This window comes from Prionailurus bengalensis, chromosome B2 (assembly GCF_016509475.1).
Source record: "Prionailurus bengalensis isolate Pbe53 chromosome B2, Fcat_Pben_1.1_paternal_pri, whole genome shotgun sequence".
Lineage (NCBI taxonomy): Eukaryota > Metazoa > Chordata > Mammalia > Carnivora > Felidae > Prionailurus > Prionailurus bengalensis.
This window is the reverse complement of record NC_057349.1, coordinates 992844-1064932: the sequence shown is the minus strand read 5'-3', so window position 1 is coordinate 1064932 and position 72089 is coordinate 992844. Positions and strand designations below refer to the sequence as shown.

The 72089-nt window shown below is 37.2% G+C and overlaps 2 protein-coding genes across 2 annotated transcripts; both read right to left on the bottom strand.

Moving 5' to 3' along the window:
• Nucleotides 1-19876: 19876 nt before the first annotated feature.
• On the bottom strand, nt 19877-21436 carry LOC122490576 (olfactory receptor 2B11-like). The gene has a single exon (XM_043593225.1). It carries the CDS (start codon nt 20883-20885, stop codon nt 19956-19958), a length of 930 nt encoding a protein of 309 aa, XP_043449160.1. The 5' UTR covers nt 20886-21436; the 3' UTR covers nt 19877-19955.
• Nucleotides 21437-52987: 31551 nt separating this feature from the next.
• LOC122490575 (olfactory receptor 2B11-like) lies at nt 52988-54139 on the bottom strand. Its single transcript, XM_043593223.1, has one exon. The coding sequence runs from the start codon at nt 53940-53942 to the stop codon at nt 52989-52991; it is 954 nt and encodes a 317-aa protein (XP_043449158.1). The 5' UTR covers nt 53943-54139; the 3' UTR covers nt 52988.
• Nucleotides 54140-72089: the final 17950 nt, after the last annotated feature.

The following is a 72089-nucleotide window of genomic DNA, read 5'->3' as shown; positions in this document are numbered from 1 at the left end:
AATATATAGGATATCAGAATGGATAAAAAGCCAAGATCCACCTATATGCTGTCTGCAAAAGACTAACTTTAGGCCTAAAGACACAGGCAGATGGAAAGTGAGGAAAGAGGCACCTGAGTGGCTCAGTCAATTAGGCACCGGACACTTGATCTCAAACAGCTAATGATCTTAGAGTCTGTAGGATCAAGGTCCACGTCAGGCTCTGTGCTGACAGTGTGGAGCTTGCTTAGGATTCTCTCCGTTTCTCTGCCCCTCCACCACTCACACTGTCTCAAAATAAATGAATAAACTTTAAAAAAAAGTGAGAGGATGTGGAACCATCTATCATGTTAATAGACATCAAAAGAAAGCCAGAGTAGCCATACTTATATCAGACAAACTAGATATTAAACAAAGATATTAAACTATATATTAAACAAAGACAAACTAGATATCAGCCAAACTAGATATCAAACAAATTAGATATGTAACGAGAGATGAAGAAGGGCATTATGTCAAAATTAAGGATCTATCCATTCAGAAGATCTAACAATTATAAATATTTATTCCCTCAACTTGAAAGCACCCACATATATAAATCAATTAACAACAAACATAAAGAAACTCATTAACAATAACATGATAATATCAGGGAACTTTAACACCCCACTTATAGCAATGTACATATCTTCAGAAAATAAACAAGAAAATGCCTTTGAATGATACACTAGACCAGGTGGGCTTAACAGATATATGCAGAACACTTCACTCTACAGCAGCAGGAGATACATTTTTAAATTTTTTTTACATTTATTTATTTATTGATTTATTTATTTATTTTTGAGAGACAGAGAGAGACAGAGCACAAGCAGGGGAGGGGCAGAGAGAGAAGGAGACACAGAATCCGAAGCAGGCTCCAGGCTCCGAGCTGACAGCACAGAGCCCGACGCGGGGCTCGAACTCACAAACTGTGAGATCATGACCTGAGCTGAAGTCAGACACTCAACCTACTGAGCCACCCAGATGCCCTGAGACACATTTTTATAGTGCACATGGAATATTCTCTAGAATAGGTCATATAAGGTCATATAATGTCATATAAGGTCAAATAAGTCCTCAATAATTACAAAAAAATCAAGATCATATCATGCATATTTTCAGGTCACAATGTTATGAAACTTGAAGTCAACCACAAGAAAAAAATTGGAAAAGCCTTTAAATGCATGGAAGTTAAATAACATCCTATTAAATAGTGAATGGGTTAACTAGGAAATTAAAGGAAAAATAAAAAAATTACATGTAAGCAAATGAAAATTAAAACAGGACAGTCCAAACCCTTTGGGATTCAGCAACGGCAGATCAAGGAGAGAAGTGTATTGTAATTCAGGCCCATCGTAATAAGCAAGAAAGGTCCCAAGTACACAATCTAACCTTACACCTAAAAGAGATAGAAAGGGAGCAGCAAATAAAGCTTAAAGCCAGCAGAAGAAGGGAATTATAACATGTTAGAGAAGAAATAAATGATAACAAAATAAACAAACAAAAAAAAAACAGAGGAACAAATCAATGAAACCAAGAGGTGATGCTTTGAAGAAATAAATACAATTGATAACCTCCTAGCCATACTTCTCAAAGGAAAAGAGAAAGGACCCAAATAGATAAAATCACAAATGAAATAGGAGAGATCACAACCAACAATACAAACAATTATAAAAGAATACTATGAAAAATTATATACCAACAAACTGGGCAATCTGGAAAAAATGGGCAAATTCCTAGAGATTCACATACCACCAAAACTGAAAAAGAAGAAATACAAATTTGAGCTGACCCATATCCAGCCAAGAAATTTAATCACTAATCAAAAATATCACAACAAAAACTTAGAGCCTTTCCCCTAAGGTCAGAAACAAGACAATGATGCCCACTCTCACCAATACTATTTAACATAGTATGGGAAGACAGCCCTAAACAATCAAATAACAAAAAGACATAAAGAAAATCCAAATTGGCAAGGAGGGATTCAAACTTTTACTATTTGAAGATGACATGATACTCTATGTAGAAATGCCAAAAGGCTCTACCAAAAAATTACTAGAACTTATACATGAATCCAGCAAAGTTCCAGGATGTTTCTATAAAACAGTAACAATACAGAAGAAAAATAAATCAAAGATTTTATCCCATTTACAATTGCACCAAAAACAATAAGGTACCTAGGAATAAACTTAACTAAATAGGGAAAATATCTGTACTATGAAAACTGTAGGATACTTATGAAACAAAATGAAGAGAACAGAAGAAATGAAAAAGCATTCTATCCTCATGGACTGAAGGACAAACAATGTTAAAATGTGTATACAACCCTAATGACTCTATACATATGATGCAATCTCTATCAAAATACCACCAGCTTTTTATACAGAGCTAAAACAAACAATCCTAAAATTTGTAGAGAACCACAAAAGACCCTGAATAGCCAAAGCAATGCTTAAAAATAAAAATAAACCTAAAGGCATCATGATTCTGGATTTGAAGCTATATTACAAAGTAGCCATTAAGAAAGTATGGTACTGGTACAAAAGCAGACATGTAGATCAATGGAACAGAATAGAAAACCCAGAAATGGACCCATAACTGTATGGTCAACTAATCTTCAACAAGGTAGGAAAGAGTATCAATTGGAAAAAGACAGTCTCTTCAGCAAATGATGCTGAGAATATTGGATGGCAACATGCAGAACAATGAAACGTGACCACTTTCTGACACCATGCACAAAAATAAATTCAAAAATGGATGAAAGACCTAAACGTGAGACAGGAAACCTTCAAAATCCTACACAAGAACACAGGCAGAAACCTCTGTGACTTGGCTATAGAAACTTCTTACTAAACACATTGAGGAAGGCAAGACAAACCAAAGCAAAGATGAAATATTGGGACATCATCAAAAATAAAAGCTTCTGCACAATGAAGGAAACAACCAACAAAACTAAAAGGTAGCCTATGGAATGGGAGAAGGTTTTTACAAATAACATATCAGATAAAAGGTTAGTATCCAAAATGCATAAAGAACTTACCAAACTCAACACCCAAAAAACAAACAACCTAGTTAAGATTGAGCAAAAGGCATGACAGACTTTTCCAAAGAAGACAGCCAAATGGCTAACAGACACATGAAAAGATGCTCAGTATCAATCATCAGGGAAATACAAATGAAAACAATGATGAGCTACCACCTAACACCTGTCATAATGGATCAAATTAATGACACATGGAACAACGGGTGTTGGTAAAATGTGGAGAAAAGTGAACCCTCTTGCACTGCTAGTGGGAATGCAAACTGGTGCATTCTACCCTACACTCCTGCAATTGCACTTTTATGTATTTACCCAAAGGATACAAAAATACAGATTTGAAGGGGTACATATACCCAAGTGTTTATAGCAACATTGTCAACAATAGCCAAATTATAGAAAGAGCTCAAATGTCCATCAACCTATGAATGGATAAACAAGGTGTAGTGTGTGTGTGTGTGTGTGTGTGTGTGTGTGTGTGTAAAATGGAATATTACTCAGCCATCAAAAATAATGGAATCTTGTCATTTGCAACAGTGTAGATGGGACTAGCATGTATTATGGTAACCAAAGTAAGTCAATAAGAGAAAGACAAATACTACACAATGTCACTTATATGTGGAATTTAAGGAGCAAAACATGAACATATGGGAAAGGGGGAAGAAAAGAGTGAAAGAATCCACAAGCGACTCTTAAAAATAGAGAACCAAGGGTTGAGGGAGGGAGGTGGTTGGGTGATAGGCTGGATGGGTGATGGGTATTAAGGAGGGCAGGTGTTATGATGAGCACTGGGTATTGTATATAAGTGATGAATCACTGAATTCTATTCCAATGTAGAACTGAAACCAATATTGCTACATATATTAAGTAGCTAAAATTATAATTAAAATTAAAAAATAAAGAAAGGAATCATCATAGACCACAGGGCACAAGTCACATGAAAGAGACCAGAGTGGACAAATGATATTAATTCATCTCTGTGGAGTTCTGATAAATGAAGTGTTTTATTTGAGAAGAATGTGAATAACCACAGATCGTAAACTGTGAAACATCAGGTATGGATTGTCACCTGCACCAAGATCCAGGCACCGGTGTTTATTTACTGTTGATATGACTTCCTTCCCCTTATCTTTGTGAGGTGTCAGGAAAAACAACACATACCAATGGTGAGAACACACACCAGCAATGTAAGGTGTGACAACACCACTGAGGCTGGGAGAGAACAAGACTTAGGGCCACTGGGATGCGAGACCTGTCCACTCTCATCTCACCAAGGTAAATTTTAACATCAAATGAAAAAAATTCAGATGGAATTAGAAGGCTCTATCAAAAATTATCCCATTACCTGCCTTCTAAGGCTCTGCCTGGTCATTTATAAGATTACTAGGCTCACATACGGTCAGATCCTATAAGATCAAGTTAATAAGAATTAGTTAATTCTTTAAAATGATCATTAGACTTCTGGGAAGATGGAAGAGGAGGAGGACCCTAAGTTCACCTCATTCCACACATATAAAAATAAGAGACTTACATCAGTGTAAAAAATGCAGAAAATGGCACAAAGAGTGGCTGAAGAAACTCAAAAATTAAATGTAGGAAAGATACCGAATCAAAGATGGTAGAGAGGGTGGACACACAGTTGGGAGCTAAAAGGACCCACAGGATTGTCTGCAGGAGGGAAGGATACCAATGGCACAGAGAGGGGAGAAACGGAAACAAGAATAAATAGAAATATTAAACTGATTATCAGCAAATAAAATTAATCAGTAATTAAGGTGCTGGGTGGCTCAGTCAGTTGAGTGTCTGACTTTGGCTTAGGTCATGATCTCATGGTTCATGGGTTCAAGTCCTGTGTCAGGCTCTACACTGTCAGCATTTGGGTTCTCTGACTCCCTCTCTCTCTGCCCCTGCCCCACTTGTGCTCACTCAAAAATAAAAATTAAAATAAATTTAATTGAATGAGTAATTAAAATACTACCTATAAGACAGGAGTCCAGGACCAGACAACTTCACAGCTGAATTTTGCCCAACATTTAAGAAGATTTAATACCTATTCTTCTCAAAATATTACCAAAAATAGAAGAGGAAGGAAGGCTTCCAAATTCATTCTGAGTCCTGCATTACCCTGATACCAAACCCAGAAAATGAAACTACCAAAAAAGAGAACTACAGGCCAATAACTTTTATGAAGATAGATGTAAAAGGCCTCAACAAAATATTAGCAAACCAAATCTAACAGTATATTTTCAAAATCATTCACCACAATCAAGTGAGATTTATTTCTAGGATCAAGAGTGGTTCCATATTTGCAAATCAATCTATGTTATACATCATATAAAGTAGAGAACAATTAAAAACACATTATGATTTCAATAGATGAAGACAAAGCATTTGACAAAGTACAACATGTATTCAATATAAAAACTCTCAACAAAGTAAGTCTAAAGAGAACATATCTCAACATAAGAATGGCAAGTATGAAAAACCTCCAGCTAACATCATACTCAATGGGGAAAATAGGAGAGTTTTCTCCTAAGGTCAGGAAGAAAACAAAGATGTCCACTCTCACCAATTCTATTCAATATAGTACTAAAAGTGTGGGTGACAACAATCAAAGAACAAAAGGCAAAAAAAAGTCATCCAAATTGGTGAGGAAATAGTAAAACTTAATTTGCAGATAATGAGGTCCTACCTATAGAAAGCATAAAAGACTCCACAAAAATACTAGTAGACCTCATAAATGACTTCAGTAAGGTAACAGGATGCAAAATGAATGTACACAAATCCACTGCACTTCTATCCTCTCAAAGTGAAGCAGAAGAAAGAGCAATTATGAAAAGAATTCCATTTACAATTGCACCAGAAACTATAATATACCTCGGAGTAAACTTAACCAAGGAAGTGAAAGACCAGTACTCTGAAAACTGTAAAAAGAAGAGGATGAAAAAATTGAAGATGACACAAAGAAATGGAAACATATTCCACATTCATTGATTGGAAAAACAAATATTATTAAAATGTCCAGCTACCCAAATAAATCTACACATTTTAATAAAATCTCTACCAAAATGCCAACAATAGTTTTCACAGAATGAGAATAAAAACACTTAAAATTTGTATGGAACCACAAATAGCTGAAGTAATCTTTAAAAAGAAAAACAAAACTGTAATTATCACAATTCCAGATTTCAATTTATACTACAAAATCTTAATAATCAAAACAGTATGGGACTGATACAAAAATAGACACATACATCAATGGAACAGAATAAAAATTACAGAAATAAACCCACAATTGTATGGCCAATTGATCTTTGACAAAGGGAGTAAGAATATTTAATGGGAAAAAGACAATCCTTCAACAAATGCTGCTGGAAAAGTGGACAACTACGTGGAAAAAAATAAAAATAAACCACTGTTTTTCACCATACACAAAAATAAACTCAAAATGGATTAAAGGCCTAAATATTACACCTAAAATCATAAAAATCCTAGAAAAGTGTTCAAGCAGTAATGACATTTCCTGTAGCAAAATTTTTCTAGATATGTCTCCTGAAGCAAAAGAATTAAAAGTGAAAATAAACTTTTGTAACTACATCATAATAGAAAGCTTTTGCACAGCAAAGGAAATAATCAATAAAACTAAAAGACAACCTACAAAATGGGAGAAGTTGTTTGTAAATGACCTATCTGATAAAGGGTTAGTATACAAAATATGTAAAGAACTTATGCACTCAACATCTAAAAATTAAATAACCCAATTTTTTAAATGGACAGAAGGCATGAACAGACATTTCTCCAAAGAAGACACACAGATGGCCAACAGACACATGAAAAGATTCTCAATATCACTCATCATTAGGGAAATGAAAATCAAACCACCATACAGCAGAAAGAGAAATTAATAAATAATCCCAATTACAGTTTCACCAAAAATAATGAGACACATAGGATTACACCTAACCAAAAAGGTGAAACATCTGTAGTCTGAAACTATAAAACATTGATGTGAGAAATTGAAGACAACACGAAGATTGGGAAGACATCCCATGTTCATGGATTAGAAGAAAAAATATTGCTAAAATATCTATACCACCTTAAGCAATCTACCCATGTAGTGGAATCCCTATCAGAACACCAACAGCATTTTTCACAGAACTATAACAAACAATCCTAAAATTTATAAGGAACAACAAAAGATCCCAAATATACAAAGAAATCTTGAAACAGAAAGACAATGCTGGAAATATCCCAATTCCAGACTTCAAGTTATTTTACAAAGCTGAAATGATCAAAACAGTATGGTACTGGTACAAATATAGACGTGTAGATCAATGGAACAGAACAGAAATCCCAGAAATAAGCCCACAACTGCATGGTCAACTAATCTTTGACAAAGGGAGCAAGAATATGTAATGGGAAAAAGACAATATCCTCAACAAATGGTGCTGGGGAAACAGGACAGCTACATGCAAAAGAAAGAAACTAAACCACTGTCTTTCATCATACACAAAAATAAACTCAAGATGGATTAAAGACCTAAATGTCACACCTGAAATCATAAAAATCTTAGAAGAGAGTTTATGCAGTAATGTCTGTGACATTGCCTGCATCAAAATTTATCTAGATATGCCTCCTGAAGCAAAGGAAATAAAAGCAAAAATAAACCTTTGGAACTACATCATAATAGAAAGCTTCAGCACAGCAAAGGAAACAATCGATAAAACTAAAAGGAAGCCTACAGAATGGGAGAAGTTGTTTGTAAATAACCTATCTGATAAAGGATTAGTATACAAAAAATATAAAGAACTTTTCCACTTCAACACCTCAAATTAAATAATCCAAGTTTTAAGATGGACAGAAGACACGAACAGACATTTCTCCAAAGAAGACATACAGATGACCAACAGACACATGAAAAGATTCTCAACCTCACTCATCATCAGGGAAATGAAAATAAAGCCACAATACAGCAGAAAAATAAATGAAGCAACCAACCCCACTTATAGTTTCACCAAAAATAATAAGACACCTAGGAATAAACCTAACCAGGGAGGTGAAAGATCTGTAGGCTGAAAACTATAAGACCCTAATGTAAGAAATTGAAGATGACACAAAGAAATGGGAAGACATCCCGTGTTCATGGATTGGAAGAAAAAATGTTGCTAAAATATGTATACCATCCTAATCACTCTACATAGAATACCTATCAAAATACCAACAGCATTTTTCAGAGAACTAGAACAAACAATCCTAAAATTAATTTTTTTAACATTTATTTTTGAGAGAGAGAGAGACAATGGGAGGAGGTGAGAGATAGAGAGAGAGGAAGACATAGAATCCAAAGCAGGCTCCAGTCTCTGAGCTGTCAGCATGGAGCTCAACATGGGGCTCAAACACTCTAGCCGTGAGATCATGACTTGAGCCCAAGTCAGACACTTAACTGACTGAGCAACCCAGGTGCCCCTACAATCCTAAAATTTATAAGGAATGACAAAAGATCCCAAATAGCCAAAGAAATCTTGAAACAGAAAAGCAATGCAAGAAATATCCCAATTCTAGATTTCAAGTTATATTACAAAGCTGTAGTGATCAAAACAGTATGGTACCAGTACAAAAATAGACACATAGATCAATGGAACAGAATAGAAATCCCAGAAATAAACCCACAACTGCATGATCAACTAATCTTTACAAATCAGGAAAGAATATCCAATAGGAAAGATACAGTCTCTTCAACAAATGGTGTTGGCAAAACTGGGCAGCTGCTTAAAAAAAAATGACACTGGACCACTTTGTCTCACCATACACAAAATAAACTCAAAACGAATGAAAGACCTAAATGTGGGACATGAATCCACAAAAATCCTAGAAGAGAGCACAGGAGGTAATTTTCCTGACATCAGCAATAACCATATTTTTCTAGACATGCCTCCTGAGGTAAGAGAAATAAAAACAAAATTAAACTTTTGGGACTACATCAAAATAAAAATCTTCTGCACAGTGAAATAAACAATTAAAAATAAAAGGCAACCTACAGAAAGGGAGAAGATATTTGCAAATGATATATCTGATAAAGGGTTATTATCCAAAATAAATAAAGAACCTATAGAACTCAATACCCAAAAAAACAAATAATCTAATTAGGAAATGAACAGAAGTCATGAACAGACATTTCTCCAAAGAAGAAATACAGATGAGTGACAGACACATGAAGAGATGCTCAACATCACTCATCATCAGGAAAATGAAATCCAAACTACATTGAGATATCACCTCACACCTTTCAGAATGGCTAAAATGAACACAGTAGACAAGTGTTGGCAAGAATGTGGATAAAAAAGAACTGTTGGTGGGAATGAAAACTGGTGCAACTACTCTGGAAAACAGTGTGGAGGTTCTTCAAAAAATTAAAAACAAATCTACCTTATGACCCAGCAATAGCACTGCTAGGAATTTACCCAAAGGATATAGGAGTGCTGATGCATAGGGGCACTTGTACCCCCTTGTTTATAGCAGCACTTTCAACAATAGTCGAATTATTATTTGAGGATTAACACAATCTGCACAACATGAACCACAGAACTCAGCCAGTGCATACTGCAGAGAGATGAACTGGGGAAGAGAGAAGCCACAGAGGGCAGGGAGCTGTTTTTGCTTGCACAGAAAGGATGCGACAGGGGGGAGAGTATGGGAAAATCAACCCCCCCCCCACAAGCAGCTGGAGGGATAGTGGAAAAGTGGAAATAGCTTCAGGGACTGAACTAAAAAGGGATAAAGGAAAAAGGAGAGGGTTTAAATTCCATTATGACTCTATAAACAGAAGGAGCACAGAGTCTGAATCTCCACAGCTCGATACCTGGCAGTGAGCAGGTATGAAGCAGGGTGAATCTCCAGGAGCAGAGTGAAGTCTGGGGGTCTTCAGGCCACACTGGGAGAGGTGGTTCCCCTGCTGTTAGGACATCTGGTAGAGGCTGTGTGGCCCCCTACAGGCAAAGGTCCCAGCAGACCTCAGAGAACAACTACATTCACTGTTGCTGGAACAAGAATGTTAAAGGTGAAGCCTTGTTCCAGATGTGCATTGTGATTTTCCATAATCCTTGAAACACTGCTGCTACACATCATGTAAACCTTTTCTGAGGTGGGCTGGCACCCAGAGGCAGTCTTTGGGCATCAGCAGCAGCTTGGTTCTGTGAACATTCCTGGGTGCAGCGAGCACCTGTCCATTGCTCAGTGAGACCCTCCCACAGAGGGGCAGAACAAGTCAAAGCCACAGTCTCTCAGAAATAAGGGGTTGGAAAAAACAGCTGCATCTGAGATAAAACTCAGGAGGGAGGTGCTGCCTGGGGCTTGGTCACGGACAGTGAAAAAGTGGGGAGTGTACATACGCTGAAGACAAAGGACGGATGTGTGATTGCTGATCTGGGAGAACAGAGTTCCAATACTAGAGACTGGGTAGCTGGGTGACGCCATTTTCACCTCTCCCACACATGTGCGTACATGCTTGTAGGCACCACAACAATCCACCTGAGTAAGCTAAGCAGCACTATCTAGTGGAGAACAGAGCCGTTACACTAAGCCCCACTCAACTGGGCCAACCTCACGCTTCAGGAACACAAATCTGTCTGCCTACTTAGTTTACAAACTATAAAGTACTTCATTGTTAGACTTCTTGGGGAAAACGAAGTAATTTCAGTTGTATTTCAGTCTGTTCACTGGTCCATCTGTTCTATGTCTATTTCTTTTGCTTTTTCCTCTTTTTCACTTCTTTCATTTTTCTTGTATACAGAAAGAGAAAAATTTATTTTTATTTTCAATTTTTATTAAAAATATTTTTCTTTAATTTTTTCTACTATATTTTAGACATTTTGTAATTTTTTTCAAATTCTATTTCACTTCCATCATTTCATTTTATACTATTTCAGTGTATTCATTTTTTCAAATTTTCAAATGATTCCCCCCCCTTTTTTTTCTCTAATCAAGCCTCTTTCAACAGCCAGACCAAAATACACCTAGGATCCAGCATCATTTATATGATTTGTGTGTGTGTGTATGTGTGTGTGTGTTGTTTTTAATTTTTAATTTTTTAATTAAAAAATTTTTACCTCATTAATTCCTTTTCTCCCTTGAATGACAAAACAAAATAATTCACCCCAAAAGTAAGTGGAGGAAGGAACAATAGCCAGGGGCTTAACCAACACAGATACAAGCAAGATGTTGAACCAGAATTTAGAATCACTATAATAAGAATACTGGCTGGAGTCAATAATAGATTAGAATCCCTTTCTGTGGAGATAAAAGAAGTAAAAGCTAGTCAGGATGAAATGAAAAATGCTGAGCTGCATCTCAAATGGATGCCAAATGAAAAATAACTGAGCTGCATCTCTAATGGATTCCACAGTGGCAAGGATGGATGAGACAGAGGGAATCAGTGATATAGAGGACAAACTTATGGAGAATAATGAAGCAGAAAAAAAAAAGAGGGAGACTAAGGCAAAAGAGCACAATTTAAGAATTAGATAAATCAGTGATTCACTAAAAAGAAACAACATCAGAATCATAGGGGTCTCAGATGATGAAGAGAGAGAAAAAGGGGTAGAAGGGTTATGTGAGCAAATCATAGCGGAAAACTTTCCTAACCTGGGGGAAGACACAGACATCAAAATCCAGGAAGCAAGAGGATTCCCATTAGATTCAACAAAAACTGACCATCAACAAGGCATATCATAGTCAAATACACAAAATACTCAGGCAAGGAAAGGATCATAAAAGCATCAAGGGAAAAAAAGTCCTTAACCTACAAGGGAAGACAGATCAAGTTTGCAGCAGACCTATCCACAGAAACCTGGCAGGCCAGATCAACTTGGATTTTTTCCCAGGAGACAAAGTTAGCTTAATATGTCAAAATCAATTGTGAAATTCACCATTTGATATAATAATGAAGAAAAAAACCACAAGACCACATCAGGAAATACAGAAAAATCAGTGGAAAAAATATCACACACTTTCATGGTAAACATTCTCAGCAAACCAAGAACAGAAAGAAGTTTTCTGAACCTGATAGAGGACATCAATAAAACACAGCTAATAACATCATTATTGGTAAAAGAGTAAATACTTTCCCCTTAAGATTTCAAACAAGGCAGCACTTTCAACAATAGCCAAATTATGGGAAGAGCCCAAATGTCCTTCAACTGATGAATGGATAAAGAAGTTGTGGTTTATATATACAATGAAATACTATGTGGCAATGAGAAAGAATGAAATCTAGCCTTTTGTAGCAATGTGTGGATGGAATGGGAGAGTGTTATGCTAAGTGAAATAAGTCAGGCAGAGAAAGACAGATACCATATGTTTTCACTCATATGTGGATCCTGAGAAACTTAACAGAAGACCGTGGGGGAGGGGAAGGGGGAAAAAAAGTTAGAGATGGAGGGAGCCAAACCATAAGAGACTCTTAAAAATGAGAATAAACTGAGGGTTGATGGGGGGGGGGTGGGAGAGAGGGAAAAGTGGGTGATGGGCATTGAGGAGGACACTTGTTGGGATGAGCACTGGGTGTTGTATGGAAACCAGTTTGACAATAAATTTCATTAAAAAAAGATTGAAACAAGGCAAGAATTTCTACTCCCAGTTCTTCCACTTGTTAGTAACCTAGAGTTCATAGGTGGTGAAACGGAAAGATAAAGGAATAAAAGGCATAGCAATTGAAGAGGTGGAAATAAAAGTCTTTATCTGTGGATGACATGATCATGTACTTAAAACATACTAAGTGGTCTATGTAAAAGCTACCAAAAATAATATTTGAATTTATCACAGTCATAGGATACCATGTCAAATAAAAAAACTCAGTTCTGGAGAAGGAGTTAAAATGGTGGAGCTGAAGGGGGATCCTGGGTTTGCCTCATCTCTCCAACACAGATAGATCAGCATCAAATCATTTTTAACACTAGGAAATTGATGAGAAGAGTAAGAGAACAATCTGCATAACTAGAGGGAGAAAATGAGGCAGGTATAGTGCAAAGTGCAGAGTTGGGGGAGAAAAAAGCTGTGGTTCCACGGAAGGGAGGGAGCCCTTTTCTCGAAGAGGAGAAGGAAAGAGGGGGAGAGAGAGCAACGTGTTAGGTTCATGCAAGAAAAGCACTCCCCCCAAACCATTGATTGGGGACTTGAGAGAAACTGACTATGACAAGTTTTTGCAAATAGTGGAGCTGAATTTGGAAGATTTTTGAGGTCTGCACCATTCGCCAGTGAGCAGCTGTGCTCCTGGGGAGGAGGGTAGAGGCCTGGAGGTGGATATTGGACAGCATGGTATGTGGATCCCCTGGGTTGCACTGGGAAAGAATGGTTCTGCTTCCTGCTATGCATTTGGAAAAGGTTATATTGCCTCTGCAACGACACAAAAAACCTCTATGGCACCTCTGAGCAGTTGTTCAACAGCAGGAGACAGAAGCACATGCAGAAAGCATATAGCCTCGTTACAACTTTTTGCTGTGCTTCACCATAAACTCCAGGCACCTGCATGGCCCTGTGACTGCTTTTCAGGGACAGGAAGCAACAGAAACAGCAATGCAAGCCTCTCCTCTGGAGTAATGGAGCAGGCCTGTGACTTGCCAGGTCCTTTATAATTTGGAGGTTTGAATATGAGCAATAAAACACAGAACAGCTATGGTGCTGAGCATGTTGATATTCTAGGCAGAGAAAGGTTGAGGGCAGGGACCTTATGGAAGCCTGAGACACAGAGAGGAGATAGTTCACTGGTCTGTGAGGATTCCCTGAACAGCAGTGGGTGCAAGCTCCCCTCCCAGGAACAAGAGAGCAGGGTGACACCGTCTTCCCCTGACACAACAGAACAGCCAGGATTAAGTGAGCAACACAGTACCTTCAGTTGAGGCTGGAGACACTTCCAACATACAGCATCCCACTGTGCCCTGAAAGAGCATCTTTACTAGGGAAGACCTGAGTGTGAGCCAGCACAGTGGCCTCTACCTCCAGAGGACCAACACAAGCCCCCCATCTCCACATGCACCAAGTCTACAGATCATGCAGTGTTCCAAATCGTCAGCTTCAGTTCTGGTGTAAATAGGACTAGGCCTTCCTTTTTTCTTCTTTTCTTTTATTTCTTTTCTATTTTATTCTTTCTTTTCATTCAGAATCAAGTTTAGTTTTCTGTCAGTGTGGGATTTTATTTTGTTCTTTCTCCCTTTCTCTTTTTTTTTTTTTGAGAAGGACTTTTTAAAATTAGGCTTATTTTAACAAACAAATCAAAGCATAACTAATTAAAGACCCAAACACTCCCCAATGCAAGCAAGGAGGAAACCTGCAGAGAACTGACCTGGGGGAAAAAGCAGCCAATCACAATAGAAGAGTGCACACAACATACATCAGAAACACTTCCTGAAGTGCCAGGCTCTGAACACTGTATGAACCCTTCTTAATATAGCATTACTCTCAAGTGCAGAAAACATAACAATCTTTCATAACATGCAAAAGACCGAAATCTGGACAAAATGACAAGACAGGGGAATTCTCCCAAAAAAGAGATCAAAAAGAAACCACAGCCAGGGATTTGCTCAAAACAGATATATGCAATATATCTGAACAAGACTTTAGAACAATAGTAATAAGAACCCTAGCTGGGACTGCAAAAGGCATAGAAGACACCAGAGAAACCATTGCTGCAGAGATAAAAGACCTGAAAAATAGGCTCCCCAAAAAGCTATAACAGAGATGCAAAACTGATGGGATGTAATCACAATGAGGATGGAAGAAGTACAGGAACAAATAGATGACAGAAGATAACGTTATGGAAAATACTAAAGCGAAATATAAGAGGGAAAAGAACTAGTAAACACAAATATAGACTTAGAAAATTCAATGATTTCATGAAACACAATTATATCCATATCATAGGAGTCCCAGAATAAGAAGAGCAGGAAAAAGGGGCAGAAGGCTTATCTGAACAAATTATAGCTGAGAACATCCCTAATATGGGGAAGGAAACAAACATTCAAATTCAAGGGGCACAGAGAACTCCCCTCAAAATAAACAGGTCAACATCAAGATATTTCATAGTGAAATTTGATAAATGCAAATATAAACAGAGAATTCTGGAAACAGCTAGAGACAAAAGGTTCTTAACCTACAAGGGTAGAGACATAAGGTTAGTATCAGACCTGTCCACAGAAACTTGGCACACCGGAAGTGAGTGGCACAGTATATTCAACATGCTAAACAGGAAAAAAAAATGCCACCAAAAATTCTTTATCTAGCAAAACTGTCACTCAGAAGAGATGGAGAGATAGAGTTTCCAAGACATGAAAAACTAAAGGAGTTCATGAACTCTAAACCATATCTGCAAGGATTATTTAAGGGGAATCTTTGAGCAGGAAACAGAGACCTAGAGCAACAATATAGAAAGGAACAATCTACAGGAAGAGCTACTTTACTGGTAATACAATGGCACTAAATTTATATCAATAATTACACTAAATGTAAATGGACTCAATGCTCCAATCTAAAGACATAGGGTATCACCATGGATTTTTTTTTAATATATGAAATTTATTGACAAATTGGTTTCCATACAACACCCAGTGCTCATCCCAAAAGGTGCCCTCCTCAATACCCATCACCCGCCCTCTCCTCCCTCCCACCCCCCATCAACCCTCAGTTTGTTCTCAGTTTTTAAAAGTCTCTTATGCTTTGGCTCTCTTCCACTCTAACCTCTTTTTTTTTTCCTTCCCCTCCCCCATGGGTTTCTGTTAAGTTTCTCAGGATCCACATAAGAGTGAAACCATATGGTATCTGTCTTTCTCTGTATGGCTTATTTCACTTAGCATCACACTCTCCAGTTCCATCCACGTTGCTACAAAGGGCCATATTTCATTCTTCTCATTGCCACGTAGTACTCCATTGTGTATATAAACCACAATTTCTTTATCCATTCATCAGTTGATGGACATTTAGGCTCTTTCCATAATTTGGCTATTGTTGAGAGTGCTGTTATAAACATTGGGGTACAAGTGCCCCTATGCATCAGTACTCCTGTATCCCTTGGGTAAATTCCTAGCAGTGCTATTGCTGGGTCATAGGGTAGGTCTATTTTTAATTTTCTGAGGAACCTCCACACTGCTTTCCAGAGCGGCTGCACCACTTTGCATTCCCACCAACAGTGCAAGAGGGTTCCCGTTTCTCCACATCCTCGCCAGCATCTATGGTCTCCTGATTTGTTCATTTTGGCCACTCTGACTGGTGTGAGGTGATACCTGAGTGTGGTTTTGATTTGTATTTCCCTGATAAGGAGAGACGTTGAGCATCTTTTCATGTGCCTGTTGGCCATCCAGATGTCTTCTTTAGAGAAGTGTCTATTCATGTTTTCTGCCCATTTCTTCACTGTGTTATTTGTTTTTCAGGTGTGGAGTTTGGTGAGCTCTTTATAGATTTTGGATACTAGCCCTTTGTCCGATATGTCATTTGCGAATATCCTTTCCCATTCCGTTGGTTGCCTTTTAGTTTTGTTGGTTGTTTCCTTTGCTGTGCAGAAGCTTTTTATCTTCATAAGGTCCCAGGAATTCATTTTTGCTTTTAATTCCCTTGCCTTTGGGTATGTGTCGAGTAAGAGATTGCTACAGCTGAGGTCAGAGAGGTCTTTTCCTGCTTTCTCCTCTAGGGTTTTGATGGTTTCCTGTCTCACATTCAGGTCCTTTATCCATTTTGAGTTTATTTTTGTGAATGGTGTGAGAAAGTGGTCTAGTTTCAACCTTCTGCATGTTGCTGTCCAGTTCTCCCAGGACCATTTGTTAAAGAGACTGTCTTTTTTCCATTGGATGTTCTTTCCTGCTTTGTCAAAGATGAGTTGGCCATACGTTTGTGGGTCTAGTTCTGGGGTTTCTATTCTATTCCATTGGTTTATGTGTCTGTTTTTGTGCCAATACCATGCTGTCTTGATGATGACAGCTTTGTAGTAGAGGCTAAAGTCTGGGATAACATTTGACATAATCTAAGTCATGGAATCAAAATGTAAGTTTGGGAAAAGAATTTGCCAAAAACTATCATTAGCATATCAGTTTTCAGATCTGTTTACCAGATATTATATTAATAACAATGAATAATTCAGCAGTAACTGCATGTTAAGAAGTTAGATAGATCCATCTAATATGTTCAAGGGAATGTCTCTGACATTAGGACATATGACAACCCTTTATCAAATCTTTTAAAAGGAATGCATCTCACAGTTTTCTCCTACAGCTGTATAAAATTTATTTCAAATGAGATGTTTAGGAAGTGCTTTGTATACTGTCAATTATTTAAGAATTTAATGACTTTTTTGGATATGTGTCTCAAAGAGAAAAGCAAAGTACCTGGCCACTCCACAACATTCACTGACTTTATTTTTTTTAATTATTGTTTTTATTTTTTTATTGAGTTATTATTGACAAATAACTTGTGTAAGTATAAGATGTATAATGTGTATAATGTGTTCATTTGATGTATTTATGCATTATCAAATGATTACCATCATAATGTCAGCTACTATCTTTATCATGTCACATAATTATAATTTCTTTTTTGTGGTGGAAACAATTAAGATCTAGTCTCTTGGAAGTTTTGAGGTTTATCATACAGTATTGTTGACTACAGTTTCTATGCTGTGAATTAGATAATTTGTAGGCTGTGCAGGACTTACATATCTACTAGTTACAAGTTTGAAGCCTTAAACAGCATCTGCCCAGTTCTCCCACCCCCTAGCCCCTGAAAACCAGCATTCTATTCTTATGAATTTGACTTTTCAAGATTACACATATAACTATTTGTCCTTCTTTGCCTGACATTTCACTTAGCATAATCCCCTCAAGGTGTATCCATATTGTTGCAAATGGCACAATTTCCTTCTTTCTCATGGTTGAATACTCCATTCTCTCTCTCTCTCTCTCTCTCTCTCTTTCTTTCTTCCTTTCTTTCATCTATCATCTATTTATTATATGTATTTAATATATATTTTATATATGCATATATATACACACATATACACACATATAATGCACACATATATGTGTGTATACATATGTGTGTATATATATGTGTATATATATATATTTACACACACACACACACATACATATATCACATTTTTAACCATTCATTTGTTGACAGACACTTAGGTTGTTTCCATATGTTGGCTGTTGTGAGTAATGTCACAAAAAACATGAAAGTGCAGATATCCCTTTGAGATTCTGTTTTCATGTCCTTTAGAAATGTAACCAGAAATGAGATTTCTGGATAAAATAGTATTTGTATTTTAATTTTTTGAGGAACCTCCTCACTCTATGTTTTCCATAGTGTCAGAACGAATTTACATTCTGACGTACAGCATACAAGGGCTCCCTTTTCTCCACATCCCACCAGCAGTTGTTATCTCTTGCGTCCTTGATGATAACCCTTCCAACAGGTGTGTGGTGATGTCACATTATGGTTTTAATATGCATTTCCCTGATTATGAGTGATATTGAGCATCAACATCAGAAATAAATCCACTTGAATGTGTCAAAAATTCTTTTAATGTACAGTTGGGTTTGATTTGTTCATATCTTGTTGAGATTTTTGCATCCATATACATCAGAGATATTAACCTGTAGTTCTCATTTTTATTGGGGCCTTTGTCTGGTTTGAGAATCAAGGTCATGTCACCCTCTTAGAATGAGTTTGTAAGTTTTCCTTCCATTTCTATTTTTTTGGAACAGTTTCAGAAGAATAGGTATGATTTCTTCTTTAACTGTCTGGTATAATTCTCCTGGGAAACCGTCCTACCCTGGACTCTTTGTTGTTGGCAGATTTTTTTTTTATAACGGATTTTACTTCATTACTAGTTATGGCTCCGTGCAAATTTTCTATTTCCCCCGTTTCAATTTTGGTAGTTTATATGTTTCTGCAATTTATCCATTTCTTCCAGGATGCCCCATTTGTTGACATATAATTGTTCCTATTATTCTCTTTTAATTATTTGTATTTCTGCCATATTGGTTGTCATCTCTCCTCTTTCATTCATGATTTTATTTATGTGAGTCCTTTCTCTTTTCCTTTTGACAAGTCTGGCAAGGGATTTGTCAATAAAATATCAGAGCAGAAATATATGATATAGAAATAAAAAACCCTGTAGAACAGATCCACGAAATTTTTCCAGGTTGTAGTTCATTATTAATAGTACTTCCTTGTTCGTTCTTTCACTGAGTCAGAAGACACACACTTACGATCTTTGAAAGGAACATTAAGAAATTTATATGTATGATTTGTCCTTATTTGTATTTATTTTAAAATTTAATGATAAATTCCTTAATTAAAAAATGCAACACTGCACACCTGTTTGTTAATCAGGAGTCACATTGTAGTTTTCAAGAAGCAATCATGTCTCCATAATGGAAGTTGATACACGTAGGAGACTCGTGGTTGTACTAAAGTGTTGGATGCCCCACATGGAATTCATAGTGTAGCCTAGCTGTCCACTGAGACATGGGCTAATGCGACAGAGAGTGATGAAATGCTTCTCAGGTGATGCTGTAATAGAAAGTCCACTGATGAGTAGTTGCTGTGCAGTTTTATGATTAGTTTGAACGAATGAGTTTATATTTTAATTTATATTATTACATATTTATTACTTAATAAAGTTAGTATTTCAGTATGTACCAACCACAGTGGAATTATTTTTAACGCATTTTTACAAACAGTGCATTTAGTGGTGCATATAGCCAAGTGTCTTTGTTGCCTAACATCGTTATTTTGACTATCAGAAACATATGTTCTGCAAGAAGCTCTCACATGAGATTTGGGGAAATAGGAGACAAGAATGAGTTACTAGAGAAAACCCTATAAACCTTCTGTAACTGTTAAATAATTTCAGCTGTCACTTGGATGCAAAAATGCCCCTGACTAGGTTGCCTAATGCCCCCTTTACATCCTTATTCCTCAAGGTGTAGATAAAAGGGTTCAGCGCAGGGGTCACTACTCCATAGAAGAGTGCCATGAATTTGGGCTGGTCTCTTGAGATGGAGGAGGGGGGCTGAAGGTACATGCTAATGGCTGGACCATAAAACAAGAAAACTACAATGAGATGGGAAGAACATGTCCCAAAGGCCTTTTTCCTTCCCTCAGAAGACTTAATTTTAAATACAGCATGTCCAACGCAAGCATAGGAAGCAAGAATTAAGCCTAGCGGGACAGCTAACATAAAAATACACACCACAGAGAGTGTGAGCTCATTAGCAGCCTTTTCTCCACAGGCAGTCTTTATCAGAACAGGAATCTCACACAGCAAGTGGTCCAATTTATTGAGTCCACACAGTGGTAACTGCAAGGTAGCAGTGGCCTCTGAGACAGCATACGTGATTCCAGTCAACCACACAGTGGATGCCAGCAGGATACAGATGCGTGGGTTCATGATGAGGGTGTAGTGTAGAGGCTTGCAGATAGCCAGGTAGCGATCCAAAGACATAATAGCCAGAAGCAGACATTCTGTGCCCCCCATTATGTGGAAGAAATAAAGCTGAGCTGCACACCCCACATAGCTGATCGTCTTCTTCGTGCTTCCCAGGTTAACCAGCATCTGAGGGACGATGCTTGTGGTGTAGCACATGTCCAGGAAGGAGAGGTTGGTGAGGAAGAAATACATGGGGCTGTGCAGACGGGCATCTAACCTGGACACCAGAATGATGGCCGTGTTTCCTACCATGGCCATGGGGTATGATATAAGAAGAATAGCAAATAGAGGAAGCTCCAGCCAAGGACGATCTGCAAAGCCTAGTAGAACAAACTCTTTAGGATGGCTGTTATTCATCGTGCCACCATCTTCACCTTATTTCACCTACAGCAGGGAAGTGGCAGAAAATGTTGGAAGCATTAGGAGAACTGCATTCGCCATCCACTCACAGAAGATGGGTCACAGTCACTTGTGGGGGAAACAATAAACAGGATCTGGTACCAGTGACTTACTTTCCCTCACTACAGAATAGAGGTGATGTCTTTAGACAAGTAACCTGACCATTCTGAAACTGAATGTAGAACAAGGATGACGATAACTATCCCCTTGTGTTGCAGGGAGAGTTAAAAGCAAAGTGGGAGCATCTTGTATTTGGGAAACTCCAAATCAGGTTTTTCAAACGTGGCTTGCTTGCATAAAAATCATCGGAGGAGGTCGTTAAAATGTAGTTCATTGGTTTCTGTCACTGAGTGTCTGATAGAGTGGATGTGGCATGGACCTAGAAGACACCAATTCAAGGGATTACTGAAATGTTATGAGCGGTGAAGGTCTTGAGGTCACTGATGCACAAGAAGGAGAAGAAATGCCAGAGCACTAATACTCACCATGGCAGTCTTGTTCACACTCAACCAGTGTTGAATAATTATATCATCCTTATGGGGAGTAGGAAGGTAGGTTTTAAACAAGTCTGTCTTAGTATTTTGGAAATAAGTAAGAAATGTCAGCTTCCTGAAGTATGCACTGAGAGAGATGAGCTATGACATCTGTTTCCCATGCTAAAGAATTAATTTTTGGATGTATATTTTCTTGCATAAGAACTTCATTAAAACTGAGCACTTGTTTTTTAATTAAATTTTAGTTTATTTATCTAGTAGTTATTTTCCTTTATCAAGTGGGCTTACCATTCTGTTTTTATACGAAACTGGATGGTTATTAGTGATCCACTTGATTTCATGTAGCTACCAATCCAACTTTTAACTCAGAGAACTGGTTTCAAGAGGAAAGTCTATATTCCAATTCAGTCAGGACCAGAGGCTTGCCTATATCCCCAAATTATTTTACATATTCCTTTCAAGATAAGAGGCACATTGTAATAGCAAAATTAAGTAGCTGAGTAAAGCAGTATTTTGGAAAGATTAACTGGGTAATAAATTATTTTATTTATACTATTCTTTCCTTTGGTGGTAAACTGTTCCACAGTATCTAGAATCTTCTGTAGGATAAGATAGATCATGATTATGGTTATGAGGTATTCCACTGACAAATTCTAGGTTACTTCACCACTGAGTTAGTGGTTTAAGGGTAACATCACCTTGTATGGTTACAAAGTACAGTTTTCACATTCTGTATTTCATTAAATCCTCTAAGCCATCCTGCGGGTGTCTCACAAAGCTCACAGCTTAAGAGCTTGTTTGGAGATGCCAGCAGGGAGCACAGCTACTCATATACCCTTAACAGAAGAACAGTCCTCCTCTATGAGGGAGAAGACCATCCTCTTTGACCCAGCATACAACTCCGGGAGGGATGCACATGGAGAGGAATGGAGGAGGGGACACCTGCCCACCCAGCCAGATCAGTTTAATCAAACCCTGGCGATAGATGGGGTGACAGATGTTGCAGCCAGGACTCCCTGAACTTGTGGTGAGGAGCATCGAGTGTTGTAATGAAGTGATAAATCACTATATTGCACACCTGAAACAAATATCACACCCTATGTTAACTATACTGGAATTTAAATAAAAACTTAAAAAACAAATCATTGCTAAGATGTGAATGTTGTCCTTTGATTACAAACTATTCCTAGATTAGAAGTGGACAGATAACCATAAAATGATAATAATTCCAAGTAATCCTTAATAAGACCTGTTTACTGAAAACTCCAGTAAGCACTTTGTATCCATTAAATCATTTAGTACTCTTTCCCAGGCCTTTTGAGAGGAAATTTTAGTATCCAGATTTTAGAAAGTTGTTAATCATTCATTTAGGATACTGTTAATCATTCAATGACAGATTGTTGTGAATAACTAGGGAGTTTCTAAAGATTGAAAAGCAATCAATTCCTTAAATGATGTACTGAGATAATGAAACTATGATTTCAGAGATTCAGTATTCCAAAGAAAGCATTGGTTGTCTAGAGATGTTTCCTGAAAGATGTTTCTCCTACACCTTATTCGACCTTGACATTTTTCAAGATGTAGCAAGAGTGCATTGTGTTAGGAACACATGTTGGTGTAAGTTGTTTTTCAGGTGAAAATTGTGTGTTTTATTTTTTATTTTTTATTTTAAAAAAATATTTATTTTAGAGACAGAGAGAGCACAAGCAGGGGAGGGGAAGAGAGAGCCAGAGACAGAATCTGAAGCAGCCTGCAGGCACTGGGCTGTCAGCACAGAGCCCAATGTGAGGCTCAAACCCACGAACCATAAAATCATGACCCGAACTGAAGTTAGACACTCAACCGACTGAGCCACCCAGGCACCCAGAAAATCCTATGTTTTAGATGGGATATGACATAAAATAATATGTTGCTAAAATAAATATTCCAAATTGTGTTCCACACACATTATTAAATAATTGTACATTAAGATCCTTATTGTCTACTAATGGCTACACCCACCTTTTAGATTTTTCTGTCATGAAATACTGTTTAATTTTTTAAGGAATAATTTCAGGCTTGAGCCTCCGTGAATTCTTCCATAGTTAATTGTATCTAATTTTAAGGAGTCAGGTATGCTTACAACAATTTTATTAAATTCATATTATTTGGGATTTTGTTCACTTTACTCATCTCAGAAGCTAGTTTTGTTTGTGATGGTGACCAGCCTGGGGCCTCCTTTATTTCCTTAGATAATTCCCTAGGGATACTATGGCAATGTTCTAATCACTGAAATTCACTCTTGATTGAACTTTATAATTTTATCCTAGATTTATAATCTTCTCCATCTCATTCTCATGGTACTTAATTATTGTTAGCTCTTGGATTCCTGACTTTTGGATCTTCTAACTTCCATTGACCTTTCATCACTGTTTTACTGCATAGAGGTCTATTTATCCTTAAATAGTCACATTATGAATGCTTAAAGTCACATTAATAAACTGCCAGACTTCATTCCTTTTGACATCTCCTTTGCATATTCAATCACATTTTCATCCATTTTTGTTTTATTCATACATCATCTTCATCACACATTGTTGGTGTGAGACCCTGAGTAGGACTGATTACCAGGAGAAATCTACTTGCATTCTAGAGCCATGAAATGAGGTATTTCCAAAGTCTAGAAAACGTTTCCTGAATGAAATGCTTTCTCTTTACTTATGTATATTAGGTACTGTGATATACATACATTACCATCATCCCTAAGAATGGGCACTTTAAAACAAGTTTTTTTTTTTTACTCACCTTATTCTGGTAAATATCACTTGATAAAAAGGAATTTTGGAAGAATACATGAATCTCAAACTTTCAGAGAAGGACAGAGAAACACAGATGGGTATCTAAGAACTGGCTTCAGAAATGTTTGTTTTTCATTTGCAACAATGCTGCTGAAGAGAAAACACTTGGGTTAGGAAGACAGTAGTACATAATATGGAGAATGCATTCTGGGCGTGATATTTATAGTATGTGCTCCAGACTCTTGGGCATTGTTTTCAAACAGGCCATATGTGTTTATCCCAGATGAGCTAACAGAGAAAGTTCCTTGGGAGGGGTCGCCATGGAAATGCTTCTTATTATGGTTAATTACTTACTGAACTGAGGGTGGTAACAAGTCCTGTCTGTTATTAGGTTTGTTTTAAAATAAACTAATTTAATTTCCCAACATAAACACTAATTTTAAATAGGATACAATTGGAATAAAGCAAGTTTGAAGAAATGATTCTGGGGGATTTAAATGTCAGTTTCTTTAGCATCTATGTTCATTTATAGACTATCCCTCATAGATTTTTTTTAATATACCAGGATTTGTCCACGTTTTTATTTAAATTCCAGTTAGTTAACATACAGTGTAATATTGGTTTCAGGTAGAACTTTGTGAATCATCACTGACATACAATACCCAATGCTCATCACAAGTGCCCTCTTTAATGCTCATCACCTATTTCACCTATCCCTTACCGACCTCCCTTCTAATAATCATCTGTTCTCTATACTTAAGAGTCTGGTTCCTAGTTTGCCTCTCTCTCTGCCCCCATGTTCATTTGTTTTCTTTCTTACTCCAAAATATGACAAATTATATTCTTTCTCTGCCTTATTTAGCTTACAAAAACACATTCTAGCTCTATCCATATCATTGCAAATGGCAAGATTTCATTCTTGTTTTTTTTTTTATTTTTAAAAATTAACATCCAAATTAGTTAGCGTATAGTGAAACAATGATTTCAGGAATAGATTCCTTAATGCCCCTTACCCATTTAGCCCATCCGCCCTCCCAAATGCCTCCAGTAACCCTCAGTTTGTTCTCCATGTTTATGAGTCTCTTTCGTTTTGTCCCCCTCCCTGTTTTCATATCATTTTTGTTTCCCTTTTCTTATGTTCATCTGTTTTGTCTCTTAAAGTCCTCATATCAGTGAAGTCGTATGATTTTTGTCTTTCTCTAACTAATTTCACTTAGCATAATACCCTCCAGTTCCATCCATGTAGTTGCAAATGGCAAGATTTCATTCTTTTTGATTGTCGAGTAATACTCCATTGTATATATACACCACATTTTCTTTGTCCATTCATCCTTCGATGGAGATTTGGGCTATTTCCATACTTTGGCTATTGTTGCACTATTGTTATAGTTCTGCTATAAACATGAGGGTGCATGTGTCCCTTCAAAACAGCACACCTATATCCCATGGATAAATGCCTAGTAGTACAATTGATGGCTTGTAGGGTAGTTCTATTTTTAGTTTTTTTGAAGAACCTCTATACTGTTTTCCAGAGTGGCTGCACCGGCTTGCATAGCTACCAACAATGCAAAAGAGATCCTCATTCTCCACATCCTTGCCAACATCCGTTGTTGCCTGAGTTGTTAACATTAGCCATTCTGACAGGTAAGGTGGTATCTCATTGTGGTTTTGATTTGCATTTCCCTGATGATGAGTGAAGTTAAGCAGTTTTTTCATGTGGCAGTTGGCCATCTGGATGTCTTCCTTGGAGAAGTGTCTATTCATGTCTTTTGCACATTTCTTCCCTGGATCATTTGTTTTGTGGTGTTGAGTGAGAAGTTCCTTATAGATTTTGGATACAAACCCTTTATCTGATATGTCGTTTGCAAATATCTTCTCCATTCTGTCGGTTGCCTTTTAGTTTTGATGATTGTTTCCTTTGCTGTGCAGAAGCGTTTTATTTTGATGAGGTCCCAGTAGTTCATTTTTGCTTTTGTTTCCCTTGTCTCCAGAGACGTGTTGAGTAAGAAATTGCTGCGGGCAAGATCAAAGAGGTTTTTGCCTGATTTCTCCTCAAGGATTTTGATGGCTTCCTGTCTTACATTAAGGTCTTTCATCCATTTTGAATTTATTTTTGTGTATGGTGTAAGAAAGTGGCCCAGGTTGATTCTTCTGCATGTCGCTGTCCAATTTTCCCAGCACCACTTGCTGAAGAGACTGTCTTTATTCCATTGGATATTCTTTCCTGCTTTGTCAAAGATTAGTTGGCCATACCTTTGTAGGGCCATTTCTGGGTTCTCTATTCCATTCCATTGATCTGAGTGTCTGTTCTTGTGCCAGTATCATACTGTCTTGATGATTACAGCTTTGTAGTATAGCTTGTGGCCTGGGATTGTGATGTCTCCTGCTTTGGTTTTCTTTTTCAAGATTGCTTTGGCTATTTGGGGTCTTTTCTGGTTCCATAGAAATTTTAGGATTATTTGTTGTAGCTCTGTGAAGAATGGTGTTGTTACTTTGATAGGGATTGCATTGAATATGTAGATTGTTTTGGGTAGTATCGACATTTTAACAATATTTTTTCTTCCTATCCAGGAGCATGGCATTTTTTTCCATTTTTCTTGTGTCTTCTTCAATTTCTTTCATAAACTTTCTATAGTTTTCAGTGTATAGATTTTTCACCGCTTTGGTTAGATTTATTCCTAGGCATTTTATGGTTTTTGGTACAATTATATATGGGATCAATTCCTTGACTTCTCTTTCTGTTGCTTCATTGTTGGTGTATAGGAATGCACCTGATTTCTGTGCATTCGTTTTATATCCTGCAACTTTGCTGAATTCATGAATCAATTCTAGCAGTTTTTTGTGGAATCTTTAGGGTTTTCCATATAGAATATCATGTCATCTGTGAATAGTGAAAGTTCGACCTCCTACTGTCTTATTTGGATGCCTTTTATTTCTTTGCATTGTCTGATTGCAGAGGCGAAGATTCCAATACTATGTTGAATAACAGTGGCAACAGTGGACATCCCTGTCTTATTCCTGACCTTAGGGGGAATGCTCTCAGTTTTTCTCCATTGAGGATATTAGCATTGGGTCATTCATATATGGCTTTTAGGGTCTCAATGTATGCTCCTTCTATCCCTACTTTCTTAGGGTTTTTATCAAGAAACGATATTGTATTTTGTCAAATCCTTTCTCTGCATCTGTTGAGAGGATCATATGGTTCTTGTCCTTTCTTTTATTGATGTGATGAATCACGTTAATTATTCTGTGGATATTGAACCAGTCCTGCATCCCAGGAATAAATCCCGCTTGGTCGTGGTGGATAATTTTTTAATGTATTGTTGGAACCAGTTGGCTAATATCTTGTTGAGGTTATTGCATCCATATTCATCAGGGAAATTGGTCTATAGTTCTCCTTTTTAGTGGGGTCTCTCTCTGGTTTTGGAATCAAGGTAATGCTGGCTTCATAGAGTTTGGAAGATTTCTATCCATTTCTATTTTTTTGGAACAGTTTCAAGAGAATAGGTGTTAACTCTTCCTTAAATGTTTGGTAGAATTCCTGTGGAAAGCCATCTGACCCTGGATTCTTGTTTTTTTTTTTTTTTGCAGATTTTTGATTATTAATTCGATTTCCTTACTGATTATGGGTCTGTTCAAATTTTCTATTTCTTCCTGTTTCAGTTTTGGTAGTGTTTATGTTTCTAGGAATTTGTCTATTTCTTCCAGATTACCTATTTTATTGGCATATAATTGTTCATTATATTCTCTTATTATTGTTTTTATTTCTGTTTTGTTGGTTGTGATCTCTCCTCTTTCATTCTTGATTTTATTTATTTTGCTCCTTTCCTTTTTCTTTTTGATCAAACTGGCTAGTGGCTTATCAATTTTGTTAATTCTTTCAAAGAACCAGCTTTTGGTTTCATTGATCTGTTCTACTGTTGTTGTTTTTTTCTTTTCTTTTTTTCTTTTTGGTTTTGATAGCATTAATTTTGTCTCTAATCTTTATTATTTCCTGTCTTCTACTTGTTTTGGGTTTTATTTGCTGTTCTTTTTCCAGCTCCTTAAGGCGTAAGGTTAGGTTGTGTATCTGAGATCTCTCTTCCTTCTTAGGAAGACCTGGATTGCTATATGCTTTCCTCTTATGACCGCCTTTGCTGCATCCCAGAGGTTTTGGGTTGTGGTGTTATCATTTTCATTGACTTCCATATACTTTTTAATTTCCTCTTTAACTGCTTGGTTAGCCCATTCATTCTTTAGTAGGATATTCTTCAGTCTCCAAGTATCTGTTACCTTTCCAATTTTTTTTCTTTTGGTTGATTTCGAGTTTCATAGCATTGTGGTCTGAAAACATGCATGATATGATCTCTATCTTTTTGTACTTAATTAGGGCTGATTTGTGTCCCAGTATATGGTCTATTCTGGAGAACGTTCCATGTGCAGTGGAGAAGAATGTATATTTCGCTGCTTTAGGATGCAATGTTCTGAATATATCTGTGAAGTCTATCTGGTCCATTGTGTTATTCAAAGCCATTGTTTCCTTGTTGATTTTTTGGTTAGATGATCTTTCCATTGCTGTGAGTGGGGTGTTGAAGTCTCCTACTATTATGGTATTACTATTGATGAGTTTCTTTATATTTGTGATTGATTTATATATTTGGCTTTTTTACATTTGGTGTATAAATGTTTACAATTGTTAGATCTTCTTGGTGGATAGACCCCTTGATTATAATGTAATGCCTTTCTGCATCTCTTGATACAGTCTTTATTTTAAAGTCTAGATTGTCTGATATAAGTATGGCTACTCCAGCTTTCTTTTGTTGACCATTAGCATGATAGATGGTTCTCCATACCCTTACTTTCAATGTTAGGGACTTTTTTTCTCTTGCTGCTTTCATGATTCTCTCCTTGCCTGAGTATTTTGTGTATTTGACTATGATATGCCTTGTTGATGGTCTGTTTTTGTCGAATCTAATGGGGGTCCTCTGTGCTTCCTGGATTTTGGTGTCTGTGTCTTCCCCCAGGTTAGGAAAGTTTTCCGCTATGATTTGTTCACATAACCCTTATACCCCTATTTCTCTCTCTTCCTCTTCTGGGACCCCTATAATTCTGATGTTGTTCCTTTTTAATGAGTCACTGATCTCTCTAATTCTTAAATCATGCTCTTTGCCTTAATCTCCCTTTTTCTCGGCTTCATTATTCTCTATAAGTTTGTCTTCTATATCGCTGATTCTGTTTTACTTCTCCATCCTTGCCACCACTGCATCTATCCGTGATTGAAGTTCAGTTATAGCATTTTTCATTTCATTCAGGCTATTTTTTACTTCTTTTTATCTCTGCAGAAAGGGATTCTAATCTATTTTCGACTCCCGCTGGTATTCTTATTATCGTGATTCTAAATTCTGGTTCAGAAATCTTGCTTGTATCTGTGTTGCTTAAATCCCTGGCTGTCATTTCTTTGTGCTCTTTCTTTTTGGGTGAATTCCTTCGTTTTGTCATTTTGAAGGGAGAAAAGGAATTAATGAGGTAGAAAAGTTGAAATTAAAAAATATTAAAATTTAAAAAGTAAACACACACACACACAAGCCGAATAAATGATGCTAGATCCTAGGTGTGTTTTGGTCTGGGTGTTGAAAGTGGTTTGACAGATTAGAGGAAAAAAACGGGGTGGGGTGAAGAATAAAAAAGGAAACGCAAATTGTTTGAGAATTTGAAAAAATGAATACACCGAAGTAGACTAAAATGAGATGATGGAGGTAAAATAGAATTTGAAAAAATATATACAAAAGTAAAGAACATAGTAGAAAAAAATTAAAGAAAAATATTTTTAATAAAAAGTAAAAATAAATATGATTTTTTTCTTTTTATCTATTTAAGAAAAAAGAAAAGAAATGAAAAAGAGAAAAAAGGTAAGAAAAGAAAAAAGAAAAGAAAAAAAGGAATCGTTTTAAAATTTGAAAAAGGGAACACACTGTAGTAGACCAAAATAAAATGATGGAAGTAAAATAGAATTTGAAAAAATTTACACAAAAGCAAAAAATATAGTAACAAAACTAAATAAAAATATTTTAATAGAAATTGAATGTAAAAATGAAGTTTTTCTCTTACTGCATTGAAGAAAAAGAAAAGAAATGAAAAAGAGAAAAGAAGAAAAAGAAAAAAAAGGAAATTGAAAATGTGTTAAGTTGAATACACTGAAGTAGACAAAAATAAAATGATGGAGGTAAGGTAGAATTTGAAAAAAATACACAAAAGTAAAAAAATATATAATAATAAAAATTAAAGAAAAATATTTCAATAAAAATTGAAAATAAAAACGAATTTTATCTCTTTATTCAAGAAAAAGAAAAGAATTGCAAAAGAGAAAATAGAAAAAGAAAGAAAGAAAATTGAATAGATGAACCTGATAAAAGATGAAGTAGGACTGAAATTGCTTTGTTTTCCCCTAGAGGTCAGTCCATGTAGTTCTTTATAGTCCATAAATTAACCCGGCGGTGAGGCTTGTGTTCTTGAAGAGCGAAGTTGGCCCAGTTGGTTGGGGCTCGGTGTAACAGTTCTGCTCTCCAGTAGATGGCGCTGCTAGCCTAATGGCGTTGATTGTTGCGGTGCTAGTAGGTGCGTATGCACATGCGCGGGAATGGTGAAAAGGACGCCATCCAGCCCCCAGTCTGTTCTCCAGAATCAGCAACCTCGCATCCTTCCTCTCTCTTCAGCTTTTGTCCACTCACCGCTTTTTCACTCTCCGTGACCGGGCCCCAGGCGGTACTTCTCTCCCAAGTTTTGTCTCAGATGCGGCTGTTTTCTCCAGCCCCTTACTTCCGAAGGACTGCGGCTTTGACCCTTCCCGCCCCTCTGTGGGAGGGTCTCACCAAGCAATGGCCAAATGCCGGCTGCACCCAAGAACGCTTGCCAGACCCTGCTGTTACCGGTGCCCTGAGACTGCGGCCAGGTGCCAGCCGGCCCCAGAAAAAGTTCGTGAGATAGTGTAGCAGCAGCGTTTCAGGGATTATGGAAAATTACAACACACATCTGGCACCAGGCTTCACCCTTAAGGACCTTGTTCCAGCACCAACAAATGTGGTCATTTTCTGGGGTCTGCTGGGACCAGGTGGCTTCAACAGTCTCTACCAAATGTCCTTCCAGCAGTGGAACCGCTTTTCCCCATGTGGCCTGAGAACGTCCCGGACCCCACTCTGTTCCTGGGGATTCGCCTTTCCCACCAGAGCACCGCCAGGTATGGAGCCGCGGAGTTGCAGCCTTTGCGCTCCCTTTGTTTACAGTCTTAATGGAATTTAAACCCTCTCCTTTTTCCTTTCTCCTTTCTCCCTTTTTAGTTTAGTCCCTGCAGCTGTTTCCAATTTTCCACTTTCTCTCCAGCTGCTTTTGGGGAGGGGTGCTTTTCCCACATTCACCCCTTCTCCCCAGTCTCCATCCTCTGTCCCCCCACAAAGTAGTTCCCTACCTTCCATGGCTTCTTGCTCCCCAAATTCACCTCTCCGCACCATTTACCTGCTGAATTCTGTGGTTCAGGTTGTGCAGATTGTTGTGTTAATTCTCCAATCAGTTTTCTAGGTGTGTAGGATGGTTTATTGTTGGTCTGGCTGTATTTCATGGATACAAGACACACAAAAATCTTCCATGCTATTCCGCCATCTTGGCTCCTCCTCCAGAAGCTGCTTTTTGAAAGGGCACCCAGACTTGCTGTGAAAGAGGTGTGTTTGCTCATTTTAAAGCACTGCACTGAGGGACACAGGCTTGCTGAGGTACTCTTGGGGAGTACACCAGTGGGTGTCCTTCCTGTGCTTCAGAGCCCCAGGATCTCCCAGACAGGAGCATCTGCATGTGTCTGGGGTATCTGGTGCGTCTGGTGCATCAGGTTTTGAGGCTGCCACCCAGGGATGTCCTTTGATTTCCTGGCTCTGGAGGCTATGGGGCTTGTACTGTAATTTAATACTTTTCTATCTTAGAGATGGACATTGGAGGCTATCTATGTAGATGACCCCTTGTGTTTTGCAGATGTGGAAACTAAGGCCTAGGGAAGGTAAGGGACTTGTTAGAGATTTTTTTTTCGAGAGAGAGAGCAATCATGAGCAGTGGAGAGGGACAGAGGGAGAGAATTTCAAGCAGGATCCATGCCCAGCACAAACCCTGACATGGGGCTTGATCTCATGACCCTGGGATCATGACCTGACCTAAAATAAAAATCAGACTTTCAACCTACTGAGCCACCCAGGCACCCTGGGACTTTTGTGGCTTCTCACTCCTCAAGTTCACCTCTCAGCACCGCGTACCTGCTAAATTCGGTGGTTCAGGTTGTTCAGATTGTTGTGTTAATCCTCAAATCAGTTTTCTAGGTGTGTAGGATGGTTTAGTGTTGGTCTGGCTGTATTTCACAGATGCAAGACACACAAAAAACTTCCATGCTGTTCTGCCATCTTGGCTCTTTCTCTCAAGATTTAATTCTTTTTGGTGGTAGAGTAATATTCCATTGTGTATGTGTGTGTGTATATATACATATACACACTATATATTTATACACACACACACACACACACACACACAACCACATTTTCTTTATCCATTCATCAGTTGATGGGCATGTTGGATGCTTCCATTGTTTGCCTACTGTTGATAATGTTGCTATAAACTTTGGGTGCATGTATTCCTTTGAATTAGTGTTCTTGTATTCATGGTTAAATACTTAGCAGTGGAATTGCTGTATCATAGAATTATTTTTTTTTAACTTTTTGAGGAACATCCCTACTATTTTACAGAGTGGCTGCCCCAGTTTGCATTCCCACCAATAGTGTAAGAGGGCTCCCCTTTCTCTGCATCCTCGCCAACACTTGTTATTCCCTATGTTTTTAATTTTAGGTATTTGGAACGGTTTGAGGGGGTATCTCATTAGAGTTTTCTTTTTGTTTTATTTATTTGTTTTTAAAATTTATCTTATTTCAATTTCAGTTAGTTAACATAAAGTGCAATATTGGATTCAGGAGTAGAATTCAGTGATTAATCGCTTACATACCAACACCCAGTACTCATCACAAGCATCCTCTTTAATACTCATCACCCATCTAGCCCATCTCCCACCCACCTCCCTCCATCAACCTTCAGTTTGCTCTCCATTATTAAGAGTCTCCTGTAGGGGCGCCTGGGTGGCGCAGTCGGTTAAGCGTCCGACTTCAGCCAGGTCAGGATCTCGCGGTCCGTGAGTTCGAGCCCCGCGTCGGGCTCTGGGCTGATGGCTCAGAGCCTGGAGCCTGTTTCAGATTCTGTGTCTCCCTCTCTCTCTGCCCCTCCCCCATTCATGCTCTGTCTCTCTCTGTCCTAAAAATAAATAAACATTGAAAAAAAAAAAAAGAGTCTCCTGTAGTTTGTTTCACTCTCTTCTCTCTCCCACCGCCTGACTTCCCATATGTTCATCTGTTTTGTTTCCTGAATTCTATAATGGGTGAAATCATATGGTATTTTTCTTTCTCTGACTTATTTTGTTTAGTGTAATACATATAACTCCTTCAATATCATTGTAAATGTCAAGATTTCATTCTTTTTGATGGCCGAGTAATATTCCATTATATACATAAATAGTCTCTTCTTTATCCATTCATCAGTCAATGGACATTAGGGCTCTCTCTAGTTTGGTTATTTTTGATAGCATTGCTATAAACATGAGACTGCATGTGCCCCTTCAAATCTGTATTTTTTATCCTTTGGGTAAATACTTAACTAGTGCAAGTGTTGGATTGTGGGGTACTTGTATTAGACTTTTGAGGAACCTCCTTACTTTTTTCCAGAGTGTCTGCATCAGTTTGCATTCCTACCAACAGTGCAAAAGTGTTGCCCTTTCTCTGCACCCTCGCCAGCATCTGCTGTTTCCTGAGTTGTTGGTTTTAGACATTCTGCAGGTGTGAGGTGGTATCTCATCGTGGTTTTGGTTTGTGTTTCCCTGATAATGAGTGATGTTGAGCATCTTTTTATGTGTCTTTTAGCCATCTGGGTGTCTTCTTTAGAAAGGTGTCTCTTCATGTCTTCTGCCCATTTCTTCACTGGAATATTTGGTGTTTTTTTTGGTGTTGAGTTTGATAAGTTCTTTATAGACTTTGGATAGTAACCGTTTATTAGATATGTCATTTGCAAATATCTTCTCCCATTCCATAGGCTGCCTTTTGTTTTGTTGATTGTTTCCTTCTTTTTTTTTTTTTAAATTTTTTTTTCAACGTTTATTTATTTTTGGGACAGAGAGAGACAGAGCATGAATGGGGGAGGGGCAGAGAGAGAGGGAGACACAGAATTGGAAACAGGCTCCAGGCTCTGAGCCATCAACCCAGAGCCTGACGCGGGGCTCGAACTCACGGACCGCGAGATCGTGACCTGGCTGAAGTCGGACGCTTAACCGACTGTGCCACCCAGGCGCCCCCTGATTGTTTCCTTCTATGTGCAGAGGCTTTTTATTTTGATGAGGTCTCAGTAGTTCATTGTTGCTTTTGTTTCCCTTGCTTCTGGAGAAATGTCTAGTAAGAAGTTGCTGAGACTGAGGTCAAAGAGGTTGCTGCTGATGTTCTTTTCTAGGATTTTGATGGTTTCCTGTCACATTTAGGTCTTTCATCCATTTTGAAGTTATTTTTGTGTATGGTGTAAGAAAGTGGTCCAGGTGCATTCTTGTGCACAATGCTCTCCAGGTTTTCCAACACCGTTTGTTGAAGAGACTGTTTTTCCAGTGGATATTCTTTCCTGCTCTGTCAAATATTAGTTGGCCATACAGTTTTGGGTCAATTTCTGGGTTCTTTATTCCATTGATCTATGTGTCTGTTTTTGTGCCAGTACCATACTATCTTAATGATTACAGCTTTGTAATACAGCTTAAAGTCCGGGATTGTGATGTCTCTAGTTTTTTTTTTTCTTTTTCAGCATTTCCTTGGCTATTTGGGGTCTTTTCTGGATCCGTACAAATTTATAATTGTTTGTTCTAGCTCTGTGAAGACTACTAGTGTTATATTGACAAAGATTGCATTGAATGTGTAGATTGCTTTGCGTAGTATAGAAATTTTAACAATATTTGTTATTCTAAATAATTAGCATTGGATGTTTTTCCATTATTTTGTGTCTCCTTTAATTTCTGTCATAAGTGGCCTATGGTTTTCAGTGTACAGATCTTTTACCTCTTTGGTTACTTTCTTCATAGGTATCTTATGGTTCTTTGTGCATTGTAAATGGAATTGATTCCTTGATCTCTCTTTCTGCTGCTTCATTATTGATGTATAGAAATGCAACCAATTTCTGTACTTTGATTTTATATCCCATCACTTTGCTGAATTTCTGTTCTAGCAGTTTTTTAGTGGAGTCTTTCGGGTTTTCCATGTAGAGTATTATGTCATCTGCGAAGAGTGAAAGTTTGACTTCTTCCTTGACAACTTGTACAGTTTTTATTTCTTTTTGTTGTCTGATTTCTGAGGCTAGGACTTCCAGTGCTAGGTATAACAACAGTGGTGAGAATGGACAGCCTTGTGTTCCAAGGACAACCTTGTGTTCCTGAAAGCTTTCAGTTTCCCTCCACTGAGAATAATATTAGTGGTGAGTCTTTTGTATATGCCTTAATGATGTTGAGGTGTGTTTCTTCTATACCTACTTTCTTGAGGTTTTTTTTTTAATCAAGAAGGGATACTGTTTTGTCAAATGCTTTTTCTGCATATATTGAGAGGATCAGGTGGTTCTTGTTCTGATGTGATGTATCACGTGGATTAATTTGTGACTACTCAACCACCCCTGCAGCCCAGTAATAAATATCACTTGATCATGGTGAATAAGTCTTTTAATGTACTTTTGTATTCGATTTGCTAGTATCTTGTTGAGGATATTCGCATCCGTGTTCATCAGGGAAATTGGTCTGTAATTCTCCTTTTTGGTGGGGTCTTTGTCTGGTTTTGGAATCAAAGTCATGGTGGCCTTGTAGACTCAGTTTGTAAATTTTCCTTTAATTTCTATTTTTGGAACAGCTTCAAAATAATTGGTATTACATCTTATTTAAGTGTTTGGTTGAATTCCTCTGGGACGTCATTGGGCCCTGAATTGTTGTTTTTTGTTTTTATGTTTTTTTCCTAGGGGTATTTTGGCTAACAATTCAATTTCTTTACCGATTATGGGTCTATTCAAATTTTTCATTTCTTTCTCTTTCAATTTTGGTAACTGGTATGTTTCTAGGAATTTAACCATTTCTTCCAGATTGCCCAATTCTTTGACATATAATTGCTCATACTATTCTGTTATTATTGTTTGTATTTCAGTGGTGTTAGTTGTGATCTCTCCTCTTTCACTTGTGATTTTATTTTTTGGGGTCCATTCTCTTTTCTTTTTGACAAATCTGGCTAGGTGTTTATCAAGTTTGTTAATTCTTTCAAAGAACCAAGTCCTAGTTTTGTTGCTCTGTCTATTGTTTTTTTTTTTTGATATCTCTACCATTAATTTATATATCATTGATTTCTAATCTTTATTATATCCCTTCTTCTGCTGGTTTTGGCTTCCATGTGCTATTCTTTTTCCATCTCCGTTAGGTGTAAGGTTAAGTCATGTATTTGAGACATTTCTTCCTTCTTTAGGAAAGCCTGGATTGTTATACACTTCCTCTTGTGACTATGTTTGCTGCACACCAGAGTGTTTGGACTGTCATGTTTTCATTTTCATTGGCTTCCATGTACTTTTTATTTCCTCTTTCATTTCTTGGTTAACCCAGTAATTCTTTAGCAAGATGTCCTTTAAGAATCACATATTAGTGGTCTTTCCAGTTTTTTCTTGTGGTTGATTTCAAATTTCATAGCACTGTGGTCCAAATAATATTCAGGGTAGGATCTTGATCTTTTTGTGCTTGTTGAGGCTGATTTGTGTCACAGTATTTGATCTATTTTGGAGAATGTTCCACATACACTTGAGAAGAATGTGTATTCTGCTGCATTAGGGTGAAATGCTCTGAATATATCTGTTAAATCCATATGGTCCAGTGTGTCATTCAAAGGCATTGTTTCTTTGTTGATTTTCTGTTTAGATTATCTGTTCATTGTTGTAAGTGGGGTGTTGAAGTCTCCTACTATTTTTTTTTCAATGTTTATTTATTTTTGGGACAGAGAGAGACAGAGCATGAATGGGGGAGGGGCAGAGAGAGAGGGAGACACAGAATCGGAAACAGGCTCCAGGCTCTGAGCCATCAGCCCAGAGCCTGACGCGGGGCTCGAACTCACGGACCACGAGATCGTGACCTGGCTGAAGTCGGACGCCTAACCGACTGCGCCATCCATGCGCCCCAGAAGTCTCCTACTATTAAGGCTTTGTTGTTAATGATTTTATTTATGTTTGTGATTAATTGATCTGTATATTTGACTTCTTTCATGTTGGGGGCATAAATATTTATATTTGTTAAATCTTCATATATGGACCCCTTATTTATAATGCCCTTCATCTCTTGTTGCAGTCTTTGTTTTAAAATCTAGTTTGTCTGATAAGTATGACCACTATGACTTTCTTTTGGCATTCATTAGCATGATAGATGGTTTTCCATCCCCTTACTTTCAATCTACTGGTGTCATTAGGTCTAAAATGAGTCTCTTGTAGACAGCATATAGATGGATCTTGTTTTTTTTTTTCCCCATCCTTTCTTATACCTTATGTCTTTTGATTGGAGCATTTAGTCCACTTTTATTCAGAGTGATTATTGAAAGATATGAATTTAGTTCCATTGTGTTGCCTGTAGAGTTGGTGTATCTGGTGATGTTCTCTGGTACTTTCTAATCTTTGTTGTTTTTGGTCTTTTTAATTTTTTGTTTTGTTTTGTTTCTATTCAGAGTTCCCCTTAAAATTTCTTGCAGGGCTGGTTTAGTGGTCATGAACTCTTTTAGTTTTTGCTTGCCTGGGAAAGTCTTTATCTCTCTTTCTAATCTGAATGACATCCTTGCTGGGTAAAAAAATCTTGGCTGCATATTTTCCCAATGCAGCACCTTGAATATATCCTGACACTCCTTTCTGGCCTGCCATGTTTCTGTGGATAGGCCTACTGCAAATCTGATCTGTCTTTTCTTGTAGGTGAGGAAACTTTTCTCCCCTACTACTTTCTTGATTCTTTCCTTGTCTGTGTATTTTGTGAATTGACTCTGATATACCTTGGTGATGGTTTATTTTTGTTGAATCTAATGGGAGTCCTCTATGCTTCCTGGATTTTGATATCTGTGTCCTTCCACAGATTAAGAACGTTTTCTTCTATAATTTACTCACATAAACCTTGTGCTTCTTTTCTCTCTCTTCATATTTTGGTACTCCTATAATTCAGATGTTATTCCTTTTTAGTAAGTCACAGAGTTCTCTAAGTCTTGTATTGGGATGTTTTGCCTTTGTTTACCTCTTTTTTTCTGCTTCATTATTATCCATAATTGTATCTTCTATATTACTGATTTCCTGCTCTGATTTGTTCACCCTTGCCGTCATGGTATCCATTTGAGATTGCCTCTCAGATATAGTGTTTTAAATTTTGGCCTGACTAGATTTTACTTCTTCTATCTCTGCAGAAAGGGATTCTCTGGTGTCTTGTATGTTTTTTTCAAACCTAGCTAGTATTCCTATAATCATGGATTAAATTCTAGTTTAGATATCTTACTTATATCTGTGTTGATTAAATCCTTAGCCATCATTTATTCCTGTTTTTCTTTTGGGGTGAATTACTCCATCTTGTCATTTTGGAGGAAGAAAAAAATAATAAAATTAAGTATAAATTAAAACTTAAAAAATTACAACCAAAACCAAACCAAACCAAATCAAACACATCGAATAAAAGAAGCTAGCTCCTTGGTGTGTTTCTGTCTGGTTGTTGAGAAATGTTTGACAGAAAAGAGAAAAGAGAAAGGAAAAAATAAGTTAAAAAAATTAAAAATTAAAATTATTTTAAACAAACATAGTATAAAAGAAAATATAACAAAACATTTTCTCTTTATTCAAGAAAGAAAAAGAAAGGAAAAAAAAAAGAAACCAACATAAGCAAAAACTTCTAGAAGTAAAGGAACAAACGAACATGAGAATGAAACCCAAATGAAGCTATATCCTGTTTCCCCTAGAACTGAAACTTTGCTGCACACTATGGTCTGTAGACTAAGGGGGAATAAAGGGTTCATGGTCCTCTGTGGGATGTGCCTAGAGGGTGCAGGTGGGGTTGGGGCTTGGTGTAATGGCTCTGTTCTCCACTTGGTGCTGCTTAGCTCCCTACGATCAATCCCTGTGTGTGGGGGAGTGCACTTGCCAGAGGTGAAAATGGCTTCACCCCACTCTGGTCTCCAGTGTGGGAATTTCGTGCCCTCACAGACATGCTACCAATCACCCCTCCTTTGTCTCAGCCTCCTGTCTACTCCCGCATTTACCTTGTCCAAGCTGTCTGACTGCCCCATAGTGCCTCTCTCCAGGGTTTTTTCTCACACAGGGTTGTGTTTCAAAACCCCACACTTCAGAGAACCCCTGGCTTGCACCCATGCTGATTCTCAGGGAGATGGTCTCACCAAGCAATGGCAAGGTTAGACATCTCCCAGAAAAGCATTCATGCAGTCATGCAGCAGCAGAGGCTCAGAATTTATGGTAAATCAGAGCACACAGCTGGCACCAGATTTTGCTGCACTCTGGTGTTTTTGTTCCAATATCAGTAAATGTGTCAGTTCTCTGGGGTCTGCCAGGAGTTTTGCCCATGGGGAGGCTGTTTCGCATCTACTAAATGCACTCTAGACAGGGGGACTGCTTCTTCCTGTGTGACGCATGGGCCTCCAAAGCACTCTACCTGCTCCTGAGGATTTATCCTGCTATAATCTTGATGATTTCCCTTCTTCTGCTGGATTTAGACTTTGTGTAGTGTTTTTTTTTTTTCTCCTAGCTCCTTTAGTTGTAAGGTTAGGTTGTTTATTTGAAGTTTTTCTTTCTTCTTGAGGTAGGCCTGTATTGCTGTATACTTCCCTATTATGACCAGTTTTGCTGCATTCCAAAAGTTTTGGACTATCGTATTTTTATTTTCATTTATTTCCATGCAATTTAAATTTTCTTCTTTGATTTTTCTGGTTGACTCATTCTTTCTTTATTAGTATATTGTTTAATCTCCATGTACTTGTGGTCTTTCCAAATTTTTTCATGTGTTTGACTTCAAGCTTTAGAACATTGTGTTCAGAAAATATATATGGCACAGTCTCAGTCTTTTGTACTTTTTGAAGCCTTATTTGTGAGCCAGTATGTGATCTATGCTGGAGAAGGTCCCATGTGCACTCGAGAAGAATGTGTGTTCTGCTGCTTTAGGATGACATGTTCTGAATATACCTGTTAAGCCCATCTGGTTCAGTGTGTCATTTTCAGCCACTATTTCCTTGTTGATTTTCTGCATAGATGATATGTTCATTGATATAAGTGGGGTGTTAAACTCCCCTACTATTATTATATTATTATAAATAAGTTCCTCTATATTTATTAATTTGTTGTACATTGTTATCGATTGTGTTATACGTTTGAGATCTCCCAAGTTGGCGGCATATATATTTACAATTGTTGGATAGTTCTTTTTATTATGATATAGTGCTCCTCTTGTTATATTCTTTGTCTTAAAATCTAGTTTGTCTGATATGAGGATTGCTACTCAGACTTTCTTTTGATGTTCATTTGCCTAATAAATGTTTCTTCATCCCCTCACTTTCAATCTGGAGGTGTCTTTAGTTCTAAAATTGGTCTCTTGTAGACAGCATATAGACAGAACTTGCTTTTTATCTATTCTGACATCCTACATCTTTTGAGTGGAGCATTTAGTTCATTTACATTCAGTGTAATTATTGATAGATATGAATTTAGTGTCATGTTATTACCTTTTTTTTTTTCTGGAGATTTTCTCTGTTCCTTTCCAGTCTTTGTCAATTTTGATCTTTCCTTCACACTCAATTAATCCCCTTTAGTTGGGGCACCTGTGTGTCTCAGTTGGTTAAGCATCCAACTTTTGCTCAGGTCATGATTTGGTGATTCATGAGTTCTAGCATCACCTCAGGCTCTGTCCTGACAGCTCAGAGTCTGGAGCCTGTTTGGATTCTATGTCTCCCTCTCTCTCTGCCTCTCCCCTGCTCATGCTCTGTCTTTCTCTGTCTCAAAACTGAAGTAAACATAAAAAAATAAAAATAAATATTTCTTGTAAGGATGATTTAGGGGTCACACTCTTTTAGTTTTTGATTGTCTGGGAAACTCTTTATCTCTCCTTCTGTTCTGAATTATAGCCTTGCTGGATAGAGGACTCTTGGCTGCAGATATTTCCCACTCAGCACATTGGATATATCATGTCACTACCTTCTTCTGGTCTAGCAAGTTTCTGTGGAGAGATCTGAAGCTGTCCTATGTGTCTTCCTTTGTAGGTTACAGACTTCTTTTGTCTTGCTGCTTTTATAATTTTTTTTCTTTAACTCTTTATTTGGGAAATTTAACTATAATATATCTTGTTCCTGGTTTTGTTTGATTTTTATGTGATCTTCTGGGCTCTGGATATCTATTTTCTTCCCCAGATTAGGAAAATTTTAAGCAATTATTTCTTCATTTAAGCCTTCTGCTCCCTATTCTCTCTCTTCATCTTCTGGGACTCTATATGTTACAAATTTTATTACATTGATGGAATCACTGAGCTCCCTATGTCTCTTGTCATAATCTATAGTTCTTCCTCTTTTTTGTTCAGCTTCTTTATTTTCCATTATTCTATCTTCTACATCACTTATTCATTCCTCTACTTCTTCCATTGTTGCGGTCATTATATCCAGTAAGTTTTGTATCTCACTTATTTCATTTTTCATTTCTGACTTAAAATTTTAACTCTTTTATCTCAGCAGTAAGGGCCTCGCTGAAGTCCTATGTGATTTTCCTCAAGCCAAGTGATACCCTTATGATTGTTGCTTTAAATTCTCCATCAGGCATATTACTTATATCTGTTTTGATCAGATTTCTTGTCATGACCTTTTGTTGTTTTTATTTTGTGATGAATTCCTCCATCTTGGCATTTTGTCTGTCTTCTGTGTTTTAGAACATCTAGTTAGGGGCACCTGGGTGGATCAGTCAGTGAAGTGTCTGACTTCAGCTCATGTAATGATCTTGCAGTTTGTGAGTTTGAGCCCCACATCGGGCTCTGTGCTGACAGCTCAGAGCCTGGAGCCTCCTTTGGACCCTGTGTCTCCCTCTCTCTCTCTGCCCCTTTCCTCTCTCACACTCTGTCTCTCCCTCTCTGTCTCAAAATAAATAAACATTAATAAAATTTGAAAAAAAGAAAGTCCAGTTATGTGTCCTGCACCTGAGAGTGACATATTTTTGAAGAGAAGTTATGTAGTGTCCAGGACCTGGAACTTCAGGAAGTGTCTCTGTGGTGTGCTGTGTGCACTCTGCTGTTGTGTTTTGGTGCTCTATCCTTCAGGCCAGTAATCTGCAGAGGCTTTCCTTGCCTGAAGTGTGCACTGTTTGGTCCATGGCCAGAGACTTGTGAGTTTCAACTTGGTCTGCTTCTTAATGAGACCTGATGCTATTTTCCCTAGAACGGAAGTCTTGCAGAACTATGGTTGGGTCACATGATGTGTACAGTGTTTTCTTCTGGTGTTCTTGGGAAGGGGTCCTCTGTGCAAAGCTTTAGGCACACTTTCCAGGGAAAGCAGTATCAACAGTGTGGAAGGGAGTGGTACTCAGTTTAAGCAGGTTAGGCAGCCTATGTAGGCAGTGTGCTGTTTACTGCAGGTGTTTCTGTGTTTATACCGGGGGCAGGGAAGATAAATGGTGTTTTCCATCTCATTTATCCCTTGATAGGAGAGTCTGTGCTTGCTGCTCTCAAGAAAGTACTCACAGAAGAGTGAATGATTTCCTCTTGTGTGTCACAGGCACTTTTCAGATCGCTTTTCTCCCATCATCAGTCTCAGGTTGCTTGCCTGCCTTGAGAAGTATAGTGCACCTTAGGCATTATCCCTGCCAAGCCTGCTGACTTCTACAACTCTAAACTTTAGGGATCTGGTGTGGCAAGGACATACACTGGTACTCTGGGGAAGAGTCTTACCCTATTGGGATGGATGCAATTTTGACATAGAAGAGCATTTGCATAGGGGCATGGGATTTGGAGCATGGAGGCTAAACAGCCAGTGTCCAGGTCAGCCACCCTCAGCAGGTGTCTCTGCACCTGTGCTGAGGGGTGGGAGAGGGAAATGATGTCCATCAGCTCTGTTTTTTCTGGAAAGGCAGCTCTGAGAATGCCCACCTTTCACATATGGCACTTGAAGAAGAATGAACAGTCTCTCCTCATGTGCCTCAGGCAATCCACAGATCATGATGTTTGCCCCTGAGTTCTTTGCCTGCCTTCTTTCCAGAAGTAAGGCCGCACCTTTAGGACTCTACCCCAGCCAAGTGCATTGACATTTAAAACTCTACTCTTTGAGAGCAACTGCATGCAAAAAGTCATGGAAATCAGCCCCTCTTATTTTCCAAAACAGTGACTTTTGAGAACGGCTTCTCCTTGTGCTTATTCCTGTGTGCTTTTCTCCTTTTTGCCTTTCTCTGAGACTAGGGCTCCCTCTTTTCACAGCATACACAATCTGTTTCTCCTCCAAACCATGTCTCCACATTTCCTACCTTCTTTGATGTGGCCTCTTCTTTCCCTCTAGTTGTGCAGTTTGTTCTCCCAGTCCTCAAGTCAATTTGTTGGGTGTTTAGAATGAGTTGATATTTATCTGGCTGTGTTTGAGGGATGGGGCAAGCCCAGGGTTCTCTTACCATGCTGCTATCTTCTCTTCTCTTCCCTCCCTCCCTCCCTCTCTCTCTCTCGCTCTAATAATATTTAATTATTTCTAAGCTTAACAACGGAGCACAAAAGTGATTTTGAAAGAGATGAAAAATACAATAATTGGTCTTTCTAATGACAAGTAATCCATGCTGTTTAAAATAAAAAGTTCTAAATTGTTAATGACGTTAGAACAAAAAGACTACATGTCAATCTTTCTGTTTCTCTTTCTGTCTGTCACATAATATTAGATATGTAGATAAACATTAAGTTAAAAAATATCTCACACATAATTCATCAGTGAATCATTTTGAGATACAAATTCAAGTTCACTATCACTTAAAAATGGAATAGTTTCCCTTCGACCAACTCTCCTGTGGCTCACAATCCCACTCTTTTCCCTAAGCCACCAGGATTATATGGATGTGTGGTGCTCCATGTTACACATGCGATGGATATTTTTCAACCCTCTCCTCTGACCCAGATCTACTCTTTATCCCAAATGTTGTTTCTATTCTGTGCTGTACCTTGAGGGGTTGAATTAATAGGGTTCCTTGATACCCGGCTACTGTTTGGCATTAGTCAGTGGGAGCCACCATTTGAGCATTGGAGACAGAGAACAGCTGGTTTGGAACACCCACCCTTCTCAACTGTAGCAACCAGGCTGCCTGCGTTTCTCAACAAAAGGCTTCAACTCCTGGTGGTAGCCATGTGCTCACAGGATCTCTCCTGTTTCCAGTACAACCTCCCCCACTTTGCTACTTCAGGCGCATGTATAACACACATATAGAGATCCCTTGCTGGTGTTTCTCAGTCCTCCCACACCTTTGTAAATCCTTCTTTTGTTAAGCTTCCCTCATTTTCCCAGTTGGAGTATCCCACATATTTTCTCCTGGGATTATAGCTGATATAACTTTCCATTAACTAACTTTTACTAATTATGAAAATATAATGATTATTAGTGTTCAAAAAAGACAGTTATCTTGTACACTTTATGTCACTTGATTTTTATTAACACACACAGTTTTTCATGGCAGGAAATTGGAAGTTTTTTTTTAAAAAGTACATCTCTATGCAATATATTTTTGCAGCATTTAGCATTATGTTGTGCTTCTGTTTCATTCTTCTCACATTATTTACAATTTCATTGGGATTTTTTTCTGACCATTTATTGTTTAAGGGTTTAATTTGCATTGTTTAATGTCTATATACTTTTGTTTTTCACAGTATTTTTATTATTGATTTCTAATTTGATGCTATTTTGATTAGGGGATGTATGTGCTGTACATGACTTCAGTCACTTTAAATTTATTGTGTATTGTTTTATGGTCTAGTTTATGGCCTGTCGTATGGAAGTTGTGTGAATACTGAGAAATACGTGTATCCCACCATTGTGGGGTGGAGTGTTTTATAGATTACTGTTGGGCTTGGTTTGTTCAGAGTGTCATTCAAATATTCTATTACCAGAATTCTGAATGATCTTCTGTCTAGTTGTTCTTCCATTCTTGAAAGTGGGTCCCTGAAGTTCAAACATTATTATGGAATTATCTGTTTCTCCAATCAGTTCTGTTAGTTTGTACTTCATGTATTTTGGGAGTCTGCCATTGTGTGCATATATGTTTATGATTGTTATATATGATTGATGGGTTAACCAATTTTAGCATTGTTAATTGTTTTTTATTTGTCTATAGTAATCGTGTCTCTATGTGCATATTGTCTGATCCTAGCATAGCCATTAGTTCTCTCGTTTGGTTTCTGTTTGAATGGAGCATCTTTGTCTATATTTTAGGTTTCTTTGAATCTAAAGTGGACCTTTTAAACACAGTATGTAGTCAGTTCATGGTTTTTTAATCCATTCTGTAAATCTCTTCTTTTTTTGTGAATTAAGAGCTAACTCTTTTCAGAAGTTTTAGGCTTACAGAAAAGTTGAGGAGAAAGTAAGAAAGAGTTCCTATATATCCCCTTCCCCTACACAGTTTCTCCTATTACTAACATCTTGCTTTTATTATGTTATTGATTTCTATTATTGATTTCTAGTTTAAGTCTACTGTAGCCTGAGAGCACACTTTGTGTGATTTCTATTCTTTTAAATTTGTTATGGTGTATATTATGGTCCTACACATGATCTATATTGGTATATGTTCTGTGTGAGCTTGAGAAGAATGTGTGTTCTGCTATTGCTGGTATTTTGTAAATGTCAATTAGATCCAGTTGATTGACAGTGGTGTTCAGTTTGACTGTGTCCTTAGTGACTGCCAACTGGATCTGTCCAGTTGATAATGACTTCATCTAGCTCTCCTTGCACTTCTATCAGGGCTTTATTTATTTATTTATTTTTTTGCTTCACATATTTTGACACCCCGTTAGGTGTGTACATATTAAAGATTGTTATATCTTTTTGATTTCTTTATCATTATTTTGTGCCCTTCTTAATCCCTGCTAATTTCTGTCCCTGGTCTGTCCTATGAAATCCAGTCAGTTTGTTTGAAATTAATATAGCCACTCCAGCTATCTTTTGATTAGTTTAGCCTGGTATATTTTTTGATTCATTTATCTTTAATGAAGTTGAGTCTTTATATTTGAAGTGTGTTTCTTATAGACAATTTATATTTTGGTCTTTTTTTTTTACTTTTATTTTTTATTTTTTGAAAATTTACATCTAAATTGTTTAGTATAAAGTGCAACAATGATTTCAGGAGTAGATTTCTTAGTTTCCCTTACCCATTTAGCCCATCCCCCCTCCCACACTCCCTCCAGTAACCCTCAGTTTGTTCTCCATATTTATGAGTCTCTTCTGTTTTGTCCCCCTTCCCGTTTTTGTTATTTTTGTTTCCCTTCCATTATGGTCTTGTTCTTATATCTTCTTGGGGAATCTTTCTCTTTTAATTGGTGTGTTTAGGCCATTGACATTTAAAGTGATTATTGATATAGCTACATTAATATTTAGCGTATTCATTACTGTTTTCTATTCACTGGTCTTCTTTATTTTTTTCCCTTGCACACTTTTTTTTTCTTTGCTTTTTCTGATATTGACTGGCTATTTAGTGTGAGTCTATTTTTCTCCCATTTGGCATATCAATTATTTTCTTTCCAATGTTTTTCTGGCTGCTTTATATTTTGCAAGATGCATTTAGAATTAATGTATGTCCACTTCCAAATCACACTCTACCACTTCATTGGTAGTGCAGTTACCATATGGCAGAGTATTCCCAGTTGCTCCATTCTACCTCATAACATTGTTGTCATTTATTTTACTTGTCCCAAAACTATAATTACTGAATACATTCTTGCCATTAGTATTTTGAAGAAAAGAGTATCTGTTACATCAATTAAGAATCAGAAGAATAAGAAATTTTATTTTACCTTCATTCATTCCTACTCTAACATTCTTCTCTTCATTTTCTAAAAGTTTTTATTTAAATTCCAGTTAGATAACATCAGTGTACTTTTAATTTCAGGTGTACAGTTTAGTGATTTAGCACTTGCATGCAGCACCCAGTGCTCATGAAGACAAGTTCACTCCTTAATATCCATCACATATTTAACCAGTCTCCCCCACACCACTCCTCTGGTAACTACCAGTTGTTCTCTAGTTAAGAGTCTAAGTCTTTGATTGCCTCTCTTTTTATTATTTTGTCCCTTGCTCATTTGTTTTGTTTCTTAAATTCCATATATGAATGAAATTATATGGTATTTGTCTTTTTCAGACTGACTTATTTCCCTCAGCATTTATAATCTCTAGCTCCATCCATGTCATTGAAAATGGTGAGATTTCATTTTTTTTAAATGGCTGAATAGTATTCCATGGTGTATATATACCACATCTTCTTTATCCGCACATCTACTAACAGACACTTGGGCTGATTCCATAACTTGGCTATTGTGGATAATGCTGCTATACACATAGGGGTGCAAGTATCCCTTTTAATTAGCACAAGTTGTAATTTCTCTGACACCATCTGTAACAACACCTTTCTAGATATGTCTCCCGAGTCAAGGGAAGTAAAAGTGAAAATAAACTTTTACATCAAAGTAAAAAGCTTCTGCACAGCAAAGGAACAATCAGCAAGACTAAAAGGCAATGCATGTAATGGGAGAAGATGTTTGAAAGTGACATTTCCAATTAAGGGCTGGTATCCAAAATATATAAAGAAATTGCATAACCCAACACCTACAACACAAATAATCCAACTAAAAAAGTGGGCAGAAGAAATGAAAAGATATTTCTCTAAAGAAGATTTCCAGATGGCCAAAAGATAACATGAAAAGATGCTCAACATCACTCATCACCAGGGAAATACAAATAAAAACTACAATGAAATATCACCTCACATTTGTGAGAATGGCTAAAATGAAAATCCCAAAATGGGGCACCTGGGTGGCTCAATCAGTTGAGTGTCCGACTTTGGCTCAGGTCATGATTTCACAGTTTGTGGGTTCAAGCCCACGTCAGGCTCTGTGTTGACAGCTTAGAGCCTGGACCCTGCTTTGGATTCTGTGTCTCCCTCTCGCTCTGCTCCTCCCCTGCTCATGCTCTGTCTCTCTCAAGAGTACTCTCTTGAGTAAGAGTACTCTCTCAAGAGTAAATAAACACTAAAAAATTAAAAAAGAAAAGAAAAAGAAAATTCCAAGAAATAACAAGTGTTGGCCAGGATGTAGAGAAAATGGAACCTTTATGTACTGTTGGTCAGAATGTAACTGATGCAGCCACTGTGGAAAATAGTATGGAGTTTTCTCAGAAAGTTAAAAATAGACCCACTCTACGATCCAGCAATCACACTTCTGGGTATTTACCCCCAAACTGCAAAATCACAGTTTTAAGGTATTTCTTTGGGCACCTGAGTGGTTCAGACGGTTAAGCACCTGATTTTGGCTCAAGTCATGATCTCATGGTTCATGGGTTTGAGCCCCACATCAGGTTTCATGCTGATGGTGCAGAACCCGCTTGGGATTCTCTCTCTTTCTCTCTCTCCCTCTCCCCCCGCTTGTATTCTCGCTCTCAAAATAAATAAATAAGCCTAAAAAAATTAAAGTATTTCTTATAATGGCTTGCCTAACCTGATACTTCAGTTATCAACTCAACAATAAGTATTCATTTCTCAGTTCTTTTTCTTTTGTAGTGTATGTTTTAGAAAACCATTGTTTTTGCCTATTTTGGCACATAAGTGTAAGTTCCACTACTGATTGAAGTACTTACATGACTCTCAAATAACAGTTACTTCAGAAGAATCAGACTTTTCTAATTGGTCAGCTCAGTCTTGTTGTATTTGCCTTTGAATTTGCTTAGAGTTATGTTATTTTTGCTGCTTACGAGTTTCTATCTCTCTTTATAAGCTTGGGGCATGTAGAATTCTTCACTCCTTTGGCAAGAATTATGTCTGATTCTTGTCTGAGCTATACTTCCCCAATTAGTCACATCCAGTCTGACTTCTGTCTCTAGAATATATCTCAAATATCTTCTCTGTGATAGCATTCACTAACTTTGGGTGCACATAAAGCTCTACTGAATTTTTTTTTTATTCTTGGAAACGTTTTTCAAAATAGTTTTATGGACATGATTTCTCAAAATACAGGAAGTCTGCACTGGAGTCAAAGTTTGTGATTTTTAAAAGCTTGATAATATTCTGATGTGTCTCAAGGTTGAACAGCAACCCTCCAGGAGGTTAGACTAATTATATCAAATGTGCCTGAACATGTCACATGGAGATACATTTATAGAGCTGTCATAGAAATGTCTTTTGATATGCTTGCTAAAAAACAGTTTATATAGATACAGATAGTAATATTTTTTAGATTATCTAAAAATATGCACCATCTGAATATTTTATTCATTATGATAGCTACATGTTGAAATGCTCCATTTTTAGGTGAAATATATTTAGTAAAAAAGAAAACTTTTTTACTTTAATGTTAAACTACAGTACAATAAGTTATGTCCTATGTAGTAGCTATTATTATATTTATACTATAATCAAGAGGAAATAACTAGCCTTCTGTATAGTGATTTCAGGTTGAAAATGTTGTAATTCACTGCTAAAAGTGTATCCCACCTAAGGAATAACTAGTGTTGAGATTTCAGATATTTTGGAAGGTATAATGGGACTGGTATGGGCAGCTTTATTTCAAAACCTCACAAACATTTTGTAAAAGGTATTTATTCATACAGCCCAACAGTGATATTTTCTGCTTTTTCAACTCCTTTATGACCTATGTTCCTATTCTGGGATTCAGAGTTTTTCACTGAGTTATTTCCCAAATTGTGCTATATATTATTTGCTCCTAAAAACAAGCCAGTAAAATCAGAAGGAAAGTGTTTGATAAGTGTTAAACATAGTTAACACTGTATTTTGGAGTTATCACACATTTAATCTGTTAACTTTCCTCCAAACACTCCAAAATTCCAAGAATAATATTTGGGTTTCCCAAATTTGTTTAAATATGGATTACTGTTTCTAACTGCCGTTAAGATCTACTGGAGCAGTGCCAGAAGATAGTTTGAAAAACATTGTCTTAAACATCAGCTACTAATCACATCTGTTAAACTCATCATTTAGTCCTGATACACTTTTACATGAGCCTGTGATGTAGGTTTTAACCATGGGTAATACTTTTCATTAATTTAAAAACATTTATTAGGAGCCTATTCCTTAGCTCCTATTGTGCTGACTCCTTAGGGCTACCAAGGGAGATAAAAGGAACACATTGGTTTATTTCTTTTTAAAATTTTTTTCTTTTTCTTTTTTCTTTATTATTATTATTGTTGTTGTTGTTGTTGTTATTATTATTATTATTATTTTGCGGGGAAAGAAGTAGTCGTCCTAAGTAATGTAAAGTTTCAAGTGGTCAGTACTATGAAAAAGGTCCACATAGTGACACAGAAGACCTTGTTCTTAACAGACAAGTGGTCATGCCAGGGAATCAGCCCGATTCCAAAAGAGTGTATTTCCTTGTCTCCAACAACAGCAGAATCATAGTATCCTTCCATTCAGGTCTACAAAGAAAAGTTTGTGGCAATGCAAAGAACAGAAATTAAATAGTGAATCAGTTTATTATGATTAATTAGTGATTGTAATCATTATATATTTCTGTATTAGAGGCTTGTACAATATGAGTCAGTGGATTTATTCTTGCCGTTTGAAAGGGAATAGTGGAAACACACAATGGCATCAGGATGGACACATGTATGAATACCTTACATAAAAGTACTTAGTTATTAGAAAAATAATTACATATTTACCTAAAATATAATTTAAAAGATGAGAGTTTTGTAAGGGTAGGGAGTAAAGCAGTATGAAAAATGACAGACTTATAATGAATTAATATTACTGATAAAATCAATAGAATTCCCCCTCCCACATCATCATATATCTTTCTGCTTCATCACTTCTATCTAAGAATTGATGATGTGGTAGCCAATTTATTTTCCATCCCACCGACATTATCCTCCATCTTCCCCATTTTCTTTCTTCTTAACGTCTAATATTCTGATTCCTAAGTTATTTAACTAGTTCATCTTTGAGTACCTACCAAATACACCTAATATTCTCATGCTAGGTAAATTAACCCCCAGTGAGGGCTACATGACTCTCAGCACCAGGAGGCTGCACAGAAGTCTCTCAAGATTTGAGTCCTCAACATTTCCCTTTAGAAACCTGGAAATGGTTAATTCAGTCAAATACCTCAAAAGGAAAGAATTCCATGGAGACATATAGGAAAGTAAGAGTCAAATATTATTTTTTAATTATGTTATTTATAAAGGATCAAACAGTGAATGTGTGGTTGAGAAGGTCAGGTAATATTATCCCATTTGTTCTTGATGGTAATTCCTAAAAAGAGTTGATTGACACTGTTGGTGGCAATATAAATTGGTGCAGCCACTATGGACAACAATGTTTTTAACTAAAAAGTAGAAATACTTTACAACCCAGTAGTTCCAATTATAGGTATTTACCTAAAGAAAAAAACCCCACTAATTCAAAAAGATATATGCACCCCTATCTTTAATCTGTATTGCAGCATTATTTACAATAGCTATGACATGGACGCAACACAAGTGTTTATCAATAGACAAGTCGATAAAGAAGAAGAAGTATGCATATACCAGGGGTTATTACTTAGCCATAAAAAGGAGACATCTTTCCAGTTACAACAACATAGATGGACTTAGAGGGTATTATGCTAAGTGACGTAAGTCAGGCAGAAAAAGACAAATACCACATGATTTCACTTATAAGTAGAAGCTAAAAAACAAAACTAGTGAACAAACAAGCAGCAACAAAACAAGAAATAGACTCATAAATACAGAGAATAAAATGGTAGTTGCCAGAGGGGTGCAGGTTGGGTAGGGGGGCAGACAAATTAAATGAAGGAGATTAACAGGCACAAACTTCTAGTTATAAAATAAGCAAGTCAAAATGATGAAGAGTATAGCATAGGGAACACTGTCAATAATATGGTAATAATATTCTAGGGTGACAGATGGTGACTACACTTACCATGGTGAACATTTGATAAGGTATATGTTTTTTTAAAATCGCTATGTTGTATATTTGAAACAAATACAGCATTGTATATCAATTATACTTCAATACAAATAAAAATAAAAAGAGTTGATTAGCAAACTATACCCATAAAATCATATCCATAATAGCAAGATGGTAAACTGTGGTCTTTATTACTTACGTTATATTTGTAACATTACACATAAAATGAGAGTGCTTGATGTTTTTGGCTAATAGTGAATGAGTCAGGTAATGAGCATTTATTTACTGCTCACTTTTCAGATTCCTACTCAAAGATGGACTCAGAGGATTTTATGACAGAGATTCACTGTCACACAAATTGTAGGAAAATTGGGATTAAGGTTCACATTGCAAAATGCAGGCCAATAAATTATAATACTGTGGTGAATAAACATACATGTAGATTGGATAGTTACTGAGGATGCTAATGATTTTGGAGGAGGGTAATTTGAGAGGTAGAGCAGGGCCTCTTTGGAGTCCTACATGTGTCGAGTATGAAATAGCAGTGCTTATTCTCTTCCCTGATAGCTCAATGGGAGGAGAAGTCTCCTTATTGCCCCTTTCATGTCCTTGTTCCTCAAAGTATAAATAAAAGGGTTAAGCATAGGAGTCAGCAGACTGTAGAACAGGGCCATGAGTTTGTTCTTGTCCTGGGAGTTAGTACCAGAAGGTTGCACATACATGCATATTACTGGCCCGTAGAAGAGAGAGACGACAATAACATGGGAGCCACAGGTGTTGAAGGCCTTCTTCTTTCCCATTGATGAACGAATTCTGAGCACTGTAGTTACAATGAACCCATAGGAGACAAGGATAAGAGACAAGGGGACCAGGGTAAAGAATGTACCCACAACAGAGAGCATAGTTACATTGAAAGCAGTGTCGACACAGGACATCTTGATCATCACTGGAATCTCACACAGGAAGTCATCCACCTTGTTGTTACCACAAAGTGGCAGTTGGACAGTGAGAGATGCCTGAAGCAAGGAGTTAGTCAAACCACTTATCCATGCCACAGACACTAGGAAGACACAGAGTCTCTGATGCATGATAGCTGGGTACCTCAAGGGCTTGCAGATGGCTATGTACCGATCCAAGGACATGACCACCAAGATGATGCATTCCGTGGCCCCCAGGAAGTGAAACACATAGAACTGGGCCACACAGCCTCCATAGCTGATGGACTTATCTGGGCCCCAGAGGTTCACCAGCAGCTGAGGGATGGTGGTTGTGGTAAAACACAGGTCCAGAAAGGAGAGGTTGGAAAGGAAGAAGTACATAGGGCTGTCAAGATGAGGATCCACCTTGGACACAACAATAATGGAGATGTTTCCCACTAGTGTGCAGATGTAAGCCACAAGCACCATTATGAAGAGTGGCATTTCCAACCAGGGATGGTCAGAGAAACCCAATAGGATGAAGAACTTTGGAATGCTTGCATTGCCTGGATTCATGACTGCCATTTCTCTTGTTGGTGGATTCAAGTGAAAGTGAGGACACGTATTTCAGTATGGGGTTTCCTGAGGGTCAGTTTATTCATTTGGATAGAGTGAATTATACAGGGATTTTCTTTGTGGTATAACTCCAGTGAAATTGTTATACTTGTAATCATGAAAAAGTATGAGTCTCAATGCCAAACATTATTATTTTGTAGTGTGTCTAAAAGAAAGGGCAACAACGGAATGGGAAAAGATATTTGCAAATGACATATCAGACAAAGGGCTAGTATCCAACATCTATAAAGAGCTCACCAAACTCCACACCCGAAAAACAAATAACCCAGTGAAGAAATGGGCAGAAAACATGAATAGACACTTCTCTAAAGAAGACATCCGGATGGCCAACAGGCACATGAAAAGATGTCCAGCGTCGCTCCTTATCAGGGAAATACAAATCAAAACCACACTCAGGTATCACCTCACGCCAGTCAGAGTGGCCAAAATGAACAAATCAGGAGACTATAGATGCTGGCGAGGATGTGGAGAAACGGGAACCCTCTTGCACTGTTGGTGGGAATGCAAATTGGTGCAGCCGCTCTGGAAAGCAGTGTGGAGGTTCCTCAGAAAGTTAAAAATAGACCTACCCTATGACCCAGCAATAGCACTGCTAGGAATTTATCCAAGGGATACAGGAGTACTGATGCATAGGGCCACTTGTACCCCAATGTTCATAGCAGCACTCTCAACAATAGCCAAATTATGGAAAGAGCCTAAATGTCCATCAACTGATGAATGGATAAAGAAATTGTGGTTAATATACACAATGGAATATTACGTGGCAATGAGAAAAAATGAAATATGGCCTTTTGTAGCAACGTGGATGGAACTGGAGAGTGTGATGCTAAGTGAAATAAGCCATACAGAGAAAGACAGATACCATATGGTTTCACTCTTATGTGGATCCTGAGAAACTGAACAGGAACCCATGGGGGAGGGGAAGGAAAAAAAAAAAGAGGTTAGAATGGGAGAGAGCCAAAGCATAAGAGACTGTTAAAAACTGAGAACAAACTGAGGGTTGATGGGGGGTGGGAGGGAGGAGAGGGTGGGTGATGGGTATTGAGGAGGGCACCTTTTGGGATGAGCACTGGGTGTTGTATGGAAACCAATTTGTCAATAAATTTCATTAAAAAATAATAATAATAAAAAAAATAAAAGAAAGGGCAACAAATCTGTGCATTTGCCTAAGAAATGCAATAGAGAAAATTTTATTAGAAAAATGATTAGGGAAGGGGGAAAGTCACCATTGTTCTTGGGGAAAAGAATAAAACAGAGGAGTGGTTCCCGGGAACAAGCCATGCTGATGTACCACATGGCTTCATTTCTTTCATCCATCATCTGCTGGCCCTAGACCACTCTGCCTGAATTCATGATGTGATTTAGGGAAGTTAAGGACGTTCTGAGCTCCAACAGAATCAGTCTGAATGCATAGAAACAAGATACATCACTGTTCCTTGGGCCTATGCCCCAAATCCTAAACTGACTTTTGCAGCACAAACCTTTTGTCATAACAGGAAACATGCAGCTTAAAGGAAATGGTTCCTTTCCACAGGTTCCATACTTGAAGAACAAGAGAAAAAGTAATTGATAGTACTGCTTGGTGATATGAGCCATTCAAGGCATCAGTGCTTAAAAGTACAATGTGATGTGGGTTCATGCTTGTCACACCAGAAGTTGAAATCTATCACAAATTTGGCAGTTCAATGCTTCTTTGTGGATTTACTACATTTGTTTCCATCACATGTGTGAGTGTATGTGTATATGTGTGATGTGGATTATAAAATGAATTGTATATCTTGCTATTGGCACTGGTAAGAAGTTTGAAAAAACACTTGTAGTAGAAAAGAAAAGAGGATATGAAGTCAGAGAATGTGGATCCTGTCGACTGGGATAGTTAACACATAGACCTTTTCTCTTTTTTAATTAAAAAATTAATGTTTATTTATTTTTGAGAGGGAGAGAGGATGTGCAGGGGAGGGGCAGAGAGAGGGAGAGAGAGAATCTCAAGCAGGCTCCATGGTGTTAGTGCAGAGCTCGATGTTTGGCTTGATCTCATGTACTGTGAGATCACTACCTAAGCCATGTTCAAAAATTGGATGCTTAACCAACTGGGCCACCCAGGTGCCCCAAAACATAGACATTGTATGCATTGCTTATGTACCACCTGTGTTGTGAGGATTGATTAATCCAGTATCTGTGACTATGCTTCATTAAGTATAATGCTTAATGTTGGGGTAGTTACTTTTAGGAAGTGTAGTGTCCAGTGTGATTAAGAGTCCATATCTTTTCATTAATCCTTGGTCTGGTTGCATCCAAATATTAGTAGTGTACTTACCTCACCAAAAGAGTCACAAAATTTGCATTTTGTTCCCTTTCATTCCCCAAATCACTCGTATCATGTGGCTTGAATCCAGGGTTCATGATGTTAAGATTTTTATACAAGTACACGTATATTTTAATTCATTGAAATGCCCACAAATGCAAGCAGTATCCCTATATCTTTCTTCATTAAAGGAGACATATTTTAATGTTTTATGTTACGATGTTGCATTATTAAAGGTTTTGATTTATTTACACGTATTTTAGTACAGAACTTGCATAGAGAGGACACAAAACACATGGAATTGAAAAACGATAAAATCATGAAGCTGAATAGATCACTTCCACCCATATACAATACCTACCTTACATCATTGCTGCTATTTAATGGTCGTGCTCTCTGTTCTTGCAAAATTGACTTGATCTTTTCTTTCCAAAGGAACTAAACGTTAATTAGAGATGAGGGTTGAATATTCTGTCTGTGTTCAGTGGCTTCACATTATATCCTAGGTCCCTAATACAATTTGTCCTTTTGATTTGAAAGACCCTGAGTATGTTTATATGTGGACACAAATAATATTTGTTAAGGAATAGTTCCTTCTCTTTATATAAAGCTGTGCAACATTTCCTTCATAAAGATAATGAACCTCAGTGGACATCTCTTGGCAAGAAACACTGTACAAACTCCCTAGTGGGAATACCGCTTGTTGCCATATTAACATGGAAGGATAATTTTTGCAATTTCTCTTATTGTGGAAAATGGACTCAGAACTAAAATAATTCTAGAAAACTCATCTACCTCAACAATTTCATAGAAAACTTCCTTATATATCAGTGAAAATTTGAGACAATTATTTTTGTTGTCAAGAGAGAATTTTCTTTTATTTATATTTTCTTCAGGCTATTGTTTATTTATATTCTTGCCATAATAAAAGTGGGAATGTTTCTAGTTCTATACAGAGAAAGAAGCAGTGGTCACCTTTCAATTTGATTTTTAAGAAACCAAAGGACTTTTGTCTCCATATATTTCTTCCAAAATAACCTAGCACAGCAATGACTTTTTACCTCACCTAACATGGACTATATAAAAAATAGTCCCTCATTTGGGTTAAACAATAAATCATTATGGCAAGGAAAAGTTAACATATGTTATTTTGTTTATTTATTCATTCAGTCAGTAAAAATTTGTTGAGTGCCCACTATATGTCAGTCACTTTTCTTGATGCTTCAAAATATAATAGTGGACAATGTCATAAAAATTTGCTTAAATGAAACTTTTTTGTAATAAATACTATATTTGTGCTTATTGTCAGTGTCTCAGGGGATTTGACTTCAGAATAGTTGAAACACTCATGCCAAAATTTATAATGCTGCAAACTCATGTGTAGAAAATTTAAGCTTTGCAAGATTATTTTTTTATTTTAACTAACACTGATACACAATGTTATATTAGTTTCAGGTGTACAACATAGTGAGTCACCATCTCTATACATGAATGTATGTTTGCCACAATTGTAGTCATCATCCATCACTGTAAAACGCTATTACACTATCATTGACTATATTCTCTGTGCTGTACCTTTTATTCTCATGAGTTATTCATTCCATAACTGGAAGCCTATACCTCCATCACCACTTCATCCACATTTCCATCCCCAACCTCCTCACTCTGGCAACCCTAAGTCTGTTCTCTGTATTTATGGGTCTGATGTTTGTTCATCCCTTTTTTTCAGGTTGCACACATAAGTGAGATCATATGGTAATTTGTCTTTTTCAGTCTCACTTATTTCACTTAGTATAATACCCTTTATGTCCATCCATGTTGTCACAGAGGGCAAGATATCATCTTTTTCATGACTGAATAATAAATGTATATACATACTGTATCTTCCTTGTACATTTGTCTGGACACTTAAGTTGCTTCCATACCTTGGCTATTGTATATAATGGTACAATATACATTAGGTACATGTGTCTTTTGGAATTACTGTTTTCATTGTCTTAGGTAAATACATAGGAGTGGAATTATTGGATCATATGCTATTTCTATTTTTAATAGTTTGAGGAAACTCCATACTGTTTTCCACAGTGCCTGCACCAATTTACATTCCCACCAGCAGTGGAGGAGTGTTCCTTTTCCTCTATATTCTTGGCAATGCTTATTTCTTGTCTTTCTGATTTTAGCCATTGTGACAGTTGTAAAGTGATACCTCATTTTGGTTTTGACTTGCGTTTCACTGATGATTAGTGACTTTTAGCATCTTTACATGTATCTGTTGGCCATCTGTACATCTTTCTGTAAAAAAAATGTCTATTCACACTGGCAGCCTATCCTGCATACACCAACCCCCCACACTGCTGTACTCTGGTGGGACTGCTCTTCTCATTCACACTTGCCTCAGTCCAAGTGCAGTGAGACCCTCGCCCAGAAGACCAGCACAAACCCTGCCCACATAATGTCTGCTGACCAAGAGTTCTACAGAGCCCAGACCTGGTGGAGGTGTGACAGATTTAATTTCATAGTCAGACCAGAGCTCACTCGTTAAAACTCACCACATTCAGGCCAGGGAGCAGAAACTTTCCTCTGCAGGCAGAGAGCCTCTGCAGATGACTAACCTGAATGACAGAGCATCCAGAACGAAAAAGCAGACTGTATGCAGCATATACTGGAGACATGTCCGAAAGCCCCAGGCTCTGGACATTATACAGCCTCTTCTTCATAGGGCCATTACTCTCAGGAACAGAAAATATAACAGGCTTTACTAACACAGAAAAAGACAAAGATCTAGGAAAAATGCCACAACAGGGTGTGTGATCCCAAGTGAAAGAACAAGATAATGTCATGGCCAGAGATCCTAGTGAAAAGATATAATATTCCTGATGGAAAATTTATGACAATTATCATAAGGATACTCACTGGGATCGAGAAAGGAATGGAAGACTACAGGGAGTCCTTTACTGCAGAGATAAAAAAAACCAAGCAGTCAGAAATGAAAACTTCAATAACTGAGATTTCAAACAGAAGTGATGCAACCAACACAGGATTGAAGAAGCAGTGGAATAAATAAGTGACCTAGAAGACAAAATAATGGAAAATAAAGAAGCTGAAGAAAAGAAAGAATAATTATGCAACTTGACAATAGACTTAGTAATAACATTTGTATTACAGGAGTCCCAGAGGAAGAAAAGAGAGAAAAAGAGACAGAGAAATTTATTTAAGGAAATAATAGTTAAAAACTTCGCTAATCTGGGGAAGGAAACACACATCCAAATCCAGGAAGCACAGAGAACTCCAATAAAAAAACAACATAAAAAGGCTAACATTAATACATATTGTAATTAAATTTGTAAAATACAGCAATAAAGACAAAGTCCTAAAAGTAACACGACAAATGAAGTCCCTAACTTAAAAGGGAAAACCCATAAGGCTGGCTGCAGATCTCTCCACAGAAACTTGGCTAGGGAGAAAGAATTGGAATGATATACTAAACATGCTGAATGGGGGAAAGTCTGCAACCAGGAATACTGTATCTGGTAAATCTATCATTCAGAAAAGGAGAGAAAAAGGCTTTCCCATAATAAACAAAACCTGAAGGAGCTCATGACCACTGAATAAGGCTGAAAGAAATATTAAAGAGCACACTTTCAGTGAGAAGACCAAAAGTGATAAAGACAAGAAAGGAATAGAGAAAGTCTCCAGAAACAATGAAAAAACAGGTAACAAAATGGCACTTAATATCTACAAATAATGACTCTGACTATAAATGGACTAAATATTCCAATCAAAATACATTCGGTGTCAGAATGGATAAAAAACAAACAATGAAACCCTCCAATGGTGCCAACAAGAAGCTCATTTTAGACCTAAAGACCCCTGCAGATTGAAAGTGAGATGATGGAGAAACATTTATCATGCAGATGGAAGGCAAAAGATAGCAAGGGTAGCATTCTCTATATCAGACAAACTAGATTTTTAAACCAAAGAATGTAACAGTGAAGAGGGGCACTATATCATTAATAAAAGAGACTATCCAACAGTAAGATCTAATAATTGTAAATATTTATGTCTCCAACATGGAAGGACACACATATATAACAGAATTAATAATAAACATGAAGGAACTCATTGATAATGGTACAATAAGAGTAGGAGACTTGAACACCCCCACTTATAAAAATAAACAGATCATCTAAGCTGAAAAATCAACAAGGAAACAATTGCTTTGAGTGACACACTGGACCAGATGGAGATGATAGATATATTCAGAACATTTCATCCTAGGGCACCTGGGTGGCTCAGTCAGTTGAGTGTCCAACTTCAGCTCAGGTCATGATTGTGTGATTCATGAGTTTGAGCCCCACATCAGGATCACTGCTGTCAGTCTGTCAGCACACAGCCTGCTTTGGATCATCTGTGGCACTCTCTTTCCCCCTCCCTCACTTGTGCTCTCCCAAAAAGAGTAAATATTATTATATTTTTTAAAAGAACATTTCATCCTAAAGCAGGAGAATACACATCCTCATTCAGTGCACCTGGAGCATTTTCCAGAATAGATCAAATATTGGGTCACATATCAGCCCTCAACAAGTAAAAGAAGATCGAGATCATACCATGCACCTTGTCCAGCCACACAAAAAAAATGAGAGACCACAAATACATGGAGTTTTAAACAACATGCTACCTAACAATGAATGGATCAACCAGGAAATCAAAGAGGAAATAAAAATGCATGGGAAACAAATGAAAATCAAAACACGATGGTCCAAAACCAATGGGATACATCAAAAGTAGTCTAAGAGGGAAGTAGATAGCAATATATGCCTACATTAAGAAGCAAGAGAAACTCTCATAATCAACCTAAACTTGCACCTAAAGTACCTAGAAAATAACAACAAACAAAGGATAAAGCCAGCAGAAGAAGGGAAATATTGAACATTAGAGCAAAAATAAATGATATAGAAAAAAATAGATCAATAAAACCAGGAACTGGTTCTTTAAAAAATTTAATAAAATTTAAGAAACCCTAGCCAGACTTATAAAAAAGAAGACAGAAAGGAATCAAATAAATAAAATCACAAACAGGAGAAGAGAAATAACAATCAACACCACAGAAAAACAATTTTGAGAGAATATTATGAAAAATTTTACACCAATAATTTGGACAACCTGGAAGAAATGGATACATTTTAAAAAATATATACACTACCAAAACTGAAACAAGAAAAATATAAAACTCAAACAGACCCATAACCAGAAAAAGAACTGAATCAGTAATCAAAAATATCCCAACACACAAAAGTCCAGGACCAGATGGCTTCACAGGCAAATTCTATAAAACATTTAAAGAAAAGTTAATACCTATACTTCTCTAACTATCCCCAAAAAGGAAAATGGAAGGAACACTACCAAATTCATTCATTTGAGCCCAGCATTACCTTGATTCCAAAACCAAAGACCCGCTAAAAAATACAACTACAGGCAAGTGTCACTGATGAACACTGATGCAAAAATTCTCATTAAAATACTAGCAAACTGAATCCAACAGTAAATTAAAGGAATAATTCACCATGATCAAGTTGGATTTATTCCTTGGTGGCAAAGGTGGTTCAATATTCGACAATCAATCAATGTGATGTACCACATTAATAAAAGAAGTTATAAGAACCATATGATCCTCTCAGTATATGCATAATTTGACAAAGTACGATATCCACTCATGAAAAAAAGTCACCAACAAAGTAGGGTTGGAGGGAACATACCTCCACATATACCAATAATGAAGCAGCAGAAAGGAATGAAGGAATCCAGCCCATTTACAATTATACCAAAAACCATATGACACATATGAATAAACCTAACCAAAGAGGGAAAAGAATTATACTTTGAAAACTATAAAACATTGATGAAAGAAATTGAAGAGGACACAAAGAAATGGAAAAATATTCCATGCTCATGGATTGGAAGAACAAGCATTGTTAAAATGTCTATATGACCTAAAGCAATCTACACATTTAATGTAATCCCTATTAAAATACCACCAGCATTTTTCACAGGGCTAGAATAAACAGTCCTAAAATTGGCATGAGACCACAAAAGATCCCAAATAGCCCAATCTTGAAAAACAAAAGTAAACCTGGTGGCATCACAATTCTGAACTTCAAATTAATAAATGGTCTTATTAACAAATGGTGTTAGGAAAACTGGTCAGCTACATGCACAAGAATAAAACTGCACAATTTGCTTTTACCAAACACAAACTCAAAATGGATTAAAGACCTAAATGTGAGACCTGAAACCATAAAAATCCTAGAGAAGAACACAGGCAGCAACCTATTTTTCAGCCATAGCAACATTTCCCAGATATCTCTCTGAGAAAGGTAAACGAAGGTAAAAATAAACATTAGGACTACTTCAAAATGAAAAAACTTCAGCACAGGAAAAGAAACAATTAACAAAACTAAAAGGCAACCTTCGGAATAGGAGAAGATATTTGGAAATGACATATCTGATAAGGCGTTAATATCCAAAATCTATAAGGGAATTACCAAACTCAACACCCAAAAAAAACAAATAAGGGGCGCCTAAGTGGCTCAGTCAGTTGGACAACTGACTAATCGTTTCAACTCAGGTCATGATCTCATGGTTCATGAGTTCGAGTCCCATGTTGGGCTCCATGCTGGTGGTGCAGAGCCTGCTTGGGAGTCTCTCTCTCTCCATCTCTCTCTGCCCCTCTCCTGCTCATGCTTGCTCGCTCTCTCTCTCTCTCTCTCTCTCTCTCAAAATAATTAAATAAACCTAAAAAAACCCAGTTATGAAATGGGCAGAAGACATGAATAGACATTTTTCCAAAGAAAACATCCAGGTGGTTAACAGACACATAAAAAGATCCTCAACATCACTCATCATCAGGGAAATATAAATCAAAACTACATGAGATACTACTTCACACCTGTCAGAATGGCTAAACTTTACAACTCATGAAACAAGATTGTGGTGAGCATGTAGAGAAAGAGGAACCCTCTTGCACTGTTGGTGGGAATGCAAACTTGTGCAGCCACTCTGGAAAACAGTATGGGATTCCTCAAAAAATTAAAAATAGAACTACCCTATGACCCAGCAATTGCACTACTAGGTTATTTACTCAAAGTTTACAAAATACAGATTCAAAGGAGCAGGTGCATGCCAATGTTTATAGTAGTATTATCAACAATAGCCAAACTATGGATAGAGCCCAGGTGTCCATCCACTGATGAATGGATAAAGAAGATGTGGTATACATATACAATGGAATAACACTTGGCCATCAAAAAGAATGAAATCTTGTGATTTGCAGTGACATGGATGGAGCTACAATGTCTTATGCTAAGCAGAAAAAATCAATGAGATAAAGACAAGTATATGATTTCACTCATAGGTGGAATTTAAAAAACAAAACAATAAGCAAAGGGAATAAAAATAGAGAGGCTAACCAGGAAACAGACTCTCAACTATAGAGAACAAACTGATGGTTACCAGAGAGGAGGTGTGTGGGGGGATGGGTGAAATAGGTGATTGGGATTAAGGAGTGTCATTGTTTTGATGAGCACCAAGTGCTGTATGGAAGTGTCAAATCACTATATTTATTGTAGACCTGAACATAACATTACATTGTGTGTTACCTAATTATAATTTGAATTTAAAAAACAGAAACTTAAAAAGTTTATTTAGATACTTTGCACAATTTAAAATCAGATGACTGTTTTTTGCTATTCCGTTTTATAATGTTTTTCTTTCCAAATTTTTATTTAGAACTTTTTTCATGTTTGTTTGTTTGTTTATGTATGTATGTATGTATGTATTTATTTATTTTAAGAGAGAGAGAGGGGAGGGACAGAGAGAGAGAGAGAGAGAGAGAGAGAGAGAGAGAGAATCCCAAATAGGCTCCATGCTGTCAGTGCAGAGCCTGACATAGGGCTTGATCTCACAAAATGTGAGATCATGACCTGAGCCAAAATCAAGAATTGGGTATTTAATCAACTGAGCCACTCAGACACCCCTCCAAGTTTTTATGTAAGTTCCAGTTTTGCCAACACCATTTTTTAAAGAGACTGTCTTTTTCACATTGGATATTCTTTACTGCTTTGTGGAAGATTCATTAACCATATAGTAGTGGGTCCTTTGCTGGGTTTTCTATTCTGTTCCATTTATCTATGTGTCTATTTTAGTGCCAGACCCATATTGTTTTGTAGTAGAACTTGAAGTTAGAATTGTGATGCTGCCAGCTTTACTTTTCTCCATCAACATTACTTTGGCTATTCAGGGTCTTTTGGGGTTGCATACAAATTTCAGGATTTTTCTAGCTCTGTGAAAAATTCCATTGGTATTCTTTCTGATAGAGATTGCTTTATATATGTGGATTGCTTTGTGTAGTATAGACATTTTAACAATATTTGTTTTTCCAATCCATGAGTATGGAATGTATTTCCATTTCCTTGTGTCATCTTGAATTTCTTTTATCAGTTTTATAGTTTTCAGAGTACAGGTCTTTCACTTCTTTGATTAAGTTTATTCCTAGGTGTCTTATTGTTTTTGGTGTAGTTGTAAATGGTATTGACTCCTTAATTTCTCTTTCTGCTACTTCATCATTGGTGTATAGAAATGCAACAGATTTCTATACTTTGATTTTGCATCCTGTGACTTTACTTAATTCATGTATTAGTTCCAGCAGTTTTTTGGGCCATGTGTTTTTCACAATAAAACAACCACAGTATCTTATTTGTTGGACAAACGCAACCACGAGCTGCTTCTGGGACAATGCCCCCAGCTGCTTGGGGCCCCAACTGGTGCCACTGTTACTAGGAGTCCAACCAGCTTCCTGTTCAGGGATGAGCCTCCACTGCCTGTACAAAACTTGGGTGCCCAAGAGGTGCTCTCACTGCCTGCATCCCACCTTCCAGGCAGCCCTGGGTCCTCTGTTCCCCCTGCTGGCAGCAACCATTTCCAACAAGCATCTGTGGTGCATGGATTCATTAAATTTCTTTGATTTCCTGGGTGACCCATTCATTATTTAGTAGCCTGTTGTGTAACCTCCATGGATTTGTGGCCTTCCCAATTTTTTTCTTGTGGTTGACTTCAAGTTTCAGAGTGATGTAGTCAGAAACCATGCATGGTATGATCTCAATTTTTGGTACTTGTTGAGGGCTGATTTGTGACCCGGTATGTAATCCATTATGGAGAATATTCCAATTTCACTTGAAAAGAATGTGTATTCTGGTGCTTTAAGATGAAATGTTCTGAATATATCTGTTTAGTCCATCTCATCCAATGTGTCAATCAAAACCATTGTTTTCTTGTTTATTTTCTGCTCTTAGACGATGTGCATTGATGTAAGTGGGGTGTTGAAGTCCCCTACTATTACTGTATTATTAGCAATGAGTTCCTTTATGTTTGTTATTTATTGACTTACATATTTGGGAAAGTTGGGGGGCAAAAATATTTACAATTGTTATACCTTCTTGTTGGGTAGTTCCTTTTTTTATGATATAGTGCCCTTCTTCATCTCTTATAGTTTTTGGTTTGAAATATAGTTTGTCTGATATAAGTATTGCTACTCCAGTTTTCTTTTGATATCCATTTGCATGATAAATTTTTCTCTGTCCCCTTAGTTTCAATCTGAAGGTCTGTTTAGGTCTGAAATGAATCTCCTGTGGGACACCTTGCTGGCTCAGTCAGTGGAGCATGTAACTCTTGATCTCAGGGCTTTGGGTTTGAACTCCACATTGGGTGTAGGGATTATTTAAAAATAATCTTAAAATAAAAATAAAATAAAATAAAATAAAATAAAATAAAATAAAATAGTAAAATAAAATGAATCTCTTGTAGGGAGGATATAGATGGGTCTTATTTTTTTATTCATTTTGAAACTCTGTCAGAATGTCTTTTGATTGGAGTGTTTAGTCTATTTGCATGAAAGTAATTATTGTTATGTATTTAGTACCATTTCATTACTTGGTTTTTTTTCATTGTTTCTGGTGATTGGCTCTTTTCTTTTCTTGTCTTTGTCCCGTTTGGTCTTTCCTTTCCATTGAAAGAGTTCTCTTTAATGTTTCTTTAAGTCTGGTTCAGTGGTCACAAACTACTTTAGTTTTTCTTGGTGTGGGAAAGTCTTTTTCTGTCCTAGTCTGAATGACAGCCTTGCTCTCTAGAGTATTCCTGGCTGCAGATTTTTCCCTACTAACACATTGAATGTATTATACCAGTACACTTCTGGCCTGCCAGGTTTCTGTTGAGAAATCTGCAGCCAGACTCATGGGTCTTCCCTTGTAAGTTAGGGACTTTAGTTGTCTTAATGCTTTTAACATCAAACATGATGCTTTTAAGATTTTTTCATTATTGGCATATTTTGCAAATTTAATTACAATATATATTCATTTTGGCCTGATTTTATTGATTTTTATGGTAGTTCTCTGTGACTTCTGGATCTAGATGTCTGTTTTCTTCATCAGATTAGGGAAATTTTCAGCTATTCTTTCTTCAGATAAATTTTCTTTCCCTCTTTTTCTCTCTTATTCTCTTGGGGCTTCTATTACACAAATATGTTTGTTGGACTATGTTTCCTAAGTCTACTCATGTCTTCCATAATTATTCTTTCTCCCATTTGTTCAGGTTCTTTGTTTTCCATTATTCTGTCTTCCTTGCCACATATTCATCCCTCTGCTTCTTCCATCCTCGTGGTCATTACATCAGGTCTGCTTTGAATCTCATTTATTGAATTCTTCATTTCTGACTGATTGTTCTTTCAACTCTTTTATCTATGCAGTAAGACATCCTGAAGTCCTTCATTCTTTCCTCAAGCCCAGTGAGTATCCTTATGATTGTCGCTTTAAATTTTTCATCAGACATGTTGCGTATATCTGTTTCACTTAGATCTTCGGCTGTAGCATTATCTTCCTCTTTTGTTTGGGATGAATTCCTCCCTATTGGCACTTTGTCTAAGTCTCTGTCTTCTCTGTTAGAAAAGCCCATTATGTTTCCTGCTCCTGAAAGTAATGGCTTTATGAAGAGGAGGTCATATAGTGTCCAGGGCCTGTACTTCAGCAAGTGTCTCTGGTATGTGTTCTGTGCACTCTGCTTGCTGTGTTTTGGCTTCTCTGTCCCTCAGGTCAGTAGTCAGCAGAGGCTCTCCTTGCCTGCTATGGGCAACATTTGGTCCTTGGTCAGAGTGTAATGAGTTTTAACTAGGTTTGCTCTGGTCTTTATCTGTTAATTGAGACTTGATGCTACTTTCAGTAGAAATGAGGTCTTGCACAAGTCTCTGGACAGGAGATGTGGAATGGGTCAGGAGTTCTGCTGGTCTTCTGGGGAAAGGTCCTGCTACACTGGGACTGAGATACACTTGCCTGAGTAGGGTAATACAGGCAGAGAATGGGGGTTCAGGACTTTGTGTAAGAAGGCTAGGCAGCCAGTCTCAGTGCTGTGCTGTTGACAGAAGCTACTTTATGCTGAGGGTTGAGGGAAGGAAATGGTACCCACTATCTCCTTCGTTCCCAGAGAGACATGTCCACAAATGCTACCTCTCAGGTACATTACTCTAAGTAGAGAGAATAATCCCCCACTTCTGTGCCCCAGGTGGTCTTATGTTTGTCCCACTTCTGTCCATGACTAGGGCAGCGCCTTCAGGGCTCTATTACAGTCAAGCCTGCTGACCTTTAAAACTTCAATTCAAACCCCACTGTTTGCAAATACAAAAATCTGTCCATCTCATTTTCCCAGCCAATGAATTTGGGGAAGTGTTCCCTTCATGTGCTCCTCTCCCTCTCACCTTTATCCCAGACCATGGCTCCCTCTCTTATGCAGCATCCATGATCCATTTCTCCCACAAAAAATCGCTCCACACTTCTTACCTTCCTCCATGTGACCTCTTCTCTCCCTCTAGCTGTGGAGTTTTTTTTCTCAGTCCTCAGGTCAATTCCTGAATATTCAGAATGATTTGATAGTTATATATTTGTGTTTAAGGGATAAGATGAGTAGGGTCCTCCTACTATGCTGCCATGTTAGCTCCCCAACCTAGTTTTATGGATTTCTTATATTACATGTTTAGTATGATTGTTCTTCTTCCCACACTAGACATTAAATTCTGTGAAAGCAGAAACTGTGCCTATCTTTTTCACTAATTACTACTCAGTAATTATCAAAATCCATTTTTATAGTAGATGATTGATATATGTTAGGAAAATAAAGCCCTATAACATCCTGCTTTTTGATGTGCACTTATCCCAGGAAAGCAGACAAATTTTAGGTGTCATTAAGGCAGTGTGTGTGATATTTTTTATTCTAGTTTTATTGAGATATAATTAATTTACAGTATTTCATAAGTTTAAGGTATATGGCATTATAACTTCACTTACATATATTGCAAAATAATTACCACAGTAAGTTTAGTTAACATCCATCATCTCATATATATTAAACAAAAAAACAAACTAAAAGCTTTTTACTTGTAATGAGAACTTTTAGGATGTATTCTCTTCATAACTCTCAAATATACTACACAACAGTGTTAACTGTAGTCACCATGTTGTACATTACACGCCGAGGAGTTATTTATCTTATAACTAAGTTTGTTATCTTATAACTAAAAGTTTTGACCACTTTCATTCAATTCCCTGGTATTAATTGCAGAATTTACATTTATGTAAGTCTAATAGTTATTTCCCTATCAATTGTTTAAAATATGATTCAAATTTAGACTATTATGATTCTAAGATAGTATTGGTAGGGAACAATTAAACATCAATGGAAAAATCTTCAAGGAAAAAAGAAACAACACTAGTTTTGTATTATTAGACTTTTTTTCTGACAGTCGAGTAATTATATGGTGCAATTTAAAAATAGCCCAACTATGGAAAGAGCCCAAATGTCCATCAAATGATGAATGGATAAAGATGTGAGATGCACACACACACACACACACACACACACGCACATATATATATATATATATATATATATACACACACACACACACACACACACACACACAAATACATACACACATACAGTGGAATATTAATCAGCCATCAATAAAGAGAAAAAAAGAAAACTTGCCATTTGAATGATGTGACTAGAACCAGAATATATAATGCTAGGCAAAACCAATCAGAGAAAGACAAATATATAATTTCACTCATTTGTGGAATTTAAGAAACAAGAATGACAACTATATGGGAAGTGGAGAAGAGAAGAAAGGGAAATAAACAATAAGAGTCTCCTAATGATAAAGAACAAACTGAGGGCTGATGGAGGGAAGTGGGTGGTGGAATGGGATATATGGATGATGGGTATTAAGGAGGGCACCTGTTATGAACCCTGGGTGTTGTATGTGAGTGATGAATCCATTGAATTCTACTTCTGAGACCAATATTGCACTTTATATTAACTAACTGAAATACCAAAAAATAAATTGAATAATAAAAATGCAGAAAAAATATGAATACTAGAATACAAATGTCCTGATATCCTACCATGTATCTTAACAAACAAACTTGTTAGTGATTTTATTTCTAGTACTTTATTACATATGTAGGTATATAAAACATGAGGGTCACATTCCCAATATAGGTTTATTTTCTGACTTTTCCTGCTGCCTACCTGCAAGCATTCCTCCATAACGTTATTATGGAAAAGAAATGGCCAATAACATATTAATAAAGAAGCTGAAAATTACTTTGACTAAAACCAATAAAGATTTACATCTTTGCTCTTGTTTGAAGCCCCTTGAATACTGGCTGTGGGCTTTGTTCTCCATTAGGGATCCAAGTTGTTAGATTAGACACTATGCAAAATATTCTAAATTGTTGTGATAAAAAGAAATAAATTTTGCAAAACACACAGTAGCTCTTCAAATTTCTTCCCAGAAGTTTAGAAATTGGTTTAACTCACACTTATTACCAAAGCTAGTTACAGACCATAACCTAGTCCACTGTATGAGAAAACTGTAAGTCTACCAAATGGCCAGAAGGAAGAAGGAAACCAAAAATTTGTGGTCAGGGTTAAAGTCTCTTGCCTCAGAGATCTGCGAACTGAATAGATAGTTGTGTGTTCTCCACATGCTCAAAATTTAGTAGGTAGAACTGGAAGAGGATGCCCAGTATAAACACTTCCATTCAGAAAGAGAAAATTCAGAGATAGAATTCACAAGTCTAGAAATTCTGAAAACTACTGGGCAGTTGTGAAGAGTTCCACCCATCAGTAAGGAAATGTTTTCATATGTTCTTCATAACTGTTGGCTCTACTCTTTCTGAGGTCCCTTATCCTGTGTATAAATCTGAAGAGAACAACTGAGAATTTCAGCTTACTTCCCACTTAATGAAGGTTGGAGTCCAGGGATTATTTTAAGTCTCAAACAGTCAGAAGCTTCTTGAATCCATATTCATGCTTTACTTGGTGGTATAAATCTCTCTAAAATGTAGTCAGATTTTCATGTATTTGATTTCAGTGTGTTCCACGCTCCAATGGCCACATCTGCAGTTGTAGTCAAGACATGGCTTTCTCTGTATGTCTAGTCATAGGCATATGCAGCCTGTTAGACTTCATTGGGATAAGCTTATTCTCTTTTCACTTTCCCCTTGGTCTCCTTTCCTGGAGCCAGTTATTTCAACTGAAAGGGTATATTTGGAGCTATTTTAATACACTCAGAAAGTTTAATAACAGCTACTTGCTACATTCTTAAATCAGTTATTATCACTAGAGATTATATTTCAAGCGGACTTTGTGGGGTGCCTGGGTGGCTCAGTCAGTTAAGCGTTCAACTTTGGTTCAGGTCATGATCTCGCAGTTTGTGAGTTCAAGCCCCACATTGGGCTCTGTGCTGACAGCTCAGAGCCTGGAGCCTGTTTCAGAGTCTGCTTCTCCTTCTCTCTCTGCCCCTCCTGCCTTGCACTCTGTCTCTCTGTCAAAAATAAATAAACATTAAAGAAATTAATTGGACTTTGTTTCTCAAAGAATGTCTTCACATTATATATTACTATCTGGCACTAAAAGGTTATTTGTCTTTTCTAACCTATCAAGTTCTTGAATTGTTAATTATCTTATTTTCACATGAAAATAAATATTGTTTCTGAGTTTTTCAGGAATATCTTGTCAAATGTATCCAATAGTAATAAATAATGCTTTTCACCCTTTTTAGAATTACAATCATTGCATTCCTTATCCACCTTTCAAATTATTGCAGGTGATACTTTCACCATTTCTTTTTTTTTTTTTTTTTACTCTATAACATGAACCACTGTGGTTCCAATCTTTAGTAACAGTGCCCTCACCATCTGCCACCTGAACTTTATGCTAATGTCTCCTATTTTCATTTTTCCCTCTTAACATCAAAACCCCATTACTGGTGTCAATTTCTATACTCAGGATAAGCTACATTATAATGTAGAAACAAGAGACTCAGAGATCTCACTGCTATTAAATAACAAAGGTTTATTTCTCATTCATGCTACTTTGTCTTGAGACAAAGTATTATCCCCTCAATCTAGATGGGTATCCATATTATCCCCTCAATCTAGAATATAACAGACAGAAAACTCTCTCTGGAACATTCCTTGTTGTGATTGGCAGGAGGATGGAGGTTATGGCAGGGTGTGCACCAGATCTTAAAGTCATCATCAGAAAGTGACTCACATAATTTCTACTCACATTTTATTGGTAAAGCAAATTAAAAATCCTGAACTACATTCAAAGAACTGGGAAGTACAATTTTACCATTTGCCAAGGGGGTGGGAGGAAATCAAATATATATGAGCATCTCTAGTTTA

Excerpts from the sequence above, each read along its gene's own strand:
- LOC122490576 (XM_043593225.1), bottom strand. The coding sequence starts at position 20,885 with ATGAATAACAGCCATCCTAAAGAGTTTGTTCTACTAGGCTTTGCAGAT.
- LOC122490575 (XM_043593223.1), bottom strand. The coding sequence starts at position 53,942 with ATGGCAGTCATGAATCCAGGCAATGCAAGCATTCCAAAGTTCTTCATC.